Source organism: Vigna unguiculata, chromosome 3 (assembly GCF_004118075.2).
Source record: "Vigna unguiculata cultivar IT97K-499-35 chromosome 3, ASM411807v1, whole genome shotgun sequence".
Taxonomy (NCBI): Eukaryota; Viridiplantae; Streptophyta; class Magnoliopsida; order Fabales; family Fabaceae; genus Vigna; species Vigna unguiculata.
The window spans coordinates 48,890,504-48,962,592 of record NC_040281.1 but is presented as its reverse complement, the minus strand read 5'-3'; the positions used below and the strand labels follow the sequence as shown (position 1 = coordinate 48,962,592).

Here is a 72,089-nt window from a genome sequence, read left to right as displayed (position 1 = left end):
GCTTACAACACTAAACAAAGACCCACTAGGGAGGTAGGCGGGGCAGGGTATTCAGTTAGATGATATCAAATGACACCATAATGTTCTATTGTGAATCATATCTATAAACAAAGAATTGAACTCGAGTCATTTTTAATGGTTTTCCCTACAATTTTTCTGGGTCTCCTTCTATTTCTAATCATAGGGCTACCCTCCATCTAATATAATTTTCTTGCTAAAGCTTCTACAGTTCTTCTCTGTCCATGTCAAAACCACCTGAGGGATAATCTAATAGATTTTCTACCACAGGTGCTATCCCAATTTTCTCTCTAATTCACTCCTTCCAAAACCTTTACTGCTAGCATGTTCAAAACATCCACCGCAAATTCTCATCTCAAATACATTGACCTTATTTTTTTTTATTGGTTTCTGATCACCGGAGTACATCTTACCTTCATTGAGCTTATAGTCGTGTAGTACATTTTTCTTTTAGTTTGAATACATTTTTGTAAGAAATAACACCAGAGGCACTCATCCATTTTATCCACCATACTTGAATCCCATGGTTGACATCGCCCACCACTTTTCTATTCTTTCTGTATGATGAATCCATAATACTTAAACACGCGACTGGAAATAATAACATATGTTCTCCAAATTTTCACCTCTAAAGTAGAAAATATGTGCCTCTAGTTAGCCTTACATTTCATACACTCTTTTAATTCCTGCTTAAATGGAAGCCACAAGCTTCCAAAGCTTGTCTCCACTCTATCCCATTTAATTACTCTCTAAAATCTCCAACTAGGACTATATCATATGGAAAAATCATGCATGTGGCATCAACTATAGGATAAGCTCAGTAAGCTCATCCAATTTAATTTCCAATACATCATTCAATGATATTTTATTCCATAGGCACATGATGCCTTTTTCATCCTTAACACATTTTACTCTGTCCAGGGATCTTTAGCAAGTGAGAAGTTAGATACAATAATAATAATATATTTAATAAATGTTACGAAATTACCATAATTAAATAAATCAGCTTAAGTCAAGTAAAAAAGAGATGGAATTTTAAAGAAAAGTAAGATTTATAAACCCTAAGTCACACCATATTCTCATAGAGCAAAAATATTTGAGAAAGGAAGGAAGAGAGAAGTTAACGAATAGAGGAAAGAAGAATGGAAAATCTAAACACCCCCTTTAGAGAATTGTCAATTGTCCCAGGTAAGTGCACCCCACTGTATGCTTCCCACTTCCCATATTTTATGAATAATTCCTTTCAATCGATTTATATGTTTCTTAAAATTCATGAATGAATGTGTATAGAGTTCCATTAGGGTTTAGACAAATCAATACATTATTAGTGAGTTTCTATGGGCTTTTATAATTTTTTATTGACTGATATTATGTATGTGTTCTTTTTCATAATTGGAAAGGTTTGGGTGACTATGAAATGCCCTATTAATCCTCTATATGAATGAATAACAATATTTTATTCCATATATGAATGATATGTTTACCTCCTAGTTCAAAGAAGGATTGTATGTTTACCTCATAGAATGACTAAGACATAATTGTTTATAAAGAAAGCATGTATAAGACTGTACACCCTCTTTAGCAACAGAAGGATAATAACTCCTTCGATCCCCAAATAGTGGTTGACACTCCTCAAACTAAGGAATATAAATATACATAAAAAGTTATGTATAAGGAAAAGAATATTAAGACAGAACGTTCCCTTTTACAAGAAAAGAATATGCATCTCCTTCGGTTCTCAAAAGATGGTGTCATCCTTCGGTTGTCAAAGACTTCCTTTAGGTTCTCTTTGACAAGGGAAGGATGTATGGAAAAAGCAAGGAGACACTCCTCGAGATTATGAGCTCAAGTTTCACAGTAGGACAAAAAAGAAAAGCTAAAGTAATAAATGCTAAGAAAGGTTATAAAGCTATGAGAATGTTATAACAGTTTATGCACAAAATATATGATGTTATTCTGTCCCTAAGACGCTCAACTAAATCTTCGCTTTATTAGTTTAAATTAAAATGTTTTAGACTAAACAGGGCTTGCAGGAAAGCAGTGTGTCATGCTTTTATAATTGAAGTCCTACTGTGCGGAGCATTCATTAGTCTTTTTACTTTTTAATTACAACATTATAAGGATTTATGATTAATAATTGTAATATACCTTTGGAATCCAAGATTGAGATGTTTATTTTATTTTATAAGTTTTCTTATTGTAATTCTGCATTATACATACAAGTACGGTAATAGCTGTGAATACAAGCTCCAAACTAACCAAGGGATTGTAAAAGGCCCATGATAGATCATGAGACCTATTCCTCTCCCTACACTTAATGTACAACCCCAACATCATGCCTAGATGTTACAAAATGACTCAATCACCTTGAAGGATAAGGTGGAAAATGAAACTACAGTATCTAAACCAATACCAGGTGTTTCCTTGAAGTATGAAGGAGTCAATTAAGAAGAGGAATATGACTCAAGACAAGAAGGTAACCCCCTCCCAACCTTCTTCTAACAAGAGGTTCAAAAATATTTTATGGGTGGGTAGGTATGATGCAAAGAGGGGGACTAGGAACCCGACTTGGTCAATATATCAATCATGTTTACAGTGTGCATGAAACATATAGAACTGTATTATCAAACTAGTGTTCTCATACACCATTTTTTTATGAACAGGACATATCCTATTTGCAATTAGTAGCAAAAAGTGTAAATGTCCTGTGACCTACAAGTGTATTTTTGTCACCCTATCCTCTGATATATTTAGTATTAGCATCAGTCAGTATAGAGTCTGCATCAATGCTTGTCAAACTTACATAAACCTCTTTGGACTAGTTGGTTACCTTTTTTATTAGAAACAAAAATGTCCAAAAATTACAGCAGCAGTTTCCATGTAGCACATAGCGTACCGCCATAGTTACGGTACACTTTCAAAGCAAACAAAAAGTAATCCAATAGAAAGCATAATAAACTTGTCTATAGGCACATAAGTTTTCTCTAGACTAAGCTGGCTCAAAACCTGGTCTTTTTCATAGGTCAAACTAGCAAAAACTTAGACAGATGACAGATAAGCTCCTTACCGATTAGAACCTTCAGTGAACCACACAAGCAGCTTCTTCTCAAAGAACATGATAATTACAGAATACAAACACACCCAATCCATTTCTAAACATTTTCCAGATTCAAAATCTAGCCAGCCAAGCATAAATACATACTTCACACAAACACTCAAACAATTCAATCATGAAAAAAAAAAACCCTTCATAAAGTTAACCAGTACCTTTCTTGTCTAGTTATTCCCACAGTGACAACAGACAAAAACAGAAATATTTTTTGACCAAGAATAGCGTTATCCGAACTAAAACAATCCACCACACAATTAACCCAATTTAATTGACTTCACCTAACTCAATCAACCAGTGTAAACACCACCGAAAAAAACATTCCAATTCCCAACTAATTTCCAAAAACCAGCATGCAATTCCACGAGTAACCTTCAAGTCCAGTAAAAAAAAAATAATCTTTTTTCAGACAAGAAATCCAACCCTTCTTTCTTTCACGGGAGCTCGAAGAAGAACCGGGAACGAAGTCCTCGGAGGCGTAACCATCGGCCGCGGTAGCGTGATCGGGGGTTTCACCAGGAGAACCCGGGTTGTTTGACCCCGCATGGAGAGGTCCGGACCCGGAACCAGCATAATGGGTGAGATTACCCATACTAGCACTCTTCCGGATCGACCCGTCGGTTAATCGGACTCCGAAGAGCTTAACTCCGCGATTGGGGCAGGTCCTGGAATTGTGCCCATTGTGGCTGCAATGGGAGCAACGTCGGGTCATGGCGCGTTCCGAAGCGGATCCGCCGAAAGGAAAGTACGAGGTTGTGGGAGCGGGTCTTGGGGATCCGAATCACGGGATCCGAGACATGAAATGGGAGTTTTAAGGTTATTTAGGTGTGGTAAGAGGGAATAGGTGTTGTGATGTGTTTGTTTTGGGTTATGTAATGTTTTTGTTACGGTCTCCCTCGGCTTTCGCAGATGGGAGAGAAAGAGAGATGACCATCAGCACAACACTATCCATTTATCTTGTCCTGGATAAAGAGAATAATTACAGTGCATCTCGGCTATATTTGAAACCGTGGTCCTTCACTTTCGACTGTTCACTTAGTACGTGGGACCTTACGTGGCACAGATTTGGAGACTTTTGACTCAGGATAGGGTGCGCTTCCCAATAGTTGCTTATCGAGTTAATCAGAGTATCAGATAGTTATGTGCCTCCTTGCACGTTACTTCAAATTAATTTTCCCAGGTTGTGACGCGTGTTTTCATAAAAAATTTATAAAGAAATTATAATTCAATTAAAAACAATTATATTTGTATTTTCTTATTTAATTCTATAACGTCAAAAATTAATTCATAAAAAACTTTTATCATGATATGCGCGTGGTGTTGTTCTAGAAAATATTTATCTATAAATTAATTTTTTGTTAAAAATTATTAATAATTTTAAAATAGAATTTAGTCATTAAAATTTATTTATATTCAAAATTTTAATATATTTTAATTTTAAGTATGATGTTAATCAGTAATCACTATTTAAGAAATAATTAATGTGCGTTGGTATTTATATTAAAAGTTGAAATAATTAAGAATATTAATTAAAATAATATAAATATATAAAATATATTTTTTGAAAGATAAATATACCCTTCTAATTTTTAGACAATAATAATTTGATATAAAACAAGTACTTTGAAATTTTTAAAGTCTTTATTCAAATTTTTTAGTTTCTTTTTTTAATTTTAAATGTTTAACACTATTTTTTTTGCTGGTTTATTTATTAATTTAAATTTTTTTATGTTTAATTATATTTAATTTTTAACAATATTAAAATATAGTTCTTTTATTATTTAATTATATTTTAGTATTTATTGGTGACAATTAAATAAAATATTAAATATACATGTACAATATTTATGGATATTTTGTCTTTTAATTAAAATAAAATTGCATTAATGGTTAATAAGTCAGATTTTATTTAATATCACACTTAATTATACACTTTTTGTAGAATTCAGTATATATTAATTATCTTTAACCAGTACTCTCAGTACACTAATTAACATGATCCTAATTTTAAATTTAGAAAATAAATAGATATAAATTTTGTATCGTAATTATTTTAAATTTTTTAACATATTAAACAATTGTTTCTAGAAAAGATTGAAACGAGTACGTGTTTAAGATCAAAATGTATTAAAATGTTAAACATAACGTTTTTCAATTTTGATCGAATTTCAAACATTAAAATTGTATTTAATTCATATTTTAATTACACAAAAATAAAATGTAACTTCCATGATTCAAATATATATTTATTGTCATTTAAGTATGTAAAAGTTATGGATGGTCCAAACTAAAATAAATGTTAATTGTAAATATAAATGTTGATTAATTATTAAAAAGATACCCTCTGTTATAATTACAAGTAAATGAATGACAACAAAATTAATCATTAATATTTTCTATTAAAATTAATTAAATATAAAGTTTAATTTTATATTTTGTAATTATAACTGCATAACTATAATATAGCTTTAATTATTCTTTTTTTAAGTATGGAAGTAACTATTAATTATTTATATTTGATTATATTTTAAAAATATTACATTGATTTTAATATCCGTGAATGAAGAATATATTTCTTTATATTAATGTAATATTTTATATATGTTTTTTCATATTGTCTAATTAAAATTATTGAATGATAAAATACAAATGGTAAATTATAGGCATATAGCTTTTTTTTGTTATATTTGTTTATAAATAGTATAGATAAGGATTAAGGATGCCTTTAACGTTGCTGATCAGATTTTGCTTTTGTCTTAAGTGTAACAGAGTCATATAAGCTTTTTATATAACTTTATCAGCTGATATTAATCAATTATCAAAGAAGAAGAAGAAGAACATTGTGTTAAATTTATCTACATATATACAAGATTATTTTTTATCTATCTAAAACTTATTAAAAATAAATTGAATATATGAATGATATTAAAATTCATGATAAAATATATTTTAAATATACATCGAATGATTTAAATTTCAATATAAAATACTTTTATTTGGTAGTTTTTTTAATATTTAATTTAATTTTGAAATAAGATTTTTTTTACGTGATTAGTACGGCCATTAAAGACACTAATTCAAATGGGTATCAAATTGAACTAAGTTGTATTACAAATTGAATTATTTAAAAAGTTACAACTAAACTGAGATAAGTTGTAAGTTATGAAACTGAGAATGTTTTAAATATCTACAAGTATTTAAACAGTTTATAACAATTTTGGTTCCTTTCACTTTTCATCAAACTTGAGATATAGTTAATTTAATTTATTTGCATAATTATATAGTTAATAACATTTAATTAACTATTACAGTAGTACAACAAACAAGCGCATTAAACTCAAAGGGAATAAAAATACCTAAATAAATTTATTAAAACATTAAATTTTAAAGAATATATTTTTTAAATATGATATATTTATATTGTTCATTAAAAAAAAATCTGAACATGTGTTTAAATATCTACTTGCTAAATTTATAAATAAATAATCATTAGCTTTAAAAAGTAAAGGTATAAGCAAAAATATATATATATATATATATATGTATATATAATTATCTATGGTATATATAATACTTTCTTTGCAAATAGAAAAAGGTTACACTTCAAAACAAACAATGACAAAGATTTGTTTGGTCCAAAAACTATCTTAAAATAGTATCCAATAAAATATTAAACAGATAATTATGCAGATTCATTTACTCCTTATCCAAACTCTTTTGGCAAGTGGCATGTAATAAAATAATCACATATTCTACCTTATCCGTTTGGAATTAATCAGTCTTTTGAAAATACAATTCAAACTATAAAATAATTCTTGTATTTTTTAAGGAGCTTTAAAAAGTAACAAAATTCGGATATGTAACTGTTATCTTGATTTAAGGAACGGTCCTATGAGAATTTTTCTTGTTTTCTAATAATATTATGACCAGAATGTTTGTCTTCGTATATATTTAATTCACTTTTGCTATAAAATTATATTATCTAAAAAATTGTTTGTAAGTATATTTTTATCTATTCTTTTCTATTGAAGGTTTCTAAATAAAATATGAGAATTCAAACTTTTGAAATTTCTCAAAAATGTTTATAAATACTATTAAATTAAATTAGATAGATAGATAACGTTTTATACATTTAACATTTGAAACAATTAAAATTTGTATCAGTATAATTTAACAAAGTATTATATCATTTCATATAATATAAATTTAATTAGTTTAACTCTAAGTTACAATTCTAAATTCTAAATTATAAATTATTGTAATGTTTCTATTTCAGTTACATTATTACTGATCTTTTACATAAATATCTCGTAATGGATGACAAAATAGATAGATAGATAACGTTTTATACATCGTTAACATTTGAAACAATTAAAATTTTGGATCAGTATAATTTTAACAAAGTATTATATCATTTCATATAATATAAATTTAATTAGTTTAACTTTAAGTTACGATTCTAAATTATAAATTATTGTAATGTTTCTATTTCAATTACATTATTACCAATCATTTACACAAATATCTCGTAACATATATGACAAATAAATTTGTTTTGGTGGATATTACCTAAACTTGTTTATGTTTTGATCAGAAATTCTTGCATTGATGGAGTATGAATATATGTACAAGAAATTTTCGACTTTTTCAACGAGTATGAGGATATGTATGGGAGATTTGGTGAATATTATCTAAATTCATTTTGGCAGAAAATTTTTACATTGACGGAGTATATGTATAAGAATGAAGAATTCTCAACTTTTTCAATTGGATAAGAGAATATGTATGAGGATGTACAAATCTCTATTGTCCCATACCTGTCACAATACTCGTCCCCACCTTATCTCCATATAGCTGTTTAAATTATTAAAATATTCATAATCAATTAAGTAACCTTATATATATATATATATATATATATATATATATATATATATATATTAATGCACTTTTTTATTTTTTATTTTTTCTAATTGTTTGGCTTGTCAAAAAATTTATTCACATCTCCAATATATTTTTTATTTTATTAAAACTTTTATATAATTATGTTCGAATGATGTATGTCAGTTAAATATCTTTTATGTATCACTTGAATATTTATATTCTTTTTTAAGATTTTATTTATTATATATTTTCCTCACATGAAAATGTTTAACCGTTTAAATTTAGATGTTTAATAGTATAAACCTTTCATTTACTAGATAATATAAAATATTTACTTTCTTTACTCAATTATTATTAATTTTTGTTTAATTTGAAGGACTCTTTTGTTTTGCTAAATTTTTTTTTTCGTTATTTCTCAACCATTGACTAAATTGATATTTGAAAAGTTTTCTTAGATCTCTATGATATTTTTCATCTTATTATATCCTTAATCATATATTTGTTTTTCGTTGTGCGATTTTATTTAATAGTCTCTCAAATTATTTATAAGACACACATTTGATAATTTTTTAATATTTTTATTTGTTGTTTATTTTTATAATGTAGAATATTATTTTGATATATTTTATATAATTATGTTTTATTTTGTAACTCATTATCATACTATAATTTTGTCACTATAATTGTATAAATAAATTTTAGTTACTATGATATACAAATTTAATGTAATTGTCATTTTTATTACCATCCAATATACATTGAAGTTCAAAAGATATAAGATTTATGTTAAGATTAGAAAGAAATTATAGTTATATACATTTCAAATTAGAATACCAAATAAAATTTCATGAGAACCAAAACATTTATTGAATTTATACACATTAATGAAATTTAGTTGACAAAAATTTAAAAATATTTTTAAAAAAATATATAAAAGGATAACAAATATTCAAATTAAAATATAGTTTGAATGTCTGTTTACTTCAATTTTTTAAATTCTAATGATTCTCTTTCTAATACATTAATAAAAATTGTAATACATCACTTGATCAAAATCTTGCAAATAAAAAAATTTAAACTAATAATAATAAATCAATTGGTAACCAAATGAGTCAACTAATATATATGGGAGGTTTGTGCTTCTATGCAGGTAGACCTAAAGGTGATAGAATAATTATATTAGTTTGAAATTATTTTACTCAATATGACCTATTTTTGTATTTGTCAACGTGTGTTCAGTGGCGGATCTTGACCAAGAGATTTGGAAGGGCCAAAATAATATAATTTTTTGATCATTTGATTGGATCATTAGTGTAACGCTTTAAAAAAATGACTTCCATCAAACAATTGGATGTTAGATGTCATATTGGATCATTAGTATAATGTTTTAAATGCTTTAATGATGTGAAGAAGGATGAGAAGAAGTATAATTTATCTTGTTTTCATCTTCACCTATAGTTATAACTTTTACCAAATGAATATTGTTCATCAATATACTTTTTTTTAATATATTACAATAATTTATCATAATTTAATAAAAGATTGAGGAATATAATTATTCGAAGAAAAATATATTATAATCAATTCACAATTAAAAATCAATTATAAAAAACATATAATACATTATTGTTTTGCTTCTATAATCATAAAAAATAGTATTCAAAAGGCTCGTGAGATAAATTTTTTTTGATAACTATTAAATTAATATTTCATCATCAAGTGAAACAAGAGAGAGTTACATTATTTTTTTTCGAGAAATAAAGGAAACAAATGAGAAATGAGATAAAAAATAATTAGTACGTGTTTAACTTAGTTTCTTCTTCCAAAAAAAAATGAGAGTAAGACATTAGTACAATTTTGTGAAAAATTAAAAAGGCAATGACAGAAGAAAAAAAAATCTTAATAAATGTTTGATTTAATTAGTCTTTTGTTTACTCTTACTAAAAATGTCAAGTTGGCCCCTAGTTTTTTAGTCTCAATTTAGTTCCAATTTTTTAGTCGTAATTTAAAATTTTTAGACCAAAACAGATACCAAAAGAGTAATTAAACCTAAATATTTTTATTTTTTATTATATTTGATTTTATGTTTTATTATTTATTAACATTACACGTTATATTTTATAAAAGAAATAAAAAGACAATTTAATTTTTATGAATTTTTAAAGTATACTATCTATAATTTTAAAATTTTCAAAATTTTAAAAATTTTTAAGAATAAATATAATTTTAAAAAAATCAAAAATCATTTGGGGGGCCATGGCCCCTCCCCGCTACTATGAAGCTCCGCCATTGAACGTGTCTATATATGCATGTGTGTGCGTGAATACACTGTATATTATATCTATATGTATATGTTAGGGATGACAACGGAAGAGGACAGGGACGAGTTACTCTATCTCATACACATTCTTATAGAAAAAACTCATCCACATCCCTACACCTAAAAATAGGTATCAAATTTTTGTCTCATTTTCATCCTTACTAGGTAACGAGTATATTCTCGTAATAGTTCATTAACTTTTATTAAATAATAATGTAAAGGAAACATAATGTTATCAAATATTCAACATTAAGAGAAAGTTGTTTATGTTAAAGAATTATATACCCTAATTAAAGCTTTGCATGCTTGGCAATATTATATGTTACCTAAAGAATTTGTCATTCATAGTGATCATGAATCTTTTGAATATATCAAGACTCAATGTAAATTAAACAAAAACACATACCAAAATAGGTAGAATTTATTGAACAATTTCCTTATGTTATCCAACATAAACAAGGCAAAACCAATGTAGCAACAAATGCATATCTGTCATTCACCTAACGCTTCACTCATTTTGGGACATTATTAAAGAGAGGAGAAGAAAAATAATTAGAACTTAAAAATAATGAAACCCATTTTTCCATTAGCACACCCTATATTTTCTATTCTTACCACTTATCCATTTTCAAAAGCCCAACCTCACCCCTATTTTTCACCCCAAAACTCCCACCTCTCTTTTTTTTTTAAAAAAAAAAACCTCACGTAGGTATCATTGTCTTGATTTTAATTTACTCACAATATATGTCTCTTTGATTCAATTCAGTCTCATTTTTTTCCAAATAAAGCAATATTGTCTCTCTTCATGTTGAGACCAAATTTATTATTTGTATAAACTATATACTGATATTTTTATTAAAAATGACTTTTAACATATTACATTTTATATATTATTAATCCATGTTTTGTTAATAATGCTTTTTATCACTAAATTTTAATACGAATATTAGTACTTAATTTTGTAAAAATATTTATACTTAATTAGGTATAATCTTTTAAAAAAAAAACATGGACTAAAAAAATGTTTTAATTATTAATTCATGTTTTGTTAATCCATGATTTTTTATAAGATTAAAACTAATTAAGTATAAATATTTTCACAAAATTAAATACTAATATTTATATTAAAATTGAGTGATAAAAGTTATTATTAACAAAATATGGATTAACAATCAAGAAAAATATAACAGGCTAAAATGTCATTTAAAAAAAATTATCAGTATAACATTTATACAAATAATAAATAGAGACAATATTGCTCTATTTTGAAAAAAAAGTTGGGACTAAATTGAATTAAAGAAACATATGTAGGAACTAAATTGAATAAAAAAGATATATATATATATATATATATATATATATATATATATAGGAACTAAACTGAAATAAAGACAATGATACTTGACATTGACACAAACATGTGGCAGTGTCTGCGATGTCATACTAGGGACCTGATACGTGGCAACAAAAATTCTTAATTTTTTTTAAAAATTTAAAAAATATATAAAAAACTACATATTGTGACATGCCATTAATGTCTTTAGTAATTTTTCTTCTTAAAGAACTTAATTGAGACACTTTTTTAAAAGTTGGGACATAATTAAAATTTTTTTAAAAGGGGAACCAAGTTGGCATAATCCTACCAAAGTGAAGACCATCTAAGTAATTAAGCCTTATAAATACTTATAAGTATCTTGATGATGTATATTAAGTAATTTTAAGCACATAAACAATAATAACAAATGAGAGAATAATTAACATTTAATATATTTAAAAATTATATACTACACCAAATTTTACTTAATGAGAAAACAAAATTGAATATATATATATATATATATATATATATATATATATAAAAGTTTCTTCCTTTATTATAAAATTGTTACTATGCAAACTTTCTATCGTGGTTAACCGATATAGAATGTCTTTTACTTTATTACAAAATTATCATCGGTTCTAGTGGTAGTTGATATAAAATTTTTTCCATATTTACAATATTTTCATTGTGTCACTTATTATGTTAGGTGGAATAGAATCGCCATAATAACTCATCATGTGAATTTTGCACTAGTTAGAATTCAAATCAATGATCCCTAATATTATATATAATAAAAAATCAGAAAAACATATGTTTCACATTCTCGTATCATTTCATACAACTAACCAATTAGTCATTTGAAATTAATATTATTTTTCCATAAATAGGCTCCTCAACAACTTTAAAATCTAATTCAACTTTGTACAACCGAACTCATTTTAAAGTGCTCAACTTTCAACTCCACATCCTACTCTATATCAATTAAGTTAGGGTTATTTACTCTTTTTACCTCTTGCCATCTGATTTTTTGTTGAAACAACACTCAATAAGTGTAAACAAGAAGATATAAAATATAATTAGAGAGAATTGCAAAAGGTCATTTAAATTTTGAAATATGAAATATTACGATATTGTGTTTATTAACACTGTTTTTCAGCTCTATTAAATCAATAAAGCATAAATCATTATCTCCAATCATATTTTTCATTTTCTTCGTTTTATTTATTGAGTGTTATTTCAATAACAATTGGTATTCCAAACTATGACAAAATTCTATAGACAAACTAAAAATAACAAACATTTGTACCAAATTCTAAAGACAAACTAAAAGTAACAAACACTTATCATTGGATCTTTATCTAGCCAGACTTAAAAGAATTCAAAACTTTACTATATAAGCAAATCTTGATTTGTTAAAGAATAAATCTTGACTCTATCATTTTCACACTAATTCATTATGATGGAAAAAAATGAAAAAATTAAATTAAATGTTCACATCCCAAGTCCATGCATATGAAGTATTATCCACTATAGAGCGTGTGTTTCATCATGGTTTTGTTTTTAAAAGACACATCAAATGATGGAATGAAGAAGTATCGACTTATAACCGATGTGAGACTATTGGCCGTGGTAGGAACATATGCACCACAATCGTGGGCGCCAATGTTTCGATCTCAAATTCACCGATGATAGAATTGTTGTCAATTACCATACATTTGAGGTATTGTTCACTTTGAAGCACATGCTCTATCATGATTTTTTTCCTTAAAAAACACCTTAAAAGGTGCAAAGAGGAAGAAATATTTAAATTGACTGTAACTTCGACCTTTAAATGATGTGAAACTATTAGATGTGATAAAAATAATTAAAATCTTAAATGGAATTAAAAATGATTTAAAAGAAAAATAATTTTATGAGAATTTTATGAGAATTATAAGTAAACAACTAAATAATTAAAATTCTAATTTATACAGTTAAGCAAAAGTAGAATTTTAAACTCTTTTATTTAAAAAAAAACATTTCTATTAAATTAAAATCAGATTTCACAATTTTAATTTTATTTTGGATGAACTAATCACATTTTAGACATGCAATGACCTGTCATAAATATTTTGAGAGATTTACTCATTTTCTTATAATATTAATCTTATATCGTAATTTTGTTTTAAAAAATGTGGTGAATACCCATTTGTCAAAATATAATGGACACGTTTGTAATTATTCATACTATTACCTGAATTTATGCTTACTATGGACAAACTTTATAGCTTAGGTTCTTATAGTGTGTGTGATGTATAGGTTAAAATATTTTTCTATATTTTATGTACTAATATTTTGGATGTAAATAAAACAAACATAGTGAGAAAATGAATGAGTAAGATCATAGATCCTATATTTAGTTAAAAGTGTGAGGGGTATACTTTGAGGAAGTTCAAAATCAATTTAGGATTTATTTATTAAAATTAGTTGACGAGGTAGTTGGTATATGATAAGTTAGATAAACTAGTTGGTAACTAATAGGTTAGCTAGTTATTAAGTTCATAATTCATAATTTATAAAAAAAAAAATTATAAGTTCTCGACTGATAAAATATATTATTAAATTAAAAATATTTGATAAATTAGTTAATAAACATAAAAAATTTATGTAGATTTTATTATAATTGGAATTTGTGCTTCTAAATAAAAATACATAAAAGTACAGTATTATGTAATTATAATTTTAGATTTTTTAAATGATTAAGCTTTATTATTTTTTTATTTTTATTTTATTTTTATATATTATTTGATTTAAATGAATTAATCTAATTAGTATTAAGTAAATTTATTTTCCTATTAACAAACAATTTTTTATTTTTAATTTAAACTATTTTTTTTATTGTTGTATTGAAGTTTGTTACAATTTTTATTATATTCAATTTTTGTGTAGGCTTTTACATAGTTTAATGTAGTAAAATATTTGTTACTTTATTTATAGTATTATTATTTTTTTAATTTATACTGCATAAGAAAAGTAACTCAAAAAATATACCAAAAATAGTTTTATAATTACTTATGTAAGTAAAACAAAAAGTAAGATTAATAGCAAGTGAATCAAGATTAAGTGAAATAAATTCTAATTTATAAAATAAAAATTATTATAAGTTATTTTGAGATATTTATAAAAGATATTTATGTTGGTAAAATTAATCTATAAACTAGTCAAATAATCCTACAGTTTATTTTTCTTATTAAACAAACTCAATTTTTTTAGATTCATCTTAAAGTTTGCATATCTTAATGTTTTAAGTTTTTTCTGAAAGTTTGACTAATTTAGTTAGTGACTTTTTACTAGCTTAATTGTTATAAGATGGAAAATATAATAAGTTATCACAAATTTAAGATGTCACTTTTTAAGTATTTTCTTTTTTTAAGAGTTTTTAAATAATCTTATAACTATTAAAGAAGTTACTGTGATCTTTCAAAATTGTATAAATATAATACAAAACAAAACAAAAAATACTAACTTCTTCAAGTTTTGTATTCCATAAAGAAAAAAAGGATTATTAATATTTGTGAACCTTATCTCCTTCCAAAGGCGCCGATTTCTCCAATTATTATTATTCTCTTCATTCGAAAAAGCCCCACTGAGTTGAAAGTAAAACTTTCTAGGAATGATCCATGGACCATAGTCTACACATGTTATCATTTTCGTCTTTTTATTTATTGTGGAAAGTCACAGTCACCATAGTAAAATTTAGAGTACCGTGTTGTTTTGGTACTTTTAGAGTCATAAATAATTTTTATCCTAATCGAGATTGTTGGATGCGGATGTGGATTGACCTTTGCTCAGTTTAATGATCCTGTCGGTGAATTGCCACTGTTAATGATGGGTTGCCACAACCACCTATGCTCAAACATGACGTGTTGGGCCCTAGTATTTTTTATTAGTTTTGTAACCGTTTCAAGTATTACTAATTCAAGTTTAAGTTTAAGAATGATAACGATGGGATATATGTTATAATCTATCAAATTATCAAATTATATTTGTGGAGGAACAGAAATAATGAAAGTTTATTATTTTAATAATAAAATATTTAAATATAAATAAAAATTTTATAAAAAGATTTTATTATTTTAAAACATTCTATTTTACTATAAGTGTTTCTTTTAGAGTTTTTTTTCTCTCAAATATATTATTTTTCAGAATTGAATTGAAATGTTTGACGAATCTTAGTTTGGTGTTGGATGGTAGATTTTGTTGGATCCTTATAGGGGATGTTCACTAGGAAGATACAACACTAATAAGACCTTGGTTTAATCATATAAGGAATTGACATACTACTCTCAACTCAAACTCTTAAAGGCAATGAGTTTATGAGTCTTCATCCTTATATAATGTTATACTTTTTAATTTCTATCCAATGTAGGATTTTGACTCACACTTGAATTCTCAATTGATTGTACCGCTAAGTGTCACTTTCTGAGAGTGGTTGGACGATGAATGGCACCAAGGTGACATTGAACGTCACTTATTGCAAGGAGAATGTCGCTGAGTGCTGCCGCGTAGCGTCACTTTTCTTTGCTAGCCTTGTTTTGCTTTTCATTTCTTGCAATGGTTGTGTTTGGATGAGTTTATTTTGTTTATTGCTTTAATGATTGATAAGTGATATGAGAATGTTGTTGTGAGCATGTGAAATGATGGTGTTTAAGGAGTTTCAAGGGAAATTCTTTGTGACGATAATCTTAGTTATGTTCAAAGAATTAAGAGTCATGAAATTAGGAAAGCTTATTTAAAATGATATTTGTATCAAATACAACTTTATAAAGTTTGAGTGTATTATTTTGACTCCCAAAAAATTATTGATCAAGATCTGACACTGATTTGGTGATAACCACTCAAGACTAGACTATGCAGAGTCTAGGAACCATCACAAGTGCACACTTTTAGGAGAAGACAACATGTGGGTCAGATCTGAAGTCACAAAGGAAAATAACATATTATAATTGTAATAAATAAACTTTAAGTCTAACTCAATCTTACAAAACTGATTTGTAAAATAAAATACGCATTCACTTATATATATTGTAAATTAGCTTTATTTTTAGTTGATGTGAGACTTCCAACATACCATGTTAATAAGTGAACTTTAAGCCTAACTCAACCTTACAAAACCAATTTGTAAGGTGAGGTTTGCACCCACTTATATACTGCAAATTAGCCTTATTTCTAGTTGATGTGGGATAAAGCGATTTCTTAGTATATAAGTGGGTGCAAACATCACCTTACAAGCTAGTTTTATGGAGTTGAGTTACTCATAAAGTTCACTTCTTAATATGGTATTAAAGTCATAAGTTAGAGTCTATCTTAGTGAGATTTGTTGTTTGTTGAGCCTATCATTATCGGATCACTCATTAGTTTCTAGTCCTACACTCGAGATGTATATGCCTTTGTGTGAGAGGTGTGTTAGAAATCTCATATCGATTATATAAAAAGCTATTTCATTGTATACAAGTGGATGTAAACCTTATCTTACAGATTAATTTTGTAAAGTTGAATTAAACTTAAAATTCATTTCTTAACCATGAGACTTCCAACGCTAAGTGGCTCATTCTTTGAATTTGGGAGCTGAGTGATGTTGAGATGGTCAATAACAAAGATATGAACATTTTCTTTCAAAAATATTGCAAATCTGCTCCCTTTTTAAGCTTACGCTGTCAATGTATGAATGATCTTCATCACAGGTATGGAAATTTTATTTTCAAAAAAACATTGCAACTCTTTATCACTTGACTTATTTCTCGAGCCTAAGGGTTAATATATAGATGATGTTGAGGTGATTTTGACAAAAGATAAAAACAAAATTCTTGTAAAAATGTTGCCACTCTTCATCCCTTGATACCATTCTCGAGCTTGAGAAACCAATGTACAAATGATGTTGAAGTAATTTAGCTAAATGTATGAAAATTTTCTTTCAAGCACACCAGACCTTTTAAGTTTGGGGCCAATGCACTATTTGACATGACATCATATTTAGATTATTGGTATAATCCACATTTCATACCTAATTACTAATGAAATATTAGAATGAGTTGGGCAGTTATCAAAATTCTATTTAACAAGACAATGTCTATATATAAAATTATTAACATAAAATATAAACTGCAGGTAAATTATAACACTAAAAAATGAATATTTTATATAAAAATACTTATTAAAAGGAAATACACCTCACACGTGGATGAACATTTTTTTTTTAAATCGAATTAACGTATAAAGATATAGAAAATTCTATATACTGCATTATAACTGCATTACTATAATGATTATAATATAATTATGATAATATAATCTCAAGTGTGACACTTTTCTTTGCTATAATATTGAAGATATTTTAATTGCATCACAAATTTTATCTTTCCTACATCGATATTTGTAGTTTTCTTATACAGAAATCATATTATACAAAGAACATTTACCACAACCAAAGTACAAAAATTAAAAACACATTTTGTCTTCAAAAAAGGAGTTACATTTCAAGGTTCGTGTTAGCCGCCCATAAGTACGGTCTTTAGTTCTTTAAGTGGATATAGAGCATTTAAGTTCCCTTTCAGAACCATATGTGAGTCTGAACCGTTCATTCAAGTAGTCCCCACTACGTATTGGAGGGAATCTGCAGCAAACATTGACAAACTTCATAGCAGTATCTTGTGTGTCAATGGAAAATTTAAGAAATCTACGCATATAAGCTTTTAATAAAGACAGATAATCTGTGGTTCTCTGTCACTTTTTTTTATCTAGTTTGGATAGTTTTCTCTAGTATAATTTATATAACAAAAAAAAACTTTTTTTTAATTTAAAATACTTTTTTAAAAAATTATGTAAAAACACTTCTACGCAAAATGTATAAGCTAATTTTAATTTATAAAAATGACTCGTCCAGAGATAATTTAGTGCCCCACCTTTTCCCTGTATTTACACAGAAGTATTTAAATTAACCAATAATAGAGTATGTTTTAAAAAGTAATTAAAAAATGTTATTATTATTTTTCTTTATGTTATCATTCAACCACCCTATATCATCACTGAGAGTTACATTTTTTAATAATGGGAATATTAGAATGATAATATAAAAAAAAAAAAAATTCAAGTCAACTTTCTTTCCCTCTATTTTTTTTTTTTTTGCCTTTTCTCTTTTTATACAACTCTTATGCTTATTTATTGGTTTCAGCCTGACTGGTTGAAAATTTCCTAATTGAAAAATAATATTTTTTTTCTACCTGGGAGGAGATGATTCACTGCAGCAACTTTCAAAGCATTCCACCATACAGTCTGAGGGTGGGTCGAAGAAGAATGCCACCTGAAAAATTGTACATCACTCATTCACATTTTCCGGGAAAATCTCTAGAAGACATCATCAGAATGTAGAAAGAAGATGATTTTTTTAAGTAACGGGTAGAAAGAACATCATTCTCACTATCTATGACATCAGAAAATTTCCTCGTTCATTCTTTTAAGATAAAGTCATAAAAACTTAAACATTAAGACTCCTTGAAAAGATATCATCAACATCTGATACAGTATTTCAGTGGATAAAGCATATCCTACACTAACTGGTTCAGTAACATCCATGTTTAAAAAAACTACTTTAAGTTCAAAATTCTTCATATCCTTTACAGGGAAGTCATGATATGGCAGAGTGGCACTTTGATCAACCCAAAATGCCGGAGAGAAGCTTAAACCAGATGTCTCACCTAGCCTTGTACTATCTCCCAAAACCCATTTACGTTTGATGTTAATGCATGCCAATTAAAGAGTACTTAACTAGTGAAAATATTTACTTAGAGTAAATATTTTTATTTAATAAAAAGAGTAAACGTGATTTGTCTTTGTCTTTTCAAGTACTTTTTAAATAGGTTGCAGGTGCATAAAGATTAAGTCTAATTACTTTAAATACGGAAAATATGAAAAGAACTATGAAACTTAAAATTTATAAAACATGAATAGCTTTGAATTAAAAAGAATAGAAAATAGTGCGTTGACAATGTAATAATGTAAAGGGAGTTTATACTACTTTCCAATTAAAAATTGACATGTACGTTAAGTTCATTAACTTATATAATAACTACTTTAAACATCTTGCCTATCGTAATTTCTGATTAATTCATAGTGTTAAAACTAACACTAACAGTAAAAAAATTAAGCTCTAACAAAGAAAAAAGGCTAAAACATGGATAATTTTGAAACAGATTTGGAGAAACCACAAAATATCCGTGTATGCATGAGAGAGTGCGGAAGGCATCCTCGGTTCAGTGTCCCAGTGCCTAAAAACCCACTCGACCCATAGAGCTTGGGGATCACGCAAACATCTCTAACTTAACCTCGCTTATCAAGTGTGAAGCATACTTCTTTTTGGTTTTCACGAAGAGAAATTTAAAGGTATAATTCTATTTATTCTCTCCTACCCTTTGAAATAAAATACTATCATGACTATCATTCAAAGTAAAAAATAACAATAACATAAAGAAACGGTGAAGTGTCTAGTAATTACTGAGTAACGTTGTTTTCCTGTTGACATAACCCTGTGAAGTGTTGACCTGCAATAGTAATGACAATAGTAATGGCAGCAGACTAAGATCTTAATATGTATATAAAACAGATTGAGAAGCTGCTCAATTATTTTCTTTGGTAAAAGAATAAAAGAAAAAAAGTATTGTTGGATGTGGATACCTGTATAAACAATTTGTCCATCTCTCCATCAAGTCTCCAATGTTCACTATTAAGGCCCTGTAGACACAAACCGCAAACACCTAAGGCTAGGAAAGAAGAGCAGAAAAAGTGCAATTTTTAGTGGAACTGTAGCCTAGAATCTCTATATAATACAGATAGAATCAAAATTAGTAATATACTACTTAATTAATTATGAACTCACCCTTCTACATGCGGCACATCCTCCCAGACTTGAGGCTCCCTGAACTTATCCTTGCAGATCTATAGTGAAAATCTCAAGCCTTTAATTGTACGAAATTATGAATTTAAAATATTAAATAGAATTTATGGATAAATAACAATATGAGCTCTAATAAACAAAGTATACGTGAGAAAGGAAGCATGAGATAAGGGTGTATGAAAGTGAAATAGGAGGGGAGGGTAGGGCACGTATGCCCTAGAGGAGCACCACGGGTCAAAACAAAAGGTATTTCAAGAAGAGGGAAAGGAAATGACAAGAGATGAGCATGATAGTAACAAATTGGACAGGTGGTGGTCCACAAATGGAAAGGAAGATTCACCATACATGACGAAAGAGGGAAGAATGATACAATTAAAAGGCCTGGGAGTATCTGGTCCTGAGGATGTTTCCTTTGCAGTTATTTTTTCTTAATTTTTTTTTCTACACAATGACACAGGGAGATAGGATCCCCAGTCAGTAAGGAGTTCATCTCCACTTTCTCTCCCTAATTACCAGGGACATAGGACAACAATAAAACAGAAAGTATACTATAGGTAAGAAGAGAACCTGCAGCCCAGGAACGCCATCCGTCATTAGGAGAGTGATCATGCCATAATCTGAATGAGGAGAGGCACCACATATCTGTTCACCAGAGACCAATTCACCTAATGAAATTGCAAGTCATATCACCAAAAGTAAAAGGTTACACAGGATAGTTGGTTTGAAAATCTGGTCCCTACTAATAAAACGGCATAAAAAACTTCAGAATATATTATAGAACTTAAACTTCAATTATTTCCAAAATAAACAAGCACATTATAAATATACCATACATTTCATTAAAAGAATTACATTATGTATTTCAAAATGGCATATGGAGTGCTGCTACATTGATGTACACTATAGTTCAGACCTAAAAATAAATACTTGAAAATGAAGAAACTATGTTCCTTTTTCAACATGCTGGTTAAGAGGAAATTGAAGTAAATAAAATAAAGTTGAAGTCAACATGGAAGATAAAATTTAAGTGTGCTAACGAATACATGCATGGATTTGAGTGAAAGGTGCTTTGCGCATCTTTAATATCCAGAAGAGCAAGATAAATGATAAACCTGGATAATGCAGTAGGCGGAGAAAAGCTGCTGGTTTGTTTAAGGCGCCTATCTTCTCAAAGTAATCTTCGTCCAGATTCAAGGACAAGGCAATCAGAGACAACAGGTTTTTTCCAGCAGCCCTGAGGTAGTTAAGAAGAATATGTATATTCTAAATTATACAAGAGATAAAACAAGAGACAACGTGCATATGATTGCCGGTCACAAGCGAACCATCCTTTCCTTCAGTATATAGCCACATATTGCACATAAGCACAAAAACTCACAATGAAAAGATGCACGAATGAAGTTCTAAATAAATACAACGGCCAGAAACCCCTCATGCCTATATATTAGTTAAATTTACGAAGAAATCAACATTCTATTGACACTGTTTGGGACAAAACCTAAAAGCAACAAATGTTGAAAGTGTAAACTTCAAGGAAAAGTCTTCCTCTCAACCACTGAAGCTGATTATGTAGCTATCTCAGAAGCAACAAAAGATATAATATGGTTGAAGAACCTTCTAAAAGAATTAGGAAAAGAGCAAGATGACTCTCTGTTGTTCACTGACAATCAAAGTGCTATTTTTCTTACTAAAAATCCAATTCTTCAATCCAGATGTAAGCACATTGAATTGAAGTATCATTTTATCATAAACTTGATAAATGATGGAGACTTGTTTTTGTTGAAGATTCCAAGTGCAGAGAATCCAACTGATATGTTAACTAAGACTGTTACAATAGATAAGTTGAGGCTTTGCATTGTCTCAACTGGCTTTCAAGAAAATTAATGATAAAGGTACTACACTAGGTCGTAATGTAAATCAAACTCTAAGTAGGAGAATGGTTAGTATTATGTGATTGATTTAGTCTCACATTGCTTAGGATTGTGAGATGTGCTTCTCTATCTTGCTATATAAGAGACCTATATAAAGCTTGATACACACTGAAATAAAAATACTTCCTAATATAATCGTGGACGTGTTAAATTCTTGTGTCGTTTATTTTTCTCTACTTTATTTTTTCTTTTATTGTCTTGTTCCTAACATAAACCCCTCATGTCTATATATGTTTGGGACAAAACCTAAAAGCAACAAATGTTGGACTTGTATATTTGCCTACCAATGACGACTTACAATACATGTTTGAATCAAAAATTCTTTTTAGGAGCTAATTAAACTCACAGTAGTTTCCAAAATAAAGATTCCATTGTAGGTTTCCAGTTTGGCAGCAATTCTGGAGTGCCCTCGCCAGAAAAAAAAAAAACTCAAATTAAGCTTGTGTTAAAACAAACCGGCCGTGTGCACAAACTAGAGAGTACAGTATCCATTCCCCATGAAATGGATGCAAAGGAACGCCATACCTTCAGAAGGCCATTGATTCAGATAAGCAATAGAGGGATCTTCTACAGGACCAATGTAGTAGCTCTCTTTTGGGTCACCTGTTACCAAGGACATACACAGTTTTCTTTCAAAATTAATTCTGCTTAAAATTGATTTTGAAGTAATGTGAACTCAATCAAGTCCGAGATTAATTTTAGATACTTTGCTGAAGAAAGAAAGGAAGAATACCTTTGGATAGTGAAGTAGGATGAAGAGTCTCGGCAAAGAGAGGAGTGTAGCCTCTATATTCCTTGCGTGCCAAGTCCATTTTTTGTTGGAGCGGAAGTGAGAAGAAGTGAGCACTTTGGTTGAAGACTTTCCTCAAACACTGGGTGTCCACCCCATGGTTCACAAGGTAAAAGAAACCATACTCCACACATGCCTATTCATTCGCCGCATAACAATACTGTATTTGTGAGAAAAAAAAAAAAAGAAAAAAAAAACAGATAGAAGATAAGGGAAGGGTACGAGTTGAAAACCTGACGGATGGAATCCGCCGTGGAAAGACGGTGGGGCGAAGAGAGGTCTATGATCGGAAGACTCAGTGTCGCAGCCATTTTCGCTTCAACTCAAATCGATCATCTGTCTTCACCTTCGCTTACTCCACGCTAAACCATTGAATCATGTCAGTATCAACCCAAATCAAATCTTTTTCTTCTCTTTCTTGTCTACATTATCTATAAATATTATTTTCATGATTCGCTATTTTAAAATAGGTTTAATTAATTGTATAGTACCCAGTTTGGGGTTAGTGTGTCAAATAGGTACCCGGTTTTAAGAATGTGTCCATTATATTTCAACTTTTGAAAATTGCTTCAATTAGGTCCCTTTCAGACAGAGTTGACTAACACCGTTAGTCAACGTGCCACGTGTCAATCTGTGGTTTTTTTTATTTTTTTCAAAAAAATTATTCTTTTTTAATTTTTTTAATTTTTTAATTTTTTTTAATTTTTTTTTTAAATAAAAATGCCACGTGGCATTGTAATGTCACGTGTCAGTGTCACTATTAAATGTCATTGTGTTGATTTCGATTTAATCTCCACATATGTCTTTTTTTTCAATTTAGTACCTAAATATATGTATCTGATTCAATTTTGTCCCATTTTTTTTTAAATAATTAAAATACTTTTGTAATCCATTTTTTATAAGATTAAAAATATTTATAATTAAGTATAAATATTTTTACAAAATTAAGTACTAATATTTATAATGTTTCTCTCAATTTCAGACCAAATTTATTATTTGTATAAATGTTATACTAATTTTTTTATTAAAAACGATTTTTTAACATATTACTTTATTAATTACTTTTTTATTAAATACTCATGTTTTGTTAATTTTTTTTTTCAAAATAGAACAATATTGTCTCTTACTAATTTTAAATCAAAATTTCTATTGGTAGGAACGTTATACTAATTTTTTTTTATTAAAAATGACTTAATGAAATGACTTTTACCACTAAATTTTATTATAAATATCAAATACTTAATTTCTTTAAAACTTTTATACTTAATTACTTTTAATTTTATTAAAAAATATTTTAATTATTAAAAATTATTAGGTCAAAATTGAATCAAATACACATAAGTAAGTACTAAATTGAAACGAAAAAACATAAATGGAACTAAATCGAAATTATCACAATGACATCTGATAGTGATACTGACACATGGCATTGCAATGCCACGTGGCACTGACAATGCCACGTGTCACACACAGGGATTTGACACATGGTATTTTTTTTAATTTAAAAAAAATCAAAAAAACCACAGATTGACACGTGGCATGTTGACTAACGGCGTTAGTCAACTCTGTCCGAAAGGGACCTAATTGAAATAATTTTCAAAAGTTGAGATACAATTGACACCTTTTTAAAACCGGATACCTATTTGATATACTAACAACAAACTGGGTACTGTACGATTAATCAAACCTTTAAAATACAACAAAACCAAAATATAATCACACATGTTGTTGTCATTCACTTGCACCCACCTACTACAACCAAATCTCTGCGCATCGTCTATCTCTTTCTACTCTATCTTCATTTTTTTTTTGTTGGGTTTTTCAATTTAATCCATTTTCTAAAATAAATAGTTAATATCTTATATCAAATTGATGCTAGTGTGAACTGTTCGTTGAGAACTTGCATGTTCGTTTTTTTCGTTTTTGTCTACATTAATTTTGGGTGATAAGATGTCACTTGTTTTCATTTATACGAAAATCAATTTTAAGTGATGAGATGTAATTTGTCACCATAAATTGAAAAAAAATGAAACTAATTTCAACATGTTAAAAATAATTAAACAAAATTAAAAAAATCATTAGAAACAACCCAAAATGATAAAAATATCCTTAATGTAAACGTATTTGATTAGTAATTTAATTGAAAAATTCATGCTACTCCAAAAGTGTTTACGGCCTGTTCATCAACTAAGCAGATATAGTTATAAACATAAATTTAAAATACTGAATTGTGATGAATTTTACAGATTTAGGTTAAAGTTTCACACACAAAAAAAAAATCAACTTTTATTTTGAGATAGAGAATGTAAACAACCAGCTTCTGAAATAAAGAAACCAAACTATTGGTGAGGTATAAACCTTAAATTGGGCTTCTTTCTTAGTTGTTGGTATGATGTCAATTATGAAACTTCTTTATATATGTGGTTACAATATGAATCTTACATCACCACTTCTTCTTTTTTTTGACAGCTTATGTTAATGTTTTTTTTTTTAATGTAATTGGTACGTTTTAGACCATACACAAATTATTATATAGATTATGTAATATCTTCTAGGACCTGAGTTGAAGTTTATTTTTGTTACGAGGTTTCTTATTAGGATAACAAGTACATTTAAATGTTTTGAAGAGAGAATAATCAAGTGTTTGTGAAAATTTAATTTCAATAAAAGGTGAGAATCACAAAATTTGAGTAGGAAGTTAGCTTATGATATGAACAATAGAATACATAACTTATCCCAACATTTGGGAGGTATAAAAGCATTAGCCATTAAATTTTTTTGTCTAAGACTGTATTCATATTTGATAATTTACTGTTATTGGAGATGACGAGCGAGAATTTGCAAAGATTTTATTGTGTTCACTTCTATCGAAAAGAGCAGATTTGTAAAGATGGATCAGCGTTTGAGTATCATGGCTCAAGGGAGGAATTTGAGGATATTATTTATGCTTTTACGTATGTACCCTCCATTTGGTTTTTTTCTATTTTTGTTTCTCTTCATTTGCGGGTGGTGCAGATTTGCTTTTATGTATGCTTTTTTGTTTCACTTCTCTCTTAATTAATAATAATAAATAATAAATGATCATAAATAATAATATATTAATTTTAATTATAAAGGCACAATAGTAATATTGCATTTAAATCTATTAATTTTTTATCTTATTACATTAGTTAAATCATCCACAAACTTTCAAAAATTTCACATCCAAATTTACTCACTCTGACCTTCAAATCTCTTATGCTCTCTTTGGATTGATTGGGGTGTGAATTTGGGAGAGTGAATTTGCGTTGATTTGAGTTGATTTACAGGTAAAGATGAGATTGTTTGGATTAAATAAAATATGATATAATTTGAGTGGATATAATTGGAAAGTTTATGAAAATTTATGTATGACGTGATTTATAGAATTTAATAAATTATAATTTTTGATAAAATAAATTGTATGATTATCATTTTACCCTTCAATATAAATAGAAGAAATGATATTCAAATAAAATTAAAAATGTTATTTAACATTAAAAAATATAATTTATTCATATTATAACCAATAACTTAAAATAATTATTATTATTCTCAATTATAACTTGAAATAATTTATAATATAGGCAGTTTAATTTTAACACCACATTTATTTAAAAATATTTCTATTTTATAGAATTAATTCATTTACAAAAGATATTTATTTAAATAAAAATAATAATATTATATAATACTAATTATTATAATAATTATAATTACAGTTATTATTAGTGTATATATATATATATTAATATGTATATTTGTTGCATTCGTTAAAAAAAAGAAACTAATAAATATAAGTAAATTAAATTGTTATAAGAGAAAAACAATATCGTAATTTTAATACGATGATCTGGTTTTTCCTAAACTTCACCTCATTTTAGAGAGTGCTACATTTGCAACTCATCTGTAAATCCACACTCTCAAATCAACGCAAACAAACATACCCAAACACCTTTTGAAGTCACTTCCCATCTGCATGAATAATACTCATGCGGATCCAAACACATCACTAAAGTAAACAACTCAAACTTTACCTTCAAATTTATTCACTCACTCTCCTTCAAATTAATTCTTAAAAGTGAACAAAGCCTTGGACTGTGATCTTTTGAGAGGAAGGATTAGATGGAAAGGGGAAGAGATCAGAAGGATTAGAGGGTGAAGTTAATGTTTTTTTTAAAGGATTAGGAAGTGATTTTAGAGTATATTAGAGAGTGAAGTTTGTGAAAGTTTGTGATTGAATGGAATGATGTAACATATTAAAAAAAACTTTTAATAGATTAAAAAATGATATTACCAAAATATTCCTAATATTGAAAGTAATGTAAAATGCTATATAAATAATTTAGAATAATTTATTTAATTTGTATTAATTGTCTGAAATAATAAATAATTAATTTATAAAAAAAATGAAACAAATTTGGTATGAAATTAAATTTGACATTTACCAATTTAATTTTTACATTGAAAATAATTAATTACGTTTTGTATTTTATTTTTCTTTTTAATAGTAGTCTTTGAAGTATAAGATTTTTGCTTTATTTGATATGAACATATATTTTTAATTTGATTATGTTTGTTAATAATAGGTTAAATCATTCTATAGGTCCCCATTTTTGTAGCGAAATCTCAAGTAGGTCTCCCATTTTTATTTGACTCAATTGAGTCCCTATTTTCGAAAATTCGTTGCATTTGGTTCCTTTCCGTTAGTTGACTAGTAAGGTGCTAATTATGTGCCACGTGTCAGCACGTGGTTTTTTATTTTTTTTATTTTTTTTAATTTTAATTTTTTTTTAATTTTTAAAAAAAAAAAAATTGCCACGTGTCAATCTGACATTGTGCCACATGGCAGAGACAGTGTGATGTGACAGTGACAGTGCCACGTGTCACTATTAGATGTGAAAAGTCTCAATGTAGTCCCTATATTTATTATTTTGTCTCAATTTGATCCTAATTTTGTTAAAACTGAATCAATTTCATCCTGTATCAAATTTAAATTTTATATAAATTTTACAATAATATTTTTATTATAGTTGATATTTTTAACAAAATTAAATTTATTTAAATGTATATTTTGCACTAATATTTATTTAAATTTTATTTTAAATATTTATATATCCATAATTTATAGATAAATGTTAGAGTTGCTTTAAAAATAAAAACTTTATAAATTCAAATATAAAATTAAAAAAAAAAAATTTATAACAATTCTAACATTTGTCTATAAATTATTGATATATAAATATTTGAAAGAATATTTAAATAAAGTTCAATGCAAAATATACATTTAAATAAACTTAATTTTGTTAAAAATATCAATTATAATAAAAATACCATTGTAAATTTATATAAAAATTAAATTTGATATAGGGATAAAATTGATTCAGTTTTAAAAAAATTTGGACTAAATTGAGACAAAATAATAAATTCAGAGACTTTTCACATCCAATATTGACACGTGGCACTGCCACTGCCACATCACACTGTCTCTGCCACGTGGTACAATGTCAGATTGACATGTGGCAATTTTAATTTTTTTTTTTTAAATTATAAAAAAAAATTAAAAATTTAAAAAATTTAAAAAAAATTAAAAAAAAGGTAAAAAAAACCACTGCTGACACGTGGCACATAATTAGCACCTTTATTGGTCAACTAACGGAAATGAACCAATTACAACAAATTTTTGAAAATAGGACTCAATTGAGTCAAATAAAAATGGGGGGACCTACTTGAGATTTCGCTACAAAAATGGGGACCTATAGAATGATTTAACCTTAATAATATAGGTAATGATTTTTAAGAAATTTATTTTCTTCAAATTTTATACAATTATATATTATTTATATATTCTTAACTTTTAGATTTTTAGATGTTTATTAATAATATATTTTTATTTATTTTTATTAATAAATTAAAACTAAAATTACATATACTTATTTGTTAAAAAAATAAAATTGGTAAATATTAATAAACTAAATTATCTAAAAAATTCAAAATAAAAAATATTTTCACATGAACCATTACTTTTTAATATTTTCAAAATATTTGCATTTGTTCAACTATAACAAAAGCAATTGAAGATATTGCTTTGAAATGTTAAATAACTGCATCATGCAGAAAATAATAAATAATCAAAAGATATTTCGGTAAACATATGTGTGACCCTCCAATCTCCTTATATGCATAGGAGGATGGGGTTTTTAACGCATCTAGCTAATAATCACCCCTCATCACACTTACAGTAATTACACTTAAAAAGAACATGGTCTTAATGAAATGCATATGTATTATTTTCATAAATCCTTAACCTTCTCCCTTAATATCCGTCACTCGCTTAATAAGATCCTTAACCTTCTCTAGCATCTTATTATTTTCATAAATCACCATAGTAATTTAGAGTTATTGATATTAAGTTTCCATTTTTTTTTACGCCATATCAAAAACTGCTTCAACTTTTCCAATTTTCTTTAATTTACCCAAGTTTGAACTGCAGCAAGGCAGTCATAAATCCCATGCTTTGACTCAAAAACCTTCCAAATTCTTTCGACTTCATTGGTCTTTCCTAGGTTTGCATAAAGACGAATTAATGTTGCACATACCCATCAATTTTCTTTCAAGTTTTCACCTTCAATCTCATTTGGTACAACTTCAACTTTTTTTATTAAGCCCAACAGAGGTGTAATGTTCAATTGGAAGTCGTTAAAGAAAATGATTTATGTAATTTACCCAAGTTTAATTTACCCAACAGAGGTGTAATGTTCAATTGAAGTTTGATAAATTCGATAAAAGTGAATGCAATATTTGCTACCATTGGATGAAGGGACTAGAAATAATCCTCATATAAAAGACTAGTTGTGTAATGATTGACTATAAGTAGTATTGAATAAGGAAAAAAAGATAGATTATGAGATTTTTCATGACATGTGTTACATATGCATAACATGCTAAACAATTTTAAAATTTGCATCACCTAATATGAAATGTTATTAACTTGTCCAAACTTGAATTTAAAATTTTATTAGTATTAAAAATATGTGTTACAGTTAGAAACAAAATTACAATTCAGAAAACAATGACATAAATGTATACGGACCATGACCTATATCACTCTCGCAAAATGGTTCAGTAGTAGTGTTAGGCAAGTGTTTCAAGACTGAAAAATGTCTACTTTCAGAATTTGTTATTTTTAGTTATTGTTTTCTTAGTTTTAAGAGTCAATTTTAGTTGATTAGTTATTCCTATTTTCTTGACTTATTTCTAAAAACATAGTGAGAAGTTATTTTTAAGTTTTATAAATTGTAATGTTTTTGTTTTAAATAAAATCATCATATATTCATCTACTCTTTTTGTTAAGCAAATTCTGCTTTTCTTCAAATATTCCAAAAAATTCTCTTTCATTTGATACAACACCATTTGGAAGGAAATTCAAAAGCAAACATTATTGTCCCCTGAAACTCTAAAACACTAAGCAAATTAATTATAATGGGATGAGCTTTTAGTAATTTTGTTTAGAAAAGAAGTGAGATAGAAATAGAAAGAAAAGAAAGTAAGATTCAGTTATGCTTCTCATGGAAATAGACTCTGCCATTTATCATTTTCATCTTAATATTGTCATTGTATGACATTTTACCATGTAGATTGTAGATTTTAAAGTACTAGTATGATAAGTTAGTAACACATGTATCAGAGTACCATGAAATGCTAGCCATAAAAAGTCTTAAGAACAATCATATTTCTAAAGGACTATGCATAAATAAGTTTTGTGTGACCATATTATGATAATATGATAATCTAAACTTCACACTGTCATTATTATATTACACAGTCATCTTGTTTTGTTTTTTTTTTCCTTTTTTTCATTCTAATCTATTCTCTAAAATGGCTGAGATAATCATAATCTCAGTCACATAAGTCATAAGAATAATATAAATACGCTCATGAGTATCAATGGTAAAACTATCAAATAACAAAAGCCAAAATTTCAACAATTATTTTGTATAGATATGAAATAAGTCTAAGAACATGTCATTTTTGTATTTTAAGTTTTGCCCAGAGTTGACTGACTTTTTAAAAATCAAAATTCAAAGTAAGATATTCCAATTCTGAAAAGTATGATCACACTTCACTACTTGTATATATTACATGAATTCTAGAAACCATAAAAATCATTTGGTCTCGTAGATTCAGCAGGCATATGCACCAATGAACCACTGTTGGAGGGATGATAGAGGATTAAATAATGATAATAGTATAACTTTGATACCATGAAAAGTATCAGAAAGAAAAAAAAAAGTTAGTGATGCACAACCTTGAATATTATAATTTATGAGGCTTTATATAAGACAAATCATAAATATAAATAAAAAACATAAATAAAAAAGTCATTGTTGTTTTATTTTCAGTTCTCTCCCGGTTAAAATTAGTTTATGTATAAATTATTTTGCATATTGTTTTATAAAGTATTTCTAATTTTTACGTTTAACTTATTATAATGATGTCAAAATTATTTTTTATTTTATCTCCTAATTAAAAGAAACTCATGCACACATGCTAATAATGGGAAGTGGTAATACTTTAAAATTTCTCCAATAAAAAAATAGTCACTTAATAATTAATATATTGATATTTTAATTATATTTTTTTTATTTTTTATTTAAAATGATAATATATATTACTATATTACTAAAATAAATTGTAAAATAGTTGTATTATTTTTAAAAGTGTCCAATTATATTTTTATACATCATATGATAAAGTGATATTTCTTGGGTGAATTTCACAGTTTTCCTCATAAATATCTTTAACAAAATAGTATAATTTAAAAGAAACAGTTGACTTTGAGTGTACAAAAACAAAAGTAACATCATTATATTTCAAAAGATGATGTCATTGCCCTCGTAGGAACATAACGAAGCCCAAGAAAACAATGAGTTGAAAAGATCCTTTGAGCAAAATTTCAGAAACTATCATTTATTGGGTTTAGTTAAACACATTACATGATTAGGGTTCAGAGTATCCCAATGCTGAAATAGTGATAGTGATGGGAGTAGTTTACAAGACAATACATTCTTATGTTTTATTTAAATCTAATTGGAAAAATTATCATTAAGTGTCAATAAATTTTCATGTTTAAATTTTCACAGAACCAGAATCTAGAGGAAATTAAGGTAAAGTACACCAATATATGAAAACGAGTCTCTTCTGTTTAAAAAATTGAATTTAGAAACATAATATAAAATATTAAATTAGAACAATAAATTAAATATAAATGCGAATTTAGTATAAAAGGTCCATACTTTCTTCTAGTTACATAGATAAAAGGAATTGATCGGTCGAATTGAATTTCATAAATTTAATTTTCAAATTAATGTGATCGAAAGAAGTGCCATCATATTAATTTTGGTGTCGGAATTTACATCGAAAGGTGTGTGATTTAAAGAGAAATTGATTGATTCTCACCGATAGAGCATACACTCTCATTATTATTATTTATTTATTTTCAATATTGCATAGATACAAAATTAGAGGTGAGAATGACGAAAGAATAAATGTAACAATTGTACTATTTTATTCATCTTAGTGAGTTTGCACCAAAGATGCAAAATAGTATTGAAGATAGCAGACACAGCACAAATATAAGAAAATAATAAAAGAAAAATAAAGAATTGTTATTTCATTATATTAGAAAAGAATTTTTAACTTACTTGTATGTCTATTGCGTAACCAACAAATTGTTTGTATGGACCATACTCGTTCATATGAATTATTGTTTCAAGATTTATTTCTCAATTCATTTTCTCTAAGTATTTAAATTCAAATTTTTAATCTCTCTTAACTTTTCTTTCTTTAAATACTTTATCAAAGTGTCTATAATTTGACTCTTAAATTTGATTTGTAATGTTTAGTTTCAAATTTCTTTACTAATTTGGTTCATGTCTCAGTACATTTATTTCTACCATTTGAATTTTAACTATATTTGTTGACTTGTTATTCACCATTAACAATATCATTTCCTTGATCCTTATCTCTTGTTTTTTCAAGCAAGTATTCAATCACAAAGATTGGCAACTGCCCTTACTATTACTTATATAATTAGCCTCACACAAAGATAAAGTCACATCAAAATACTTTTTAGCACCAAAATATTGAGCATCCTCAGGCTAGTTTGTGGTGCTTTTCATGTCAACTTTATCTTTACACCAATCAACATAATTATTCTTATTTTGGTACATTTAATAGTCTTATATTACATTTGTTAAAAATTAGACTTTAAGTATAACCTAATCTCACAAAATTGTCTCATAAGGTGAAGTTTGCACCCATTTATATATTGTGAATTTATTTTATCTTTAGTCTATGTATAGGACTTCCAACACTTCCTCTCATATTGAGGTATATACATCTTAATGAGTGGACTAGACATTAATGAATGGTTCGATAGCGGTCCAATAACTAGTGTAACGATAACATCAAACTTCGTTATGATAGGTTCCAACCCATGATTTTTATTCCATATTAAGAAGTGAATTTTAAGTCTAACTCAAACCCATGAAATCGAATTGTCAGGTGAGGTGAGGTTTGCATCTAGTCATATATTGTGAATTGACATTATCTCTAGTCGATATAAGACTTCCAACGATTGTCTCCATATCTCCATATGTTTGCTAGCAAGCCAAACCCAAACATCTACTGTGAATATATTATTGAGATATTATGATTATTTATTATTATTGATACTCATTTATTTTATTTTCATTAGTAATTTTAAGGCTTAAATACCTTTTTAGTCCTCATTTTCGTAGTGTTTGTTGCGGATGGTCCTCATTTTGACAGAATGTTTATGATGATCCTCATTTTTACAGAATGTTTAAAATGGTCCTCATTTCCGCAATTCGTGTTTTATTTGGTCATTTTCTGTAACGCCGTTTAAATCATTAACGGAGCATTATACAGGTGGCACGATTTGTAGTAGGATGTGTTACGTGTACTGTATAGGTGTGGTAATTAACGTTCATTTTTCAATTTAGGGGAAATTTTGCAATTAGGAAAATTTTTTCATCATCGTCTTTCTTAAACTCGAATTTGTAGAGGAAGCAACTATACTTGTCATTTCATTATTGGATTGCAGTTGCGCTCTTTATTTCAATTTTACAGATTGGACTTTAAAAGATTACACACAATAACGTGAACCCTATTACTAATTGCAGCATTTTTTCAACAACCTTCAATGTCTTCTCCAAATCATTAATCTGTCTCATTTGTGTCATGATGATGACATCCTTTTCATCAATACCACCATTTGAAAACATTGCAACCCACATTATTGGAACCACCGCTCTATAAATCAATAAACCAAAAATTAAAACCAATTTATTATTAACACAAAACTAAAAACAGATTGTACTCAAAATTTTCTACCAATATTCTTTGGAGTTCTTGCCATCCTCAAAGCTGCCATCTCCGCAACTACAAATCGGGGTTAATCCATTTCTCGTTGAACCACCAACAGTGCACGAAGTGATACAACATGGTTGCCTCTAACGATTACAACCAGAGGTAAAGGAAGAAGATTGGGACCATAACATACCTATATAATGGGATTGCAGGAAGAAGAAGATTAACTGGAAAATTGAAATGAAGAGCACAAATGCAATCTAATGATAACATGACAAGTATTAGCTGCTTCCTTTGCAAATAATCTGAGCTTAAGAAAGACGAAGATGAAGAAATTTTCCTAATTGCAAAATTTCTCCTAAATTGAGAAATTAATGTTAATTAGCCATATGTACAGTACACGTAACACACCCTAATACAAACGTACCACATGTACAATGCTCCGTTAATGATTTAAACGGCGTTACAGGAAAGGACTAAATAAAACACAAATTGCGAAAATGAGGACCATTTTAAACATTTTGTCAAAATGAGGACTACCCGTAACAAACACTACGAAAATGAGGACAAAAAACGTATTTAAGCCTCATTTTAATTAAGAGATACATTCTTAGCCTAATAAGGAGCATTTTTAGTGAATGCAATTTTATTTAAATTTGTATTTATACATCGGTAACTTGATTAATAAATTTGTAAGAGTTTTCTTGGTATAAAAGTTATCATATATCTTATAAATCATTTGGGTGTATAAACAATACAAATTACATGATAATTCACTTACTTGCATCTAACATAAAAAAAAAGGTGTAACCTTCATTGTAGCATAAAAGGAAAATATGAATTATGGAATATAAGGTTGATATTTATGAATAGACCGAAGAATTTTCAAGAAATTCATGATAATCCAAAAATCTAGAAAAACACGTCCCTGACTCAAAATAGATAAAAAAATCTCCCATCTTTTTGAAGAGAGAAAAAAAAGATGAGGCCAAAGTCTCATGTCAACAAAAGTAACATAAATAGTTTGGACTTTTAATACACTCCAAGAAGTAAAAAGAAAAAAAAAAAGTCAATGAAGTGAAGGTATCACTTAAAAATAAGGTGACTTGTTACGGCTTAAGGCATCACTTGAAAATATTTTTTGAAATTGGTCTAGTTCATTTCTTAAAAAATTTGATTTTATATCAGATCAATTTTAGCATGTTTTAGAAAATAAAAAATGTTTCTAAATTTAAGTTATATTAACAAAATTAAATTAAATTTTAAATATCATAACTATACATAAAATACATGTAACTGTAAAATATAATTATTTTATAAAACATACCGACTGATATATTGATAGAATTTAAACCCATTTAGGTTATTATGGGATGAAAAATAAATCTTGAATTTATTAAGGTTTTTTCGAATTTACCGCCAAACTATTTTTTTCTTTTCTATATATATATATATATATATATATATATATATATATATATATATATTTGTAAATTGTTATATGATTTTTACTTTTGCATTACATTTCATACATTTTTTTTAACATGGGTTTCGAAGCCTCGAGCCGAAGGATATTCATATTTTCTACGACTTTAACAGCCTTTTGTAATTATAATTGTTTTTTCAATGCTAGTTTGTTTTTACTAAATGTTAATAATTTTTAAAATCAAATTTTACAAGTTTTTAAAATAATACATACAAAAATACGTAAGTTATAAAAATAATATTTTATCATGTAATTTGAAATGTTTAACATATTTGGTTTTAACTAAACAATTTTACCCATTATTAAATTGTAAAACAGCTTTATTTGATAAAATAAAATACATAACGATAACATTCTTAGTTAAAAGTAACAGTACTAATCCTAACTAAAAAGAATTATATAATTTATCGTTTTTTTTTATAAAATTTTATATTTTTTAATTATATTTCAATATATAAAGAACATCGATATAAAGCACCTCTATTTCTCCCTCCCTCCTCTCTCTATATATATATATATATATATAATAATAATAATAATAATAAATAAAGAGATATTTTTTATTTTTTATGTTTATATTTTATTATTTTAATTTTATCTTTAATTATCATTTTAAAATTTAACTTTTTTATAAATAATTTATTTTTAATCGTTATTTTAAAAATATTTTTATCTTTAACAATTATTTTAAAAAAATATATTTTTTATACATATTTTATTTTTTTATAATTTTATATGTAATAGTTCTTTTAAAATTAATAGTATATTTTTTATTAATATTAATTATAATTTTTATAAAAATTAAAAAATACGAACAAAAGTCTTGTTTTTATATATTACATCAATCATACGAATAAAAAAGAATTTAATTTTCATGTTAAACAAGTATTTGTAAACAAATAAGTATTTATAAAAAATGGTTAAAGAATCTCCACCTTAAAACTTGATTAAATCCAAAAATAATAATGTCAATGAATGGTCCTGAAGAAAAGTGGTAATATAACTGAACTGTTATGAATTAATAATTGTCCATTGATTTGATATATTTACTCATATGATTCTTTACTCGGTAAATATTTGTATTAACTAAGTTGATATTAGTTATTAGTTTTCTTTATGGATTACATATTATATTTATAAATAGGACTCTTCCTATCAATAATAATACACAAATGAGTTGCTCCCTATTCTCTATTCTCTATTGTTTCTTCTCTATTATCTATTATTCTCTCTATTATTCACTTTATTTCATAACACGTTATCAGCACCATGCTCCAACCAATTGAGGACTAGTGGAAGCTTTTTCTCTATAACGACAATGCTCTGCGCGTCTCAATACAGGTTCTTTCTAATCCTTTCTCAAATTATAATTTTACCTTATATTCTTCCTCTTGTGATAAGAATTATTTAACTTTATCAATTTTCATCTTCGTCTTATTATTTTTATTTTTATTTTGACGGTGATTATTATTATTATTATTATTATTATTATTATTATTATTTTATGTGCTAGTTTTAAACACACGAAATGTTGCAAAATTTGGATTTGTGACCCTTGATATTACAAGGAAGAATTCCTTATATTGGATTTTAAATGTTGAAATATATTTAGATGCAATGGATAGTGGGATACCATTAAATAAAGAAATAAAGCATCTAAGCAACTAATTTGCTCATAACAAAAATATTGTGAGAAAAGATTTCACAAATATTGTGAATTTATTTCATGCCTATGTATGGCTGGCTGGATAAAGCAATAAAGCTTTTGATGAAAAATCATGAGATCCGCCTAATCTGCTCCATTCCCAGAAGTGAATGCAGCAATCAATATTATGAATTTATTTCATGCCTTTGTATGGCTGAACAAAGCAATGAGCTTTTGATAAAAAATCATGAAACCTGTCCAAATTGGTTCTGCTCCATTCCCAAAGGTGAATGCAGTAACATTTAATTTATATTTTCATGATCGATCATGATCTTGATTTTGGACATGGTTATAAAGAAAATTTCGAAGACACATTTTGTCACCAGAAGTGGCACGATAATGTGAAAAAAATGAAAAAGAAAATGTGAAAATATTGACAAAAAGATGAAGGTATATATTATCATTACGATGGTAAAGGCCATTTGAGTTGTACTTATTGTACACCAGAGCATCTTACAAATAATGAGAAGAACATAGAAACACACTTTGCTTATGAAGATGGTGATTCTGATTATGGCCATATGGATGCTACTCATCTTGATATTGTTATTTTCTTTGCTAAAGCAAATGAAAGCATTGATCACCTAATTGATTATGAGAGTGTTGAAAAAAATCTCATATTGATATTTACGTTTATATGAAAAATGAATGTTTTGCACTAGTACTAAAAGATATGTGTCTTACTGATTGTGCAACAACTTATATAATTCTCAAGAGTAATAAATTTTTCTCTTGTTTGATAATGTGAGACATCGATGTTAGTATTATTTATAGTACTACAAATATATTTGAAGACTCTAGAAGAGCTATTATACTTCTACCAAGAAGTTGAATAGAAACTTATTAAGTTTCAATGATATTTGTCTAAATGGATATTATATTGAGACAAACAATGAAAAATATATGAAATATCTTTATATCTATATGATTGAGTTGAAAAAGAAAGTGTATTGGAGAAATTATCAACATTCTCTTATAGTTTGTACTACAAGTTTATTAGTACAATTTAAATGCATGTCATGGTAAACCAGAAGTTTACAAATCAAAATGATCGCCTTGATTGACATGATCAGTTATTATGATGCGAAAAAAAAAGGGTTGAAAAACTCATGTGAACACGTTTGAAGCGTGGTAGACCTATTGGTTCCAAAGATAAAAACTCTTGAATGAGAAAGGGGGCTAATATGCAAAATAACCTAATCGAAAAGGTTGAAATCCCAAAAGATTCATTTGACATAATTAATGGTTCGGTTCAAGAAGAACCTCAGGTACCTGAAATGGTTGAAAATGATGAGATCTCAATAAATTATGTCATGAATCATATAATATGGAACCATAATAAAGTTAACATTGACGAAACTTTTACTTATAACATAGCGATGAATGTTATGAATGACAATGAGGATCAATAAGCAATGATCATTGAAGATTATCGGCAAAGAAAAGATTGGCCAAAATGAAAATATGCAAAGAAGCATAAGTATATTTGTTTGTTAAACGAAAGGTTTTTGAACATATAGTTCGCACAACTGAAGTTATGAAACCCGTTTGGTACATATGGATTTTTGCGCAAAAATCAAATTAAGAATCATGAAATTGTTAGATACAAAGCACAATTGGTTGCTCAAGGTTGTTCACAAAACCTTGTATTGATTTGTGAAAAAACATATTCACTAGTATTGGATGCAACAACATTGCAATATTCGATTATCCTAGTTGCACAACAAGGTTTGCATTTACATCTAATGGATGATGTTACAACCTATTCGTACGATTCTTTTGAGAATCATATTTATATGAAAATCCCTGAAGGATTTTATTTGCCCAACAAGACAAATTCTAAAGAGGGTTATTCAATAAAATTGAACATGCTCTTTTATTGATTAAAGAAATCAAGACGTGTGTGGCATAACCGTCTTATTGAGTACTTATTAAAAGAAGGATATAAAAATGATCCTATTTGGTCTTGTATTTATATGAAAAGATCCAAATAATGAATTTGCCATAATTATTGTTTATGTAGATGACATAAACGTCGTTGGAATTTCTAATGAGTTCACAAAGGCAATTGATTACTCAAAAAAATAATTTGAGATGAATGATCTTTGAAGCACAAAGTCTTATTTGAAATTAGAAATTGAGTATTTAAATAAAGGTGTTTTTATACATCAAGAAGCTTATATAATTAAGGTGCTTAAAATGTTTTAAATGGACAAGTCATGTCCATTATGCACTCCAATAGTTGTGAGGTCGTTAGATGTTGATAAAGACTCTTCTTAGACCTTAAGAAAATGATGAAGATCTTCTTGGTCTAGAAGCACCATATCTTAGTGTCATAGAAACACTAATGTATCTTGCTAATTATACTCGATCTAATATTGCATTTGTTGTAAATTTGTTAAGCAAGATATAGTTCTTCAATTACAAGAAGAGAATGGTTTGGAGTAAAACATATACTTCGTTACTTTAAGGATACTACGAATATGAGCTTATTCCATCCAAATGATTCAGATTCAGACCAATGGGTTATGGATATGCATGTTATTTTACATATTCTTACAATGTCACAATGGTTGATCACAAACAAGATGTTTGTTCACATGTGGTAGCACAATGGTTTCATGAAGGTATATGAAATAAACCATAGTAGCAACATCGTCTAATCATACAAAATTACGAGGAAAGTTGTGAATATGTTTGGTTAAGGTTTATAATTCAACATGTGCAAGAAACTTGTGACTATCCCCGAGAAAGATGGAATCAACAACCATATATAAAGACAATAGTGTATTGTTCAATTGAAAGGATGATATAGATATCCAAAAATTCATTCATGTGAAAATATGGCAGGTCATTTATGAAGTTTTTGCCAAGGAGAACTTTTGAGCAAATGATTCACAAGTTTAGACTCCGTCACCTTAATGATGTAAGTTTACATGAGGGGGAGAAATATAATATGTAATGAACAATATTGTATTACAAAATACAGAATGTTGTACTTTTTTTCCTTCACTAGGTTTTTTTTATCCCAAAGGGTTTTTCCTAGTAAGGTTTTAACGAGGCACATTCTTTTATCAATGGACACTCAAGGGGGAGTGTTATGAATTAATGATTGTCCATTGATTTGATACATTTACTCATATGATTCTTTACTCTTTATGATAAATATTTGTATTAACTAAGTTGATTTGTTTTCTTTATGGATTACATATTGTATCTATAAATAGGACTCTTCCTATCAATAATAATACACAAATGAGTTGCTCCCTATTCTCTATTGTTTCTTCTCTATTATCTATTATTCTCTCTATTATTCACTTTATTTTATAACACGTTATTAGCACCATGCTCCAACCAATTGAGGACTAGTGGAAGCTTTTTCTCTATAACGACAATGCTCTGCGCGTCTCAATAACAACAGTTTGATTTCCTTTTACATTTATTTTCTTATTTTTTATTTATTTATTTATCTTTACTTTTATGTCGTGGAAATATTGTTATTTTTTTATTTATCTTAGTTTCCATTACCTTTTATTTTATCTTAATTTTCATCTTTTTATCATTTATCATATTTTTCATTTTTTTTAAAACAAAATATTTAATTTTGTAAAAGTTAATTATGAAAATTTCTATACTTTAGTATTGTATTTAAGGATGACAAATAAAGTCCATATGCAAGTAAAATATAGTAGGGATACTAATTAAATAATGGATATGAGTATTTGATTACTTATTCATTGATGAGGTGGGTATGAATATCATGATATCCCCGACCTATGGATACTTGTTACTCTAGCATATTTTTTCTTCGATAATAATTATTAGCGAGTTTTATTTTAATATCTTTTTTAAATCAAGTTATCAAAATAAAGTTATTGGTGAGCGAAATATTAATTATTGAAAAATTGTTTGAAATTTAATTTCATATATATATTTTTTTTATTTAGGCCAAAAAAATTGAATTTATATTTAAAAAGATTAATTTTTAAAATTTATATTTTGGTGCAACTCAATCAAATTTCCATTGCATTCATATTTTAAAAATTAATTTGATTTGAATTGTACTTTAAAATTAATTTTTCATTTCATTTTTTTAAAGTATATATATATATATATATATATATATATATATATATATATATATATATATATATATATTCATGGAAATCCACAAGTATAAAAAAAGAATTACAAGTATTTTTTTCTCAAATACCTAAAAAGTAACAAAACAAATATTTTCCAACGGAACATGTAACAATTAGGTACTATTTATGCTCGATCGACTCGTTACATTCTTTAATTACACTATTTATTTTATTATTGGTCATTGTATAATTATGCAAGTCCTTAAAAGGTGTAAATTGAATTTGACATATAAAACCAATATTTTACAAATAAGATGCTTTCTTCATGAGAGAACATTATGATCAAGTGTGATAAAAAGACAACTTCTCTTCTATATGTTCAAAATAAGTATAATGACTTAAAAAGAATAAAAGTAAAACCATAATCAAATCCAAAAAAGTGTTTCCATGATACACCTTTATATTTTTAATCTGAGAAAAGTGTGATATTTTGATCGATTTTAAAATTGTTTTGTCACAAAATTTGTTGTTGGGATTTGTTTAGAAGAATACTATAAATATTCATTATTAGTAAGTGGAAATAAGTTTATATAAGGATCATGACATCACTTTTAGCACTAAATATTATAATTTAATATTTATAGTTTTATTTATATTTATATATCACTTAGTTTGTCTTTATTAGTCAATGTAAGACTTTTATCTTGAATTTCTAACAGTCTTATCGTGTGAATTGAGTTTTATTACCATTTTTTACATTATTGTCCCATTCATTATCTAAGAAAATTTCTTTTAATTTAACCCAAACTTTTTACCATAATAAAACGTCTTGTTTCTATTTGAGTCAATTACTACAATAAACCTAATTTTGATATCACTTTTGGAGGTTCTTACTAGAGAGAAAATCATTAGCAATTAATCATTAATTACTCATACAAAATAAAATAGCATGACACTCCCTCTAATCCAATAATTTATTCTTTCTCTTAAAATGGAATATTTATAAACTTTGTTCTTCTATAGGTTTGAGATGAGACAAGGAATTCCTATGTTTTCGTATGTATAAGAAAAATTGCTTTGCTTGCTGAAGTAAAAATGCAAGTAAATCAATGGCAGCCAATTGGTACTCCAACTAATTAACCACATATTTCCCATTTTCTTCACTGATGATTATCTTCTATTTACCACAATCACCACTTCTCGAAACTCAAGTGAGTATAAGGACTTGGATTCTTTCTTGTTTGTTGATTTTAACAAAATTCAGATTTTTAGCTTGTAAGATTGTGTCAAGGAAGAAGATGATTGAAAAACATATATTTCTATTATCGGTTTTAGATCCAGAGAATTGATTGATACCTTGACTTTCCAATTTTGACTTGGTTTACAAAGATAAAAGGAAACTTGGTAGGGTGAGTTTCTTAAGTGAATGAAGTTAGTTCTTGAAGGCATCCCAATTTATTTCATGCATAATTGTTCACTTTTAGAAGTATTTATGATGGTATTGATTATCGCATGAAGAGTTACTTGAGGGATTGTAATCTTTTATCATATAAAATGAAATACTTTAACCAAACCAAGTAAAATGGGAAGTTGAATGTTCATACTACTCAAGACTCTCATGCATGAGTGCAATCATGTCAAGGTTGAATAAGGAAATAAATATCTTTTACCATTTTTCAATGGACTTTCTTCTTTTCAGGTTAATAAGTAATTTTTTATTGTAGAAACTAATTTCTTTCATTGTACACAAATTTAGACATTGACTCTGATCAAAACACATTAATAAAATAATTAAATTAAATTAAAAAATAAAAAATAAAAGTGGCTTTAATTTGATCGGATGAAAAGTAGAAAATATAGATTGAATTAGGGTTAAGAGTGAAAAAAGAGACTTAAGATGTGCAAGGGAAGAGTGACGAAGAAAGAGCATTAAACAGTTGTGTTTTTGTTTGGGTTATGACCGCCGCGGTTGCAAAGACTTGGGCGGGGCGGCATTCAGAAGTGGGCCGCGGGATTGGGACCCTAAAATCCATAAAAGGGAGAATTAGAAGTAATAAGAGAGAAAGGGGAAGGGTAAAAAAGTGAAGAAAAAATATTAGAATTTAAGCACCGCAAGACAAAGAAATAGTGAGTAGGGAAGGAAGAACCAAGTCTCTGTTCTCTCTACTCATAACTTTCTTCCATTCTATTTCTATATCATCCTTCGCCTCTTCTCTTCTTCCTTTCCCTCATTCTCTTACTCTCATTCCCAACAACACCACCGTTTCCAGACAAACAATCCTCCTCCAGCTTCCAGAGCTTTCCGCGTTTCCGAATGTCCACCGCACCGGCGCAGCCTCCGGTGAAGTCCCAGCCTCTGCACAACTTCGCCCTCCCCTTCTTGAAATGGGGAGCCAGCGGCAAGAACCACACCAACGCAGCGCACCACCACCGCTACCGCCGCCCCTCCTCCCACCCCTCCGATCACGCCTCCGAACCTGACTCCGACCCCGACTCCCGCCCCCACCGCCTTGGATCCAGGACCGCCCGCAACCGATTCGCACTCCCCACCTGCTCCCTCAAGCCGCTACCTCCACCACCACAGCCACCTCAGGCGCCGTCGTGCAACGATGAAACCGACGACGAAGCTGCCAAGCGCGACATCGAGGACGCCGAGGAGGCCGTGCAGAAGCCGTGGAACTTGCGCCCCCGCAAACCGGCGCTCCCCAAGTCCGCGCTCGAGATCGGAACTGGTCCTTCACGGAATCACGCCAACAACGGCGCGGGAGAGTTTCACGACGCCGTTTCGCACCACGGCGAGCACCCCGCCCCGAAGTCGCTCCGGCTGCGAGGGTTTGCGGACACTCAGTGTGCGGAGAAGAAGGAGAAGAGGAAATTCTGGATCGCTCTTTCTCGAGAAGAGATCGAAGAGGACATCTTTGTCATGACTGGCTCCAGACCCGCCCGCAGGCCCAGGAAGCGGCCCAAGAACGTCCAGAAACAAATGGATGTATGCTTCTTAGCTTTCTCACTTTTCTTCCCTCTCCCACCTTTTCCGTGCTTCTGTTTTTTCTAAACCTTTTTATTTATTTTTTCTTTATTGTAGAGTGTTTTCCCTGGCTTATGGCTGGTGGGGATAACTGCGGATGCTTACAGAGTCCCTGATACACCTACGAAGGTTCTTTCTTTTCCTTGTTTGTCTTTTTTTTTGTTTGCTTTTTTTTTTTTCTGTTAAGTTTTCAATGTGATTTTCGCAAGCTTTAGTCTTAATGTGCTCTTTGATTTTGTACGAGAAACTAATCAGTTTGTGGTTGATTCTTGCAGAGGTGAAGCCAATTCAGAAAAGTATTGAAGATTTGGGGAGGTACAGAGGCGTGGAATTTTGTAAAGAGGAGTAAGTGTTGGATTGGAATTTGGAAAGAAGGCTATGACGAAGATAACAACAACAATGATGCTAGTTTTCTTGTGTTGATTCCCAGCACTAGGTTTTAGATGCAAGGGACAACTTTAGTTGATTTTTAGTAGTTTACATCTCTGTAAGGAAAGAAAAATATGATATGGTATGAGTATATATAGATTAATTAATAGAGTCGAATACAGTGATAATCTTTTCAATTCAGAGCTTTTAGTTTGTTTCTTAAATTATTTCTGATGCATCAAATGGCTTTCTATGTTTGACAGGCTTAGGGTAGCGTGCTTGTAGTTAATTAGCCAAATCATCAGTTCAATTTATCGGAGGCACTGCATCTCCTTGCTTCCTTAGTGGCTCCGGAAGCCGACTTTGATGGAAGACACTGATGTGGTTGAAAGTTAACTGCAATGATTGCATGCTTTTGATGCCTTTCCCTATGTATATTATGTTCTCGTATTGTTATTTGATTTGGTTCTTCTGAATTTTTGCATTCATTAGCTTAATCAAACCATTATCAGCTTTGCATAAAAGACAAGCTAAATCTTAGATATCAATGGGTTTAAAATTCATTTGTTCTGATTTTAAGTATAAAAGATAACATCATCTGCATGCTGAAATGATTTTCTACTATAAAAATGTACGCACTAGAGTGGGAATGTTGAAGCACCACACTTACATGTACTCATTGATAGATATGATGAGTGGTGACTAATGTCATATTATATTTTACATAGCAACCAGAGGCAGGACTTCTACTTATTTATCTGGCTGAACAACTGTAAGATCGTTTCTTCTAAGTTGCGCACAGTTGTATCTGTCTTGGGATAATAATTTTTTTATAGCATTTTTAGAAACACCCGAATAATCTAGATTGAGGATAGATTCCGGTCTCTGTGGTCGAACTTGATTTCCAGTATCACTGTTGGGATACTGCCAGTGTTGCTTACTCTGGATTTAAGTTGAAAAATGAGAAAATAAAAGAAATGCACCTTGGGTGGGCTTGATTGAAAAGTGTACAAAGGGGATCGAAAATGTACATTTTGTTTAGAAAAAAAAAAAACTTGTTTTATTTTTTCTATCTTATAATCTTTTACTATTAAAGAGTTTGATTGTTAATATTTATTTTTTTCTGACTTTGGTTGATAGTGAAAAATATTACTTTGAAATAAGCTGAAGCTCTGATGTCCAATCAGTGTCTAATACATACTATGACCAGCATAATTTTTTGCGGCAGTCAAAGCCACCTTTAAGAAAAGTTTGCGAGCTGTTGTCATTAGTTTTTATTTATATAAATAAACTGTTTAAGTTATTCTTATGTTTTGTTGAAGATGTGGGAGGATTTTAATTTTTTATCATAAAATTTACCTTCATGGAATTCAGTCTGTCAACTATAACTCCCAGACATTGCAATTGTAGTTAGTTTCCGATGAAGAAGGCTGTTTTGAATTCATCTGCTACTTCCCTTAAAACGGTGGTTTAAAAGAAATGACAGGTGAAGATCATATCCAATTAAAAAATAAATAAAAGATTTACAGCAAAAATAACGTATTTAGTGAATATTAGAAAAGTCATAACAGAAAATATATTATTGCAAATTTTACACCATTATGTAGATGCAATTCTCTCTCCTTTCCTAATGTCCATCTACTTGCAATTTTTGGTAAAAAATAAATTGTGTAAAACTTATTTATCTTATTTAATTAAAAAGGATTAAACGGATTGTTATTGTTTCATATCTACAATAGTCTACATTTCATTTTCCAGGTTCAATTAGGAATTTATTTGATCTTTGATTGTGTTGGTTTCTACATAAATAGATACTTGAGAGCATTTATTTGATTTTAGAAGTTGTATTATTGATTACATGTATCAGACGGTTAGAGAATGATAGTTTATTAACATCTTTATTATTTTTATTTATTTTATTGATTGTTTGAATTTTTTAGAAACTCTCTGCACCTTTCATTAATAATTGTAAAATTATTTCTTTAATCTAAATGATTAGTATTTTTTATTTATTTTTTTGATAATTTTGTACATGAAAAACATTTGTTGTGTACTTTTTTCATTTTCTAATTTTTAATAAATTTATTCCATTAATTGTTGATTTATTGTTAAGTTTTTTTTAATCTATTCTCCTATCATCAATAGACATTATTGTTATACACCATCTCTTATTTTTATCAGTTATTAAATATGTTAAGAATTTCTTTTGAAATCCATCATGACATCAACAAACGAATCTCGCAATTTATGGAATACAACTCGCTCTCTAAGGTCCTGCGGAAAAATAGCTCGGCGCCAGGATGATGAAAAGCTTAACACCTCTCATTCTTATTACTTTTTCAATTTGAAAAAGTAATAAGAATGAAAAAGGAAAAGGTCGTCTTATTTAAAACCCCAATTATGAAATCCCTTATCTTTCCATTATAGAGCGAGAGACGCTTTCACATCTTCTTAGGCTGGGAAGAGGAAAAGTTCCCTTTTTTTAGGATACTCCGAGGAACAGATTTCTAATGGAGATGACGGGGTGGGGCCTGTAGCTCAGAGGATTAGAGCACGTGACTACGAACCACGGTGTTCACTATTCTTGTTTTGTTACAATTTGTTCCTATAAGATATTTTTGATTAAGTTGATTTAAGATTGCTTCCTCCCTTCTTTAAATGCTAGGGTTTTACTCTTCTTATTTCGTTACAATTTGTTGTTACAAGATATTTTTGGTTAAGTTGATTTTAGATGTTTTTTTCCTTCTTTAAACACCTGGTTTTGTTGGGAATAGTCCAAGTATGAGTCAAAGTCTCACATCGGATAAAAAATATAAAGTTAAACATTAAATAAGAATAAATACCTATAACACCATTATCTTAAGGTTTTGGGTTAAAGGTGATGTCAAATATCTTATATGTGTGAAATACTAATGTTATATATATATACAAAACCACAATCTCTATCTCTCAATGATTATAAACAATACATATGAAAAAATATAACCCATCAGATCTTCGCTCTTGTTTCGTTACAATTTGTTTCTTCTTTTAAATTTGAATATAATCATTATGTTAAGACATGCCAATAGAGAGAGACTTTGTGGCTGTGGGGTTAGAGCTTACCCATGTTTTAAATACATCAATTTATTTGTGCTGGAAATTTCTTGAAAGCATTAGCACCATTTAAAGTTTTAATAATCATATATGGTTCAACAACAAAATTTACAACTTCGAAAAATTAGAGATAAATTGGCTAAAAAGAAGTTGGAGGCAAAATTCGTAATGCAAAAGTCAAAGAGATAAACATGAAACTAAGCCTATACAATATATCTATATATTTCCTCTGTGCAATGTATGTTTAGATATACAAATGTAAGGTAAATATAATTGAGGTGACAATGTTGGTCAGAAAGATATATTATTTTTATTAGTTATTATAATTATTTTCATGTTCTACAGTAAAGTGTTGTATTTTAAAAAATTTAACCTAAATCATAATTGAAAAAAATAAATTTTGAATTAGACATATTATATTTTTAGTTGTCATACTTTTTATATTAATTTGATACATTATTAGAAATTTAATATCATTCTGTAAGTTCAAATGAAAAAGTGAGTTCATCAAGTGTTGAAAAAGATTAAAATACGTAAATAAAGAGATGCTACCATTTATAATCTTAAATGCAATTGTCTTAATAAATAATAACTATATAAAAACATAAGTTAAAACATGAATTTGTTGTTACTACCATTATACAATCTCTCCTTAGATTCTTTCATTAATCATAATACATTTAATTTATATATATATATATATATAGAGAGAGAGGAGAGAGAGAGGGGGAAAGAGAGATAAATTATATACATTTATTCTTAGTCTAAGTTTTTAATTTAGTTTTAAATTAATATCTCGAATCAATTACCAATAATTAGGTGTATTTAGTTTCCTTTTCATGAAACGAATAAAATAGAAATAATAATATTTTGGTTTTGGTTTTGTAGAAATGTATGCATCATTATTGACATATATTGCAATAAAATGTTTTTTCTCCTTTCTTCTTTTTTTCTTTATTGATAACATATATTATAATTTTTTCTTCTAAGTTGTCTGGGAAGTTTTCTCTTTCCTTATAGGTGTAGAAGTTGTATTCGATTTTGTTGTATTATTCTTCTATTCTTTGTTAGGAATAGTCCAAATGTGAGTCAAAGTCTCACATTAGATAGAATAGACAAAGTTAAACACTATATAAGAATAAAGACTCATAACACTATTGCCTTAAGGTTTTGGTGTAAAACTGGTGTCAAAGGTCTTACATGTGTAAGACTAATGTCATATAACCATATATATGTCGACCATAATCTCACTATAAGATGCCTATGAATATAACTCCATATATAACCAAAACATATGAAATATATAAACCCAACAGTGGTATTAGAGCCGATAGTTCGGCCTAGACAAAGTTAAACACTATATAAGAATAAAGACCCATAACACTATTGTCTTAAGGTTTTGGTGTAAAACTGGTGTCAAAGGTCTTATATGTATAAGACTAATGTCATATAACCATATATATGCCGACCACAATCTCTCAATAACCATGACTATGACTATAAACCACATATATAAAAAAATATACATAACCCAACATTCTTGTATGCTTAAAAGTTGCAAGGTAAAATTTTTCTTTAAAGAGGTGATGTCTACTACTAATGTAACTACTTCTTTTGAAGAAGTTATATCATTACATTCTTCTAATGTTGGTAAAAAACTTAAAATTGAACCATGTGTTGGATGGAGTTTGAATATATTAAAAAGGTTAAAAAAAATTTTTGAGAAAGAAGCATTATCCTCATGAAGTAATATGTTTATTATTGTACTTGTATGGTTACTTATGTTTTTCTTAGTTCATTAAATATATGTGATTTATGTGTGTAATTTGAATTAATATTTTAAACTTAGAGTTAATTAAATTATTTACTAGAGTGAATTAAATTATTTATTAAAAAATTATAACAAAATATATTAGAAAATATTGTGAAATGCAAATGAATGAAAAAAAAAAAGGAAAGAATACAAGGAAAGAATACAAGAAAAGAAAAATAATTGTAAAGATAAGATAAGGGAAAATTGTTTTACGTGCTTCTTTGGGACCTAACCTTTTACTTTATATATCGCCTTTAATTTCTTTTTTTCAATCATCATTAGATATGTAAATCACAAGCGGTCAAAGTTGAATCTTTCTGATTCTTTTATATTTTCATACCTTTTATATAGAGTTGTCAAAATGGGTAATCCGGTCTGACTCGGTTCAACCAACCACAGGTTAATTACTTAGTGAGCCAATCCAACCCGGTTCATTTATTAGCGAACCAAAAAAATTTCAATCGACCCGACCCACCGCGGGTTGGTAGGTTAAACATGTTAACTCACGGGCTCACTTAATTAAAAAAATACAATTTTTTATTTTTATTTTTTAGTCAAAACTATATTATAATTCTAATTAAAATTTAAATAAACTTTAATACAATCCAAATACAAATCAAAATCACAAAAATACAAATTATCTATGTGTTGGCTAAAAAAAAAGTAACATGACCCAAATACAAATTCCAACTTAACAAAAAATACTTGTGTGATCCTTTATTTGCGGGTTAGTGAGTCAACCCGACTCACCATGGGTTCAACCCTGGTGAGCCAGATTCTAGATGAGCCGAGTTAAAAATTGAATCGTATTAAGATTTGTAAAAAAATTTTAACCCAACCTGTAGCGAGCTGGATTAACTCATGGGTTTTAACCCATTTTGTAAGCTCTACTTTCATTCTTATTTTTAGCATAGGTTATATATATATATATATATATATATATATATATATATATATATATATATATTTATCAACTAGCATAATAGAGAGAACATTCAATTGCAAACATTGATGATACACACCTCTATTAAATGTTATTTATTCTATGAGAGAGAATTTTTTACACCTTATATTTATTGTTGATTTGGACTGTTAATTTGAAATTAAAAAAAAATTGAGAGTAATTTTGTTTACCTATTATCAAAAGGAGGAAATTAATCCCTTCTTCATATATATATATATATGAAGGAAGGCAAGATATTAATTTTTATTTTAGATGAGTAAAAAGGGAATCGATCTGGTGGAAAGAAGTAAAGTAACTTTTAGTTAACTTTGCTCGAGTTTTAACTGATTTTCTTTTTTAATAATTAAAATTGGTCATTCAACACCTGAAATATGAAAGTTAATTAAAATTACAAAGTTTTTTCCATAAAAAAGTTACCGAATCTCTGAATAAAAACTATTTTTTATATATGTAAAGGTTTTATTATATTAATTTTTCAAATTGCTACATAAATGATTTTTTATTTATAAATATATGAAAACACGCATGTGTGTCCTTATTTATGGTAGATAATTAATTTAATTATAAAAATAATTGAATTTAAATAAACAAAAATAAAATGATAAATTAATTATTATAATTTAAAAAATAATTAAATTTAAATTAACTGTTACTTAAAAGGTAAAATAGAAATGTAATTATTTAAGTTGAAAATAATGATTACTTCAAGGCTAAAATTGAAAAAAAAAAATGTGTGCACGAAAAACAAAATTTTCTTTGTATAAAGACAGACATATAAACTTTATACCAAGAAATTAGTTTAAATATCTTTAAATTTTTTTTTTAATTTTTAGTTATGTATCTCGTTTCAAGTATTCAATTTGGTTCCTTATTTTTTTTATTAATCAAATTTTAATTTTTGTTAAAATAATTCAATTAAATCTTTTGTTTTAGATTGATTTTAATGTCATTTTTATATTTGTCATATATGTTAATTTGTGATATTTTTAATTATTTTTCTACATTTTTAAGTTTTTTGTCATATATCAAGTCTTTGCTATTTCATGTGGTAATGCTCTGTGACAGTGTTTGTTGATATTTCTTATGTAAACGTCACGTGTCAATATCAATATCACATGACAGTATCAATATGAGTGTCATATGATAATGTCTTAATTCAGTTTAATCCTTATATTTGGAATTTGACTTTATTGAATTTTAATTTTTTTTAAATAGAACAATATTACCATTCTTCAAATGGTGAATTTGGATTCTCAAATGGTACTATAGTAATAATTAAGCCTAATTACAATTTTTATATATATATATATATATATATATTAATTTAATCAAATCATTATACCTAAATGTTGAAATTAATTTTATTTTTTAATTTAAATTTTTAAAAATATATATTTTAAACAGATTTTTTTTAAATATTAAAAATGTAAATGTAAGTAGTATCATAACTTAAATTTATGTTATTTTTTACACACGAATTATTAATATTGTTTGATACTTATTGTAGCAAGACTTTTCCATTTGAATTATCTATTATCTATTTGAAATGTATAACTATGTTATCTCTTTTAATGTTTAAATTATGAAAATCAAATTGATGATATGGTTACCTTAATTATATTGACATACATTATTATTGTTTTGTTTTTGTTTTTCAAATAAATCTTTAAATAGACGACAAAATATTGTTATTATTTTGGAAATGAAACAATTTGGTCTTAATATTAAGTATAAAATAAAATAACACATAATTTATTGTTTAATGTAATATTTGTCATGTTAAAATATAAAATATAAGCTATCCTTTTTAAGAATGATAATATATATCATACAGCATCATCAAATTGAGCAATTTTTATTGGACGAAAAACTCGAGCAACAATTCCAAATTCAACAAATTTACAAGTATAGTTAATAAAATTAAGAAAATCATAAATTTAGATATAAGTATCACAATAATTCGTATGTGTTAATGTCGTCTTATTCAGAAATATTATCCTGGTTTAATTTAATGTTTTATGTATTATATAAGTTAATTTAAATACTATAAAATTAGTATATACTGTTTAAAGTTTTTGGCATAAAAACCAACTGGTAAATTAATTTTAATTTTTTAATTTAACTTTGCTATAATTAAATTATGTTTTAAATGGATTCATTTAATTAAATGTTGAAATCATGAAAATTTGCAATTGAATAGAAATCATAGTTATTCCAATTTCAATTATTTTAATAAATATCATTATGTATTTTTTTTTAAAAAGGGGGGAATTGTTTTTAATTTGGGGGAAAATTTTGAGTTACCTATTTGACAATTTTTATTTGTAATCTATAATAATAAATAAAGAGAATTCCCTCTTTTTATGTCCACATTTCAAAATTTCAATTTGATGGTTATTTTTACAAGCTTTTTTATAAAATCGTTTATCTCTGCTTCTTTTCTTTTTCCTTATTAATCAACTGGTATTCTCTCATCTTTTCTTATATGTTCCATTTGATTTATATTTTAACTTAATAACTTTACAATATCATCACCTACTAATATAATATCATACATATGTAAAAAATACGTACACACATATGTGATATCACTTGTGTTTACGCTAGTAATAGTAATTGGAATCACAAACAATAAACATTTATTTTTACACAAATAAAATTCATAATAAATAAATAAATATTTTTATATAAATCATATTTTAAGAAAAACATACAAAATAAACGTCTTTTTATATATATAAATATAATTTAGTTAAATAATTTAAACTGTACATATAATGCCATTTTTAATTATCAGCAAAACTCTTCATAAAAAAATTGAAACTCAATTTATGGAAATAAACAAAAAGAGAGTATATTAAAACGAATATAAACTGTATTTGGTCAAAAAAGAAATTATTGTCTAGTTGTAACTGAATTGAGAGTGTATAAACAATAATAATCTTACTCGTTAAATTGTATATTCTGATTTTTATTGTAAGAACAAATCGATATCTAGTGCCTTATTTCTTGAATTGTACAAGCCTCTAACATTTCCGTTATTTAAAAAAAAATATATATTGTTGTTAATTTGAATTATCAAATATTAAATTCATTGACTACTATTTTTGTTAACAAGATTGAGAAGTCTTAAGATGTATGTATAAGGGTTAACGTAAAATATTTAAAATGCAATCTTTCTTATTCATTACAAATAAAAATAAATAAATGTAATCCTATTGACAAAATAACCATTTGAAACGGAATCAGAACTTTGTTTTCCATAACACAAATATATTTTATTCCAAAATAAAACCTCGATATCAAGTCAATTTGTTAATTTAAGCCGAGTTTAAAATTTGATTGGAGAATCTATACTTTTTTTTTATTTTGTGGAAAAAAAAACTTTTTTAATATATATACTTATTGTAAGTTAATTGATTTATAATCTAAGAAAGAGTTTGTAGGATTTTATTTTAAAAAACAATAAATATCTTTCATATTATATATATATATATATATATATTATAATCTAAGAAAGAGTTTGTACGATTTTATTTTAAAAAACAATAAATATCTTTCATATTATATATATATATATATATATATATATATATATATATATAAAACTATATATAAAGGGGATTCCCTCTTTTGTGTCCACATTTCATAATTTCAACTTTATCCTTTACAATTTAATTATTTATTAAAATTTTAAAAATTAACGATTATTTTTATAAATTTTTATAAAACTATTTACTTATCTGCTTCTTTTTTTTCTCCTACTATTCATCAACAATTATTTTTCTCATATTTTCTCCGTACATTTAACTTTAATTTTTATAAATATACTTTTATTTTGTTCATTAACTTAATAACATTACAATATCATCAATTATTAATATAATTCAAAAAATGCGTACATACATGTTATATATATATATATATATATATTGATGAGTTTTTTTAGGAGATTTATTAAAGAGATATAATAAGAATAAGATATTGATTTAGTATAGATTTTTAACTTAAAACATTAAAATAAATTTTTGGGTATTCTTTGTTATATATAGTTCTCAATTGTTTTTAATATTTTATCAATGTAAAACTTAAACATAAACAAGGATGCTCAGAAGCTTGAGAAGTATAGCAACAAGCGACATTATCAAAAAGAAGAATAGGAATTTAAGAAAAAAAAAAACAGTGAAGTTTACATTTTGTGCAATGTTAGTGTAGCCAATAATTGTGTTTTCTCCTGCTCTCAAAATGTTATGCTTTGATCATTCAAACGTGGAAGCCATTGTTGATAGCTTTCTGAAAGGAGCCAGAGTGTTTGAAGCATCCGATTGAAGAGAAAGCAATGCAAAAGTGTTGATGATGTAATCAGATGATTAACGCTATAACACTTTTGGATCTCTCCCAAATCCAACGTAAATTATAAAATAAAATTATACTCAGTCTTAAACATTTCATTAATCATGTAATGTGTATTTGTTTTTCTTATATTAGAAACGCTTAGCATATTTACAAATAATTTCGGTTCACTAGTATCACTGTTATTATAAAGTAATCATGTATATGGGAAAAACTGATACGTTAGTGATCGGAAAAAAAAATATTTGCAAAAGTTAAAAAATAAATTTGATCACGGGATGTAACAAATATTATTTATATGTAAAAAATTTATTAAATTTCTTCCATAAAATAATGTTTATAATGATGTTTATCAAATGTCTATAAAATAATATTTATAATTATGTTAAGAATATAGCACATGATAAAAATAAATATCCACATTAATAATATCTCAATATTTCTAGTCAAGTTGGAGCATGAGCATTTTGAATGTTTGTGCAAATAAAATTTAAATTGTATTTTTTTTTCAAGGCCTTTGTAAAAATATATGCTAATTAGTAAGAACATTAATTAGATTGTTAGCGTCTCAACCAAAATTGTGAAACAAACCAAATTGTTAGCGTCTCAACCAAAATTGTGAAACAAACCAAAAATAAAGTTCAAAACAAAAAGAGTTTGAAGTCGCCATCATACTTTATTATGGAAAATTACGAAAAAACTAAAACGATTAGACAAGGTCTGCAAAAAATTAGATTTTGAATTCGGGATTCAATTACGTGTGAGGAAGATATTAGCATCCCACAATGTCCTAAGACCATAAATTTAATTAAACGGGTGAAAGGATGTGGTTTTTCAAAATGTTTATTTTCCAAAAATAATAATAAAAGAATGTATAAATAAAAAGTAATGATTTTTGTTTAATTTTTTGGGTTCAACAAGGATTAATCTTCGCTCCTACATATCTTCATTTACAGTCAAGAATCAGGGTTATTCTTTATAAAACAAATTTTTGGAAAACTATTTGGAAAATGATTTGATTTTTTTTTATAATTCTGAAAACCTTTTTATTTAAATTTTGTAGTATTTTCAATTATTTGAAAATTTATGTTACGCAACGCTAGTGGACTTTATGAAGGAGGCTTATATCGTGGTAAGGTTAGAAGTATGATAAAAAAAAAATGATAGTAAAAGCGCAAAACAAGTGATGTAAGGATTGTTTCGAACAAGGATTTTGAATAATGTTTCATTCAATATTTGTTTGACTTCTTTTTGTTCACATTTTTTCTTCTTCTATATTTCTACCTTTTATTTCTATTTCTCCAAACTTTTGCTTCTCTCTCCTTTTTTTTTCTTTTCTTGATATAACCACATCATTTGTTTCATTTTTCTTTTGTTTTTTTATATTTTTGTAATGGTGAACTACCAGTCGGATAAAACAAATGCAAATATTATGTCAACCCTTCAGTGTGAGGGTGACCCTTGTTTAAGAAAATTTGAAAGATTTTGTTTTTAAGGCTTAAATTGAGTAGTAAAGGATAATTATTTTTTTTTGGATAAAGAAACATGGTCACACATAATTTCAAATCATGGTTGTTTTTCTCAATAAAAAACTATAATCCACATGAAAATAATTTGGTTCATGTGACAACTGTCCCTTGTTTTGTTCTCTCTTTTTCTTTTTTTTTTCTTTTTAATTTTCTCCCTCTCTCTTTTTTGTCTAATTTTTTCCTAGACTGCCCTTTCGGGTTTTCAGTCTAGCAGACTTTTCTTCATTTTCTTTTTGTTCAGAGAATTTCTTGTAATCATTTTAAGATGTGTGACCCCTTTATGATGATCGTCTGTGGAAATAAAAGCAAGGTTTGTAGTGCAAAGGTGATGAAACAAGATAGTGAATTTGAGCAATCTCATGCATATAGATTAGATTAATGCTTTAAAAACAATGATATTAAATATTAATTTTATCTATTTATTCAGTTGATTAATTTGACCAAAGATTGCTTCATTATTTTCTCATTTTTCATAAAAAAGATTCCAAAAATTTGGTGATAAGCAAAATGGAAAACAATTTGAATTTATTGCAATGCAAGTTTTTAGCTTTTTTTTTTTTTCTAAAATTATGTATGCATGATATGTGTTTGAAACTATGAACAGGGTACCATGAATGACCACATAATGAGAATGCAATGTATCATTGTGCATCGCATGACATTTCTTCATGTGATATGCTAATTATGATGATGAAATGTATGTTTATACCTTATGAGGCATTTTTTCCCTTTTTTTAATGGTGTGATGATCAAAATTATGATGAATTTATTATCATATACAAGGAAAGGCGAGGATAAAAGACGCAAATAGTATCATTTTGTGCCTTAACTTAACAGAGGTTCGACGCTTAAAGTTCTAAGGCAAAGTATATGTGCTCACAAGGATAGTTTTCTAATACCGAAAGATCAAGGTTACTAGAGTTATGACCCACTTCATAACATTTCCCACGACATTTAGTTTGTCCTAAGGTTGAACATCCAATAATTATTTCAAATATCAAAATAAACAAGAATATACGTATACAACAATTCAATATATCAAAAGAGATAATAATATACATGCTCAAAAAGAAAAGAAAAAAAGGGTAAGAAAAAATACAAAGAAAAATCAAATTAATTTTATACGTCCAAATAAATGGTCCGACTCTCTACTGTCCTCAATGAAGTTACCATCTGTCCAGTGGCGGAGCCACATAGGAGCAGACGGGGGCCACGACCCCCCCAACTTTTTTAATTTTTTTTAAAAGTTTTATGTATTTAAATTTTTTTAAATGATATATTTTTAATTTTTTTAAATTATGTGTATATTTTAAATTAGATAGTAATATACTGAAAATTAATAAAAAACAAATTAGATATTTTTTTATAAAGTAAATCATTTAATTTTAATAAATAGTGCAATATAAAATTAAATATAATAAAGAAAAAAATTGTTAAGATCATTTTTATTTTTTTTCACATTATCTTTTATGTTTTTTCACGTGTTGTATTCATTTCTTACTTTTACCTGATTTCTTTTGTTACTGAAACAAAAAGTTAACCAGAAACTCATTATTTTTGTTCTCATCTTTTTCATATCTTCTCTTATTCTTAAAGGAAAAAAAATTTCTCTTGTCTCACTAGTGCAATACTTGTTTAATATTTAGCCCTATTTTATTTTTTATCTCATTACCCTTTTGTATATTCATTTTTTATGAAAAGAGAAGAGCAAATAATGTATTATGTGATTTTTTATAGAGGATTTTTAAGTGTAACTTGATTATCATAATTACTTTTAGTAATTATGTCTCTCAATTTTTTATTAAATTATAATAAATTATTTTTTTAGTCTTAAACTTGTTTTATAGACAGATATATTGATAAAAAGAATTAAAGAATAAATTTACTTTTTTAAAATTGATAAAAAAGAAGTGAAGATGAGAACAAAATATTGTGATTACTTTTGAATCGATATATGCATATTAGTAAAATGGAAAATCAATATTTTGCAGATAATATGATTATTTGCATTGAAAAAAATAGCTAAAAAATGTAGTTATGATTCAATTATTTGATAAGTTCAAGAATATGAAAAAACGAATGATGACAATATTATTTAGATATATGTATTTTTTTCTTATAATTATAGCTATATTAAATTATGTATTAATTTGTCGTGAATTAGTGACAAAAATCTTAAATATATAAACTGAGTATATTATTTTGGCTCCTCCAGAAATTTTGGCCAAAATCCGCCACTGCATCTGTCGCAACCAAAATCGCGACAGAACAGCGAACCAAAAATAAAGTTTTGAAACAAAAGGAGTTTGGAATTGTCACCATACTTTATCCTCAAAACCCCAAAAAAACAAAAAAATTAAACAAGGTCTACAAAAAATCAGATTTTGAATCCGGGATTCATTACATGTGAAGAAGGTATTAATACCCCACCAACAAAAAGGTGATATCCATCAAATATCACTCTTAAAATTGTCCATAAAATAATGTTCATAATCATGTCCATCAAATAATATTATCATCTAATGTTCATAACTACGTCCATAAACATTCTTAAATAAGTTAAAAATGAGACTAGTTTCTTTACTGAGTTCTATTGGTTGTTCTCTGCTGAATATTAAAAACACACTGTTTTGATATTTTAAAAATAATTTTAAATATTTTAAAATTTTAAAATTAATGACCATTAATGTATTTTCAAAGCATAACAGATAAATTAGTGGATCCAAACTCTTTAAAAATATATCACCTAATAATAAAATAAATATCCGTAATGATACTATCTGTACCCTTTCACACATTATAAAAGGAATAATAAGCTTTACAAAGTCGACGAGTATCACACATTATTTTATACATTTTTTTATGTAGTTTAAGAAAGTAAAATGAAATAAACAGATAATATATCATCGTCACCTAAAAGAGTCAAATTTAAAAGAAGTGAAGTTATTAAAAAAGAATAACGTATATAATTCCGTTCGTTTAACTTTATACACAAACAGTCCAATACTATATTTCACATAGATAACTAATAGAAGATAAAGTTATTGAAATTCTACATAATAATCAAGTCATCGTATATAACTTTAAGCATATTAAAACTGTAAACATTTTTTTAACACAAAGATTTACATACATAAATAGAATTTTTCAAATAAATCTATTAATATTTTTATTAAGTATGTCATATCACATGGATTTTAATACATAAAAAAATCATTAACTTGTCCTTGTGTTTATGGCGTGTTATAATTTATCCACCTATAATAATTATATATTATACATATATTATACATGAGTAAAGAATAGTACAAGTACGAATGATGAAATTTATTAAGAACTTAATAGGAATAGTATATATATATATATATATATATATATATATATATATATATATATATATATATATATATATATATATATATATATAAATTTTCTTAAATACATAATATATGTTTATATTATTATTATTATTTGTTAACTAATTTGTAATGTCTTAGTAGTGTGTATGATCCTACCAAAGGGATGCCACCACTACTATAAAATAAAACAGAATTTAATTTTGAAATAAATGAGAACGAAATTGAGAAACCTATGAAGATAAAAGAGAAAAAAAAATCTTCAAATAAAAGAAAGAAAGAAAAAACATGAAAAACACAAGAAGAAGAAAAAAGAAGTTGAACCTGACCCAACAGATAACACGCATAACATCTCAGTCAATCGCTAATACATTATTAATTTTCACCCAACATATAGATCTTTAATTTTCACCTAACATAAGATATTTTTAAAATAAATAAATAAATAGTTTTATAAATTATGGGTTTCATTATTATACTGTTAAATAATATATATATATATATATATATATATATATATTTATAAAATTGTATTAGAATAATCAAATTGTTTAAGAGGACAACTAAAACTAGTGACGAATTATATTTTTTAAAACTTGTAAAAAGGTAGTATCGAAACAATTCATATTTTGATTTATTATTTTTTATAGGATTAAATATGTTTTTGGTCCTTAATTTTGAGTGAATTTTGTAATTAGTCCATCTCGAAACTTTGAACCAATTTAGTCATTCATCTTTCAAAATACGTGAATTTAATTTTTTTAATCAAATTTTGTTAAGTTTATTTGACATTTCAAGTGTGTTTCATAATAGTATTTGACTTAATATTAAAGCAAAAATGTGTCAAACATTATAAACAACTCAAATACAATCTTAAAATGTGTACGAAACATCAAATAAACTTAACAAATTTGATTAAAAGGACTAAATCCACGTATTTTGATAGATAAATGACTAAATTAGTCCAAATTTTTGAAATAAACTAATTTCAAAATTTATTCTTACGAGATTAAAAGCATGTTTAACCTTTTTTTTTTATAATACTTTCGATGAACTACACGTAATCTTGAGATTGAGTCAAATTTCTGTCATCAGACAACTTCTGTGACCACGTTTTGGCCTTGTGAGACTCATTATTTGTTGCTGACTTTTGACGCTAACCAAAACATCATAACAACCTAGCCAAATCAGTTGTTAGCATACTTGGGTTTATAAACAAAAACGATCGTCATACATATTATATGATGTTTTTTTTTTGTTCTATGTGAAATGGGGAGCTTATTTGGAGGAGTCAAAATAAAATGCAATACGTAAATTGAATTATATATCTAATATTTCAGTTGCAAATCAACATAAATATTATAAGAATTACGTTAAAATACTTTTTTATTCCAATTTTTTTCGAGTTTTGTCAAATAAGTTCTAATTTAGATTTTGTGTTTAAATAGGTTCTAATTATCGTTAATTTTGTTCAATGAAATCTTTCTTGCTGACATCGTTTAAATCATTAACGGCCATGAACAGTTACTCTGCTATGTGTCATTTTTGTGGTTTTTTTGAATTTTTTTTTTGAATTTTTTTAAATGTCCACGTATCAACCCAGCAGCGTGCCACATGTCAAAGTCTATAATTTGGTCTCTATATTTGTTATTTTTGTTCAATTTAGTTCCAATTTTTGTTAACATGAACCAATTTGGTCCCTCTCCAAATTGAAACCAAATTTAATTTTGATATTAAAATTCATATTTTTATATAATATATTAAAATTCACATCATTTTAACTTCAATATAAAAATTAAATTTGGTCACATCTTCTATAAGTACAAATTGGGACTAAATTGAACAAAAATAACAAATATAGGGCTTAATTTGAATATAGAACATTGACTTTGACACATGACACACTACTGGGTTGACACGCGGACATTTAAAAAAAATTAAAAAAATTAAGAAAATAAAATAAAAATTCAAAAAATCACGAAGTGACACGTAATAGTCACTTTTCATGGCTGTTAATGATTTAAACGGTGTTAAAAAAAAAGATTCAATTGAACAAAATTGATGAAAATTGAAAATATTTGAACACAAAATCAAAATTAAGACTTATTTGACAAAACTTGAGAAAAATTGAAATAAAAAAAGTATTTTAACCTAAGAAATAATATACTATAGTATGTAATAAATTCATCCCGCTCTTTCTAAGCTCATCTTAGTTTGAGTTTTTGTTTTATATATATATATATATATATATATATATATATATATATATATATATATATATATATATATATATATATATATATATATATATATATATATATATATATATATATATATATATATATATATATATATATATACTGACTAGGTTTTAGTTTAACAAGTACCAATACATCTACAGTACAAATCAAAATTTAAGTAAAGATGAACGTGTTAAATGAGGATCTTTTAAATTAAATAATTGTTTGTCAGTAATATCAATGTTTGTTAAATATTGTACATCAATTTTAGATATTAATGTGCAAAAGGAAAGAAAAAAATGAAAGAAAAAGATATGGTTGTTTAAGTTAGGAAAAAAACAATTGAAGAAAATGAGAGAAAAGTTGATGATTGATTTAATTTATGTTATAAAATTAAAAATAAATAATTAACGTATATTTAAAAAAATAACTTAAGTGGCTTTGTGTTAAAAGTGAAACTTTATTTAATGTTAACTAAGATTTAGTTTCTACTTTTCGATTTAGAATATAGTTCATTATGTAATACGATAAATGTATGAAATCTTGTAAAATAGCTTAATATATATAAAAATTTAATTTTTTAAATATAAATTCTAGTGGTACTTATAAAGAGACGTTCTTTATGCATTGATTAACACGAAGACAATTTTATAACTATAAAGTAAATAAAACGTTTTCCTTAAATATGAATTACATGTAGTTTTCACAACTTTTGGTACAAATAATGATTATTCATACAAACAATCAGGAGTATCTTGTTTGATATCAAGAATCTTCCATAAAAAAATATTGAAATTTATTTATTTTTAGTTAGCAATTTGATCATATATGATAAATAATTAAATAATTAAATAAGTTAATACTGTTATATTTTATTAGCTAATTTATTAGAGTAATTTAATCATACTTATGATTAATATATATATATATATATATATATATATATATATATATATATATATATATATATATATATATATATATATATATAATGAAAATATTAAGCATGTAGTACTTTATTCGATAAAAGACATAAATTAGAAATACTAACTTTTAAAAAATAATAACTGAAAGAAATTTCATAAAAAGGTTATGGTCTCATTGAGAGCACATTAAAATCTAAAGAAAACTCAAGGTGTTCTACAACTAAAAGACCATACATCATTATCATCTATTATTTTCAGTAGTCAATCTATACAATAAACTTCCGGATTCAGATCTTTAAGATAATTGAGAACGGTTTAATTCACTATAAATCTTACAACATATCAACAACAAATGTAATTTTCGGTATCATTATACGTAAATATCATAAAATTGAATTAAATCATATAAATTTCATACAAATTAATCGTGTGAACTGTAAATTTTTTTCATTAACTAAAATCAATTTATACAGAAAGAAAACAATAAAAATAAAATATCTTTCATAAACTAAATTATATATAAACTAATTTAAATTTTAAAAAGCTATAAATTTATATTTTGTTTTCTTCGGTAACACATATAAAGGTGACAAAAGAGGTAATATAAGGTTAATTTGAAAATAAAAGTGAATAAAAAAGATAAATTGTAATTTCATATTTTTCTGACAAAAGTAAATGATAAATTGTAATTTCATATTTTCCTGACAAAAGTAAATGGAAAACTTTTACATAATTAGAAAGATCCAGCTTGAAATTAAATTTCGGCTGTTAAAGGCCTTCTCTTCCTGCACTTCCTTTTTTTCTTTCGGCACCCTCATAAAATTCTACTTCACGATTAAATTATATTAAAATCCTAATTGATTAATCTCCACCATTTTTTTTTCTTTCATGGACCAAACCTAAAATTCCAATTCTCACCTGCCACTTGTACATTTTTAAAGTAGTATTTGGAAAGATGATAATTAGAAATGATAGAAAGCCTATTACACCATGACTTAAATATAACTGATTAAAAAAAAAGTATTTAATTAATTATTTAAAAAGTTCTCATGCATGTTTAAATCACAGCAGAAAAAATGTATTTCAATAAAACTGTATAATTTATAGAAGTGGCTCATCTTAACAAAAAAATAAAACATGTCTTTTTATATTTCCAGCCTATACAATTCGAAAGGACGCTAGAATTTTCAGGCCTTTGAAAAAGGACATAACATTCTATTAGTTTTTTCAATACTGGGTCGATCTTCCATTCAGGCCTGCAAAGATATTAAGGGAGCTTGATAAAAAATAAAGGGCGCTGCACCCGATATAATAAAGGGCTCTTCTTCCTGCACCCGATGTTTTTTCTTCCTGCACCTCCATTTTTTTTTTCATTTTACCGTCTTCAAAATAACAAATCGGATAACATAATTCGGGAGAAGTACAAAAAAATTCTGGGATATGTCGGAAGAAAAAATCTGGTTAATTTTTTGAGGGTGTAGTGGCCGGATTTAAGAATCAAGTTGCATTATTGTTCTGATGCTGTTTCTTTTAGGTTGTGTTTTGTTTTTTAGGATGATCAGAAGGAAAGGGAGAGGAAGAGATAAAAAAGATTAGAGGGTAAAATTGATGTTGTTCTTTTTAAAGAATTAGGAGATGATTTTAGAGTAGATTAGAGAGTAAAATTTGTGAAAGTTTATGATTGAATTAAGTGATGACATATTAAAAACAATTTAATAGATAAAAAAATGAGATTACCAAAATATATCTAATTTTAAAAGTAATATAAAATGCTATATAAATCATTTAGAATAATTTATTTAATTTTTATTGATCGTATGAAATAAGAAAAAATATATTTATAAAAAATGAATAATAAAATTTATTTGGTATGAAATTAAATTTGACATTTATCAATTTAATATTTACATGAAAAATAATTTATTTACGTTATATATATATATATATATATATATATATATATATATAAAAAGGGGATTCTCCTTTTTGTGTCCACATTTCAAAATACTAATTTATCCTTTAAATATAATAATTTATTAAATTTTTAAAAATTGACCGTTACTTTTACCAGTTTTTTATAAAAGCAAATGTCTCTTCTTCTTCTCTTCTTCTGTATCTATCAATGGTTTCTTTAATCTGTTATGATATATTTTACTTTATTTCTAATAAATATAAGTTTAGTTTATATATTAACTTAATAACATTATAATATTATTATCTACTAATATAATCTAATACTATATACAATTCTAAACTAACAAATGGTAACTTTCTCTATAAAATAATATATCTGATACACTTCATTTCAAAATATTCATTCTACAAATGGTAAAATGGCTAACGTGTCAATCAACCACAATTTTCAGCGTTTTTAAAAAAATTCAAAATTCATTTATTATCACCTTCAAAAAGTTTCTCTCTCTTTCTCTCTCTCTTTTCTTCTCCTCTCTTTCGCGTTCCACACTTTTCATCTTCTTCTCAACCTTCCTCTTTTCTCTGTTTTTCTCACGCACAGACCACAACTCTTCATCTTCCTCTTTTCAGCTGTTTGATAACCCCAGAAGTCCATTTTATTTTCAGTTATCTCAACCGAATAACTCATCTTCTTCTTTTATTTTGTGATATCTAACTTTTTCATCCCTTTTTTTACCGGTTTAAACGGAGAAGTATTTTTTGGTTCCAGTTTTCTTAAGCCAACAACTCATTTGCTGCTTCTATTTTGTCAGATCTATCTTCTTCATCCCTTTTTTTACAGGTTTAAACGGATAAATATTTGTTGTTTTGAGTTTTCTTAAGCCAACAACTCATTTTCTGCTTATGTTTTGTCACATCTAACTTCTTCATCCCTTTTTTTACAGGTATAAACGGATAAATATATTTTGTTTTAAGTTTTCTTAAGCCAACAACTCATTTTCTGCTTATATTTTGTCAGATCTAACTTCTTCATCCCTTTTTTTACAGGTTTAAATGGAGAAATATTTTTTGTTTTCAGTCTTCTTAAGCCAACAACTCATTTTCTACTTATATTTTGTCAGATCTAACTTCTTCATTCTTTTTTTTACAGGTTTAAACGGAGAAGTCGATTTTATTTAGAGTTTTCTCAACCGAAACACTCATTTCTTTTTTTTTTGTGAGATTTATCTTTTTCAATCATTATTTTAGACTTTTAAACCCAGAAGTTTTTTTCAATGCGTTTTTTTTCAGGTTTTAAACCAGAAGTCGATTTTTTTTCAGTTTTCTCATCCGAACAACTCATTTCTTTTTTTTTCATATTTATCTTTTTCAATCGTTTTTTTATAGTTTTAACCCAGAAATCGAACATCTATTTTTTTTCTTATATTTTGTTTGATCTATCTTTTTCATGCGTTTCTTTGTACAGGACTAATATGGCTCACTGCGACATATGGTTTTATTACCTAGATTTCGTTGTTATTTCTACTTTTCTCCACCGAACAACTCATTATTCTTTTATTTTGTCATATCTAACATGTTTATTGCATCATTATATTTTCTAGGTTTGGTACATTTCTAATAATCGTTCAGTGCCGCAGATTTAACATCAGGTTTGAAATCAACTTTTTATCTAACTTTTTTTTCTGTTTATGTAGATCTAACTGTTGTTTATTTGTATTTTTTCACTTTTACGACCGTTCATCTTCTTTACTTTTCTACCTTCAGATCTCTTTTTCATTTTTTTTTCGTTCATGGTTTTTTTTAATAAAGGATTTCTTCAGCAGATCTCTTTATTTTTACCAACTTACACTATATTTTGGCAAAGTTCTTCATTCAAAATAGTTAATCTAACTATTTCTGCCGTTTATCTACTTTCATCTAACTGTTTCTTATATTTTTCTTCTGGATACAAGCTTAAAATCAACATTTCAAAGTAATGCAGTAGTCTTCACCAATTTCAACTGGTAAGTAATTTGTATGAAAATCTACCTTTTTCTTCACCAATTTTTCTTTACTTTTTCACCTTTTACAACCAAACCCTTCATCTTCTTTATTTTTCTTTCTTAAACTCTTTCATTTTTTTTCGTTAATGGTTTTTTAATAATTCATTCTATCACCTAATGTACAAATTTTTACCCAATTTTCTTTTTCATTTTCACATTTTTCAAAGAGTTTTTCACATTTTTCAAATCACCCTTTACCCCTTCAAATTCTGCTTTTATAAATCTCCAAATCAACCTGTCAATCAGTACTCAAATGCATTAAATTTCGCACTGCTCGAGATAATGATGAATAAACTGATCCATCGTCTGCCACACGTTATAATAATTAAACTTTATTAGATTCCAATATTAAATATACACCATCCTAAAAAAAATAAACGTTCCAAAATTACATTAAATAATTGTTCTTATACTTTTACGACGTTTCATAATATATTTTTTTATTTAACGTATAATTTTTCAATTCGTATTTATTAAACTCTACTTTTACCACTTAAGACTGTTCAGTTGGTACGGATACTTCCAAAAGCTATGACTTCTCCTATTGCTTTTATATATATATATATATATATATATATATATATATATATATATATATATATATATATATATATATATATATATATATATATTCCCTGTGTTTACCAATTCAAAGTTAGACATCTGATTTTTGTACTGTTAACCATTTTGTTCTCTTACAATTTTACTTCATCACCAACCTATTCTGCTTCAATGGAACCCATGCCCACACCACAATTCATACTTTCTTCAGACATGGTTGGCGGATACATTTCTATGTTTTTGAAAGACCAGGTATATTTTTTGATTCAATAACATTTATCTTTCTTATTTAAATTTATTTATTTATTTCTTCTTAACTTGCTAATCTTTTAAGGACGGTGGACACGTTGACCGACTCTTCATCATACGCTATTGGAAGGACCTTGCTGCTAAATGGACCGTTGTGGATTACCAAAGTAATGTTCACCATGTTACTTACAACATGGATATTCACACTCCAATGATTACTCAAGGCTGGAACCAACTAAGATCTTTCTATGGAGATCAGTCCGACAAGTTGCTTGTGTTCAAATACGTGGGAAATTCATCTTTCGTAATCCACGTCTCTAAACGTTCTGCAGACACATGAATCAAGACCAAGTTCCTCAACAATGTTGCCATACGTCGTCCTCTCTCTATGTCGAACTTAATCCATTTTACTGTTGAACTATCCACATACTACTGTCAAGCAAGCCACCTGGTTAGTTTATAATTTTTGATATTATTTTAAATTTCCATTCCTTTATAATAATTAATATGTCTTCACATTCTTTTTTCAGTATTTGAAGAAAGAATTTGCTACTTATTTTGAAAAGAGTGGACTTTCTTCTATTGTTTTACATGGACCCAGGGGCGAAGACGAGTGTAAATTGATAATAAGACCTAGGTTTGTTAAGATAGGATCTGGCTGGAAAGACTTTTGTGCTCTTCATCAACTCTTTGTAGAGGATCACCCTGAATTGTTTTTTGAAGTTGAAAGTCAAAGAACAAGCAGAGATATCAAAGTTCTTTATCCAGTTTTTTGGTATTAAAGTTGTAAATTCTTTTCTTTTTTTTAACTTCTTATATATATCAATATATAAGATGATTTATATTGTACTCTTATTTTGTATGCATTTATTATATATCTCAATATATAAGTTATATTTTGTTCTCTTTTATTATATGAATTATAATCTTTTTAACCATTTTTCAATATTAATTGAAAAATAAATTTTAAATGACCGTTTAGAAAGCGTTTTGTATTCCACCGCCTTCAAAAAGTGGTTTAATTGTCTTCAAATCAACCTGTCAATCAGTTTTCAAATGCATTAAATATCGCACTGCTCGAGATAATGATGACTAAACTGCGGATATCCTCTGCTACACGTTAAATAATAAATCAGAAGCCAACAAACGTTTCATTTTTTTAAATTACTTTTCATTTCTCAAGGTCAAATTAATTGCACTGTCCAAGAGTTATCAACAGTTCTCAAGACGATAATCATGATTGCTCTCCGTAATCAACACTAAAACGCTTTGATTACCGCTACATCTTTTCACATTCAAACAATTTTCAGCACGATAATAATGACTGCTCTATTTAATGAACAATAAAACTCTTTGATTACCGCTACATCTCTTCACATTCAAACACTTTTGAAGACGAAAATCATGATTGCACTACGCAATCAACACTAAAACGCTTTTATTAGCGCTACATCTCTTCAAATTCAAACAATTATGAACATGATAATAATGAATAGTGTACGTAATCAACACTAAAAATGGAAATATCACAAACACAACTAAAAATGTTGTGTACAAAGAAATTTTTGAAACTCTTTGACAATGAACACATTATAGGTATGTCATTTCTAATTTTCTTTTTATTTGAAAGTTTGTATAAATATAGATGCATGATTTATTGTTATAATTAAAATATTTGTTATAATTTTGTTGTTAAATGCAGGATCTATTGCGTAAAGTCCAAGGCGTACAATGAACATCATGTTGATTTAAGAAGTAATCAAATTTGTGTACCAAAGGAAGTTATGAAGTTGATTAACCAAAAACAGATTATAGGTATGTCATTTGGTCTTCTTTTATTGTTATTTTTTTAAAGACATTATATTATAACCTTATAGGTTAATAAATATTACAAAATCAATTCCTATTATCAAAAATATTGCATTTAAAAAAACCCATGCGTTGCACGGGTAGAAAGACTAGTATTATGCATATTTAAAAAATCATACACACATGCGCGATAGCGCCTGTGTTTATACTAGTATATATAAAAGTCTTTTGAAGTATAAAAGTTTTTGTTTATTTGATATGAACATATTTTTTAATTTAATTATGTTTGTTAACGATATAGGTAACAATTTTTAATGAATTTGTTTTCTTTTCTTCAAATTATATATTATTTATATATTTTTAAATTATTTTTTCAGATGTTTATTAATAATAAATTTTTTATTTATTTTTATTAATAAATTAAAACTAAATTACATATATTTATTTGTTAAAAATTAAAATTGGTAAATATTAATAAATTAAGTTATCTAAAATTTTTAAAGTAAATAATATTTTCATATGGCACGTATAAAGAAAATATATCAAAATTGAAAGACTAGAATAAATTAAAATCATTTTTTTACTATTTTATTAAATGATTAACAAATAATTGAAAACAAAATTTTATTAGAAAATTTATTAACAATAAATATACTGAGGATAAAGTGGTAATTTCTTATCTATTACCTTCTAATCTCTTCAAGAATAATGGGATGAAATTTTTCAGCAATCCCTTCATTTCATCCCTGTCATTTCCTTGCATCACCTCAAAAAGAACTAGGTGATCACCCTCTATGCCTTCCTCTTCAATCCTCTTGAACAATAGATCCACTCAAAAGAATAGGGTCTTAGGGGGTGTTCTTATATGGGTGATGATTTGAGAGAGAGGAAGATGATTTATTTGGGTTGATTAGAAAGTGATATTTATGTTGTTTTTTTTTATGAATTTGGGGTAATAGTGAAGTGGATTTGAGAATAATTTTTCTGAAAGTTTGTAAAAGATTTGATTGATGTGACTAAAAAATATAAATTTAATAGATAAAAATGTAAAATGACCTAATTGTCTTTGGTGTTAAAAAAATATAATAAAATGATATTTATAAGTTGTAATTAATTTTTCATATATCATTATCATAAATAAAAATATTATAAATATTTATTAATTGAAAAAAGTAATATTAAAAAATATTTGATTTAGAAGATTTAATACTTTAATTTAAAAGGGTCGATACAAGGCTGACGTGGTTGGAATGACACCAAAAGTAGAATGGAATGCAATTGATTCCAAAAGAAACAGAACCGATTAAATAAAAAGGCTTAACAGGTTAGAATCGGATCCAAAAAAAAGTTAATAGGTTTCATTAGCACTGCAAAAACAACCGTACAAAGCTACCATGGTTCATTTATTTGAAATAAAATAATGAGGACAATTATATAAAATTAGCTAAATCACTCTCTAATCTCTGCATGCCAGAGGCATGAAATGAAATCACGTATTCCTCAAATCAGCATAATGTTTCGCTTTCAAATAATTGATAAAGAATATAAATATTGTTCAAGTTTATCGTCTTATCATTTGTCTACAGTAATCACTCACGTAAGAATACAGTGTAAATGAATAATAGGTACTTGGCGTGGCATGCTGTGTATTTTACAGTTCACCCAAAAACTCTAACCGATTTTCTTTCTGGACAGACCAGGTTTCCTCATCTTTGGATTTTTTTTACCTGGGAAAAGGGAAAACTTGGTGGTGCAGGAAGAAGCGGCCAAAACAAAATAAAACCATATTTTTGGGTCCAAAGTGAATTGCACTTTGTAAACATGTAATTACAGCATTTATTCGAAAGTGG

At 27.0% G+C, this 72,089-nt stretch overlaps 3 protein-coding genes across 5 annotated transcripts in view; 1 reads left to right on the top strand and 2 right to left on the bottom strand.

Annotated features, from left to right (window-relative positions):
• LOC114177666 (transcription factor KUA1) overlaps positions 1-4,059 on the bottom strand; it is a 5,706-nt gene extending 1,647 nt beyond the window's left edge. The window contains exon 1 of the mRNA XM_028063111.1: positions 3,551-4,059. Within this exon, the coding sequence (XP_027918912.1) occupies positions 3,551-3,839 (289 nt within the window). The 5' untranslated portion in view covers positions 3,840-4,059. The remainder of the gene's footprint in view (positions 1-3,550) is intronic.
• Positions 4,060-18,002: 13,943 nt separating this feature from the next.
• On the bottom strand, positions 18,003-23,727 carry LOC114179922 (2-oxoglutarate-Fe(II) type oxidoreductase hxnY-like). Its single transcript, XM_028066428.1, has 11 exons — positions 23,536-23,727; positions 23,246-23,438; positions 23,038-23,115; positions 22,859-22,910; positions 21,694-21,815; positions 21,149-21,246; positions 20,564-20,622; positions 20,362-20,418; positions 20,183-20,228; positions 18,912-18,991; positions 18,003-18,304 (listed from the first exon to the last, which is right to left on the bottom strand). The coding sequence occupies exons 1-11, from the start codon at positions 23,611-23,613 to the stop codon at positions 18,211-18,213; spliced, it is 957 nt and encodes a 318-aa protein (XP_027922229.1). The 5' UTR covers positions 23,614-23,727; the 3' UTR covers positions 18,003-18,210.
• A 20,379-nt stretch (positions 23,728-44,106) lies between these two features.
• LOC114175648 lies at positions 44,107-45,863 on the top strand. Of its 3 annotated transcripts, none has more exons than XR_003602872.1 (4): positions 44,107-44,979; positions 45,076-45,147; positions 45,294-45,363; positions 45,651-45,863. XR_003602872.1 is itself a non-coding variant. In XM_028060418.1 (3 exons), exons 1-3 carry the CDS (start codon positions 44,305-44,307, stop codon positions 45,297-45,299), a joined length of 753 nt encoding a protein of 250 aa, XP_027916219.1. In that variant the 5' UTR covers positions 44,108-44,304; the 3' UTR covers positions 45,300-45,614. The 3 variants fall into 3 exon arrangements, 1 of the variants encoding a protein (XP_027916219.1); XR_003602871.1 differs by having other exon boundaries at positions 44,108-44,979; positions 45,294-45,529; XM_028060418.1 differs by lacking the exon at positions 45,651-45,863 and having other exon boundaries at positions 44,108-44,979; positions 45,294-45,614.
• Positions 45,864-72,089: the final 26,226 nt, after the last annotated feature.

Excerpts from the sequence above, each read along its gene's own strand:
- LOC114179922 (XM_028066428.1), bottom strand. The coding sequence starts at position 23,613 with ATGGCTGCGACACTGAGTCTTCCGATCATAGACCTCTCTTCGCCCCAC. Across the intron at positions 21,247-21,693 it reads CCGCCTACTGCATTATCCAG|GTGAATTGGTCTCTGGTGAA; the intron begins GTTTATCATTTA and ends CAATTTCATTAG. Across the intron at positions 20,229-20,361 it reads TGGACAAATTGTTTATACAG|GTCAACACTTCACAGGGTTA; the intron begins GTATCCACATCC and ends TTACTATTGCAG.
- LOC114175648 (XM_028060418.1), top strand. The coding sequence starts at position 44,305 with ATGTCCACCGCACCGGCGCAGCCTCCGGTGAAGTCCCAGCCTCTGCAC. Across the intron at positions 44,980-45,075 it reads ACGTCCAGAAACAAATGGAT|AGTGTTTTCCCTGGCTTATG; the intron begins GTATGCTTCTTA and ends TCTTTATTGTAG.